This window comes from Pipistrellus kuhlii, unplaced genomic scaffold, assembly GCF_014108245.1.
Source record: "Pipistrellus kuhlii isolate mPipKuh1 unplaced genomic scaffold, mPipKuh1.p scaffold_m20_p_3, whole genome shotgun sequence".
NCBI lineage: Eukaryota > Metazoa > Chordata > Mammalia > Chiroptera > Vespertilionidae > Pipistrellus > Pipistrellus kuhlii.
In genome coordinates, this window is record NW_023425529.1 from 42,366,158 (window position 1) to 42,421,805 (window position 55,648).

The 55,648-nt window shown below is 52.5% G+C and overlaps 2 protein-coding genes across 2 annotated transcripts; both read right to left on the bottom strand.

Annotated features, from left to right (window-relative positions):
- Positions 1–4,436: 4,436 nt before the first annotated feature.
- On the bottom strand, positions 4,437–10,329 carry BCDIN3D (BCDIN3 domain containing RNA methyltransferase). The gene is made up of 2 exons (XM_036456796.2): positions 10,045–10,329; positions 4,437–6,423 (listed from the first exon to the last, which is right to left on the bottom strand). The coding sequence occupies exons 1-2, from the start codon at positions 10,276–10,278 to the stop codon at positions 5,785–5,787; spliced, it is 873 nt and encodes a 290-aa protein (XP_036312689.1). The 5' UTR covers positions 10,279–10,329; the 3' UTR covers positions 4,437–5,784.
- Positions 10,330–25,889: 15,560 nt separating this feature from the next.
- On the bottom strand, positions 25,890–53,020 carry FAIM2 (Fas apoptotic inhibitory molecule 2). The gene is made up of 12 exons (XM_036456795.2): positions 52,805–53,020; positions 49,365–49,560; positions 46,501–46,604; positions 46,048–46,112; positions 45,615–45,668; positions 39,716–39,766; positions 39,324–39,363; positions 38,588–38,625; positions 37,978–38,065; positions 37,705–37,800; positions 35,941–35,994; positions 25,890–26,133 (listed from the first exon to the last, which is right to left on the bottom strand). The coding sequence occupies exons 1-12, from the start codon at positions 52,817–52,819 to the stop codon at positions 25,984–25,986; spliced, it is 951 nt and encodes a 316-aa protein (XP_036312688.1). The 5' UTR covers positions 52,820–53,020; the 3' UTR covers positions 25,890–25,983.
- Positions 53,021–55,648: the final 2,628 nt, after the last annotated feature.

Here is a 55,648-nt window from a genome sequence, read left to right on the forward strand (position 1 = left end):
ATTTTTTACAGAGAGGAGGAGAGAGGAATAGAGAGCTAGAAACGTCGATGAGAGAGAAACATCGAGCAGCTGCCTCTTGCACACCCCCTACCGGTGATGTGCCCACAACCAATGTACATGCCCCTGACCGGAATCGAACCTGGGACCTTTCAGTCCGCAGACCTACGCTCTACCATTGAGCCAAAGTGGTTTCGGCTTATTTTATTTTTAAAAAATATATATTTTATTGATTTTTTAGAGAGGAAGGGAGAGAGATAGAGAATTAGAGACATTGATGAGAGAGAAACATCAATCATCTGCCTCCTGCACATCTCCTAGTGGGGATGTGCCCACAAGCAAGGTACATGCCCTTGACAGGAATTGAACCTGGGACATTTCAGTCCGAAGGCTGATGCTCCATCTACTGAGCCAAACCAATTAGGGATCATCACTGATGTTTCTATCTCTCCCTCTCCCTTCCTCTCTGAAATCAATAAAAATATATTAAACATTAAAAAAAAATAAAAACAATAAAAATACATTTAAAAAAAATTGAATAATATAGAAGCAATTATTTTGCTTCATTTCCCACTTCCAGTAATGCATTATTTTAATCTTTTGGCTGATGTTTTGATAGGACTAAATATACTTTTCTGCTATTCTTTGATTTTTCACTTTTGGATTTACTTTATTATCTAGGTGTATATTCTCTTTTTTAAAAAATATGTTTTTGTTGATTTGAGAGAGAGGAAGGGAAAGGGAGACAGAAACACTGATCAACTGCCTCCTGCCCACCCCTTAGTAGGGATGGAGCCTGAGAGCTGAGTATGTGCCCTGATTGGGAACCGTGACCTCCTGGTTCATAGGTCAATGCTCAACCTCTGAACCACACTGGCTAGGCCTGGCTGGACCTCATTTCCAGGTCTGAACACATAACTTGAAGAAGCACAGTAGCTCCAAAGCCCATGCGCTTTTACACTGGCTCCTCAGAGTCTCTTCTCAATCTTGATTTCCGCCACATCTCAAGGCCTAGCAGCCAAGGCCCAGATTCTGCAACAATATAACCAATGTTCAAAGCCCAACTCTTCTACACACCTGCTGTGACCTCAGGAAAGTCACTGACCCTTTGTGTTCAGGTTCCCTCTCTATAAAATGAGGATAATACTTCCTACCCCATAGGGTTATTTCAAGGATTACAAGTTGTCTAGCAATGGTATTCTATTAGAATTGTTCTTATTACTAACGAGACCTCTTTTAGTTCTTCCTATTTCAGCCCTCAGACCTAGGACATAGTCCCTCCTATCATATCCACTTATTTTAGTAATTTACTACTCATTAAATCTTAGTCACTCTATATGCATGACTTCCAGATTTTTATATTTAGTCTTGATCTTTCAAAACATTAATAATTAAGACTTTGAATACTAGCACTGTCCAACAAAACTTTCTGCAATAGCCCAGCCAGTATAGCTCAGTGGTTGAGTGCTGACCCCTTAACCAAGAGATTACAGGTTCAATTCCCAGTCAAGGCACATATCCAGGTTGAGAGCTCAATCCCAAGTAGGGAGCATACAGGAGGCAGCTAATCAATGTTTCTCTCTCACTGATGCTTCTCTCTATCTCTCTCCCTTCTTCTCTCTCTAAAAAAATTTTTTAAAAATCAATAAAAACATATTTAAAAACCCTACAACTTTCTGCAACAATGGAAATTTGTGCTAATAGGGTAATCACTAGTCACATATGGCTACTGAACACTTGAAATGTGGCTATTATGATTGAGAAGCTGAATTTTAAATTTTATTTAATTTTAATTAACTTAAATAACAAGCACTTACTGTATTAAAGTGTTAGTTTAGGCATTGGATAAAGGACAAGAGTAGGGCACTGAAGGCTTTTAAGAGAAAGAACACGGGCAGCAGGACAGGGGCTGGATTGGAGGATCCATGACAGAAACCCAGGTTGGTGCCAATCACATAGATAGAATAAATGGGACTTACATGTTATTGGTAGAATTTGTTGCACTTTGTGACTATTTCAATGTATGGATTTTTATTTTTTAGGCTAGTCAAGTGAAGCAGTAGGAGTGGAGAAGGAACAAAGAAATCTGGAACTGGCTGTGATCAATTAGTTGTAAGACACCACTGCACTCGGACCAGCCTCAATGTAGGGAATATTAAGTGAGGAGAGTCAACTGAAGTTTGTAGCTTGGAGGATGTCACCATTGAGATAGGATTAGGTTTATTTTTTTAAAATATATTTTATTGATTTTTTACAGAGAGAAAGAGAGAAGGATAGAGAGCTAGAAACATTGATGAGAGAGAGACGTCGATCAGTTGCCTACTGCACACCCCCTACTGGGGATGTGCCTGCAACCAATGTATATGCCCTTGACTGGAATTGAACCTGGACCTTTCAGTCCGCAGACCAACGCTCAATCCGCTGAGCCAAACCAGTTTTGGCAGGATTAGATTTAGAATGAGGGTAATGAGTTTGTATTTGGGATATGTTGAATTTGCGATGTCTAAAAAATACCTGGGGAATATGACTATATAACAGGAAAAACCTTCATCTGGAACTGTGGAGGTGGGGCTACCAATATTTTTGGAGGTTATTACTATACTAGTGACCTGGTGCATGAAATTCGTGCACATTAAAAGGGAATTAATTAGAGGAAATATTTTAATATTGCTATTTGCCCTTTCACTATAATAGAAGTGTCAGAGATGAAAGAAAATTAGTAAAATATAAATGAAAATCTTCTTCCTGTCAGAGTCTGGGGCACACTATGGGAACCAGAGTCAAATCCCTGCTCACCCATGTTCACCCCGAAATCATGCGAGACCTGGACCCAGCCAGCTCCACCCATGTCAAGCCCCACTGGGTAGGGGGCACGACTTCAGGTCACCTGGCCCGGTGCCAGGGCAGGGAGTGTGGCCTGAGGTCTCCCGGCCCAGTTCAGGGGGCATGACTTAAGGTCCCTGCCAAGCCCTGCATGGCAGGAGGTGTGGCCTCAGGCCCCGCGCCGTGGTGCTGGGGGAGGGGGTGCAGTCTGAGGTCCCCCATCAAGCCCCGCTGGGCAGGAGGCACGGCCTGAAGTCCCTTGTGAAGCCCCACCGGGCAGGGGGTGCGGTCTCAGGCTCCATGGCCGGGCACCGGGACATGGGGCGCGGCCTGAGGTACCCTGTGAGGCTCCGCTGGATGGGGGACGCAGCCTGAGGTCCCTGGCCTAGCACTGGGATGGGGGCGTGGCCTGAAGTCCCCGTCAAGCCCCACCAGCCAGGGGAGGCAGCCTCAGGTCCCTGCTGATTGCTCGTTAAGGCTCGTTACAGGAACTCGGCCTCCGCTGTGGGCACCGCCATCTTGTTATGGAATGACAATTTGCGTATTCCATCTTTATTAGATAGGATGGGTAGTTGTTAAAGGAATGGAAATGGAGGAACTCACGCAGGAAAAATGTCAGATGACAGGGCAGAACCGTCAGTGTGGTCTTTGCTTACATCAGAATCATCTGGGATGTTTGTTAAAAGAGATTCCTCATTGTGAATGTATTTAATGCCATGGAACTGTGCACTTAAAATGGTTAAAATGATAAATATGTATATCGTATCACAACTTTAAAAATGCAAAAAGCAAAACAAAGCATTCCAGACCCAAATCACTATGTTTTTGAAGATGAGTCCTGGAATCACCAAGTAAAAGTTCAAAATTAAAAGTTGAACCAAATGCCTAAGGGGCAGTAAAAAACTAAGAGAGAGAAGAGAATAAAAGAAGGTGGAGAAACCAAGGGAGAGCAAGAGGTTCAAGAAGAGCTCAATATTGTTCACTGGTGTCACTGCCCAGGAGGAAGACTGAAAAGAGGCTCCAGATTTGGTATTCAGGTGGCTATTGATGAACTGGGGTCCCTCAGCCCGACCTGCACCCTCTCCAATCCGGGAGCCCTCAGGGGCTGTCCTCTGCAGAAGGCGACCAGGCTGATCAGAGCTGAAGGCACCCCCCGCCCCATCACCCTGCTGCTGTGTAACCGGGAACACAGACCCTGCTAATGCCTTGGGCTCAGCTGACAACTTAAAGAACGTCCATGTGCCTTCCCAGGAGGCCCCCTACAATATACAACCTCATTTCATTTATACCAGTTGGATTTTGGGTTCATAATTTAAATCTTTTATTTATATATTTATTAATTTATTGGATGACATTAATAAAAAATATATAGGTTTCAGGTGTATAATTCTATAACACATCATTTATATATTGTACTAAAAGCCTGGTGCCAAGCACTGGTGGGGTACCTCAGCCTGGCCTGCACCCTCTCGCAACCTGGAGCCCCTTGGGGGATGTCGGAGCTGGTTTCGGCCTGATCCCTGCAGGCCAGGCTGAGGGACCTTCGTGCACTGGGCCTCTAGTATGCATACAGGATCCCTGGTTTATTTCTTCCCACCTTCCCCCCTCCCCCTTGAGATTTATAAATCAGTTCCATGTTTCCATGCCAGTGATTTCTGTTCCTGCTTTGAGAGTCTGCCCCCTGGTGGTCAGTGCACATCATAGCTACTGGCCAGTTGACTGGTTTAGATTCTTTTATATATCCACACTAATAAAAGAGTAAGATGCAAATTGACCGTATCTTCACTATGCCCACCAATCAGGAGTATGCAAATTAACTCAATAAAGATGGTGGGTTAATTTGCATATTTAAGCACCAATTGCCCCAGCTGCTCTGGGCCTTTGGGCAGCATGGGAAGGCCGAAAGGCACCTCCAGGCTGGAGTGAAAAGGCGGCTCTGGCCAGACCGAAGGCGGCAGCCAGGGGAAGAAAGGCCCATTCTTGCACGAATCTTTGTGCATCCAGCCTTTAGTCTATAAAGGTAGATAAGAAAGCTCTGCTTTTACCCACTCTATATAGACTAGAGGCCAGGTGCATGAAATTCGTGCACAGGTAGGGTCCCTAGTGGCTGCCAGCTGCTGGTAGGGGCCTTCCTTCCCCCAGCTGCCTGCCACTGCCACCAGCCGGGGCCTCCCTTTGCACCTGCCTTGACCTGGCACGGCCTACTCACCTGCTCCACCACCCCACAACAGTCCCGCTCTCATTGGGCCCATTGGAGCTGGCAGTGACTCCACTGTCACCTGCTTCCAGCACTCCTGGTGGTCTGTGCACATCTAACTCCCTATCAGTCAAACTCCCACCTGTGGGGACAATTTGCATATTAACCTTTTATTATATAGGATTGTATGTTCACCTCCTGAAGTCAAGTTTCCTGCTGTTTATTCACTTCTACATCTCTCTCAATAATTTAGATATTTTAAATATCTTTTAAATGACAGCCAATCCATCTTGCTTAGTGTCTGTAGCCTGGTCATGTTGGGAATTAAGACCTGCTCTGGAATATAAGAGATTTTTTCCTATTTATGCTCACTTTTAGCCAGGCCAGTGACTCTTTTTTCAAATTGTATAATGAGGTTTTGCCTGAAGGATGAGTAAAGTCATTAAGAGGCCAGATCAGAATCAAGGGGCCCAGGAAACTGATGCATTCTAAGGCTAGCCTGGTTTTTATAAATAACCAAAAGCAGCTCCTTCCATATCCCAGAAACAGGATCATTTTCTCTAGGTCAGTCAGCCCAGCCCACTGCTCCACAAATGCATTCTCCTTCAGAATCATCCTGGACAATGGGGAACAGATACTGATTTTTTCAATGGTATCTTGAACATTTTGCCAAAAGCTTCTGCCAGGTTTTGAAGCGGCCTGTTAAGGAGAGTGGACTTAATTCTCAGAATAAAAGCCTTCCCGTATCTCTTCACCCTATCATCTTACTATCTCAAGGATCTTAACCTGTTCCCTTCGTTTCCTTCTATCAGTAATTCAGGAATTGGATGAGTCTCTGTGGTTTGTTTTGCCTTGAAGAGCAGAAGGCTTCGGTCCCAGCTGGTGTTGCCAAAGCAGCATACTAATTCCATGCCATGGTCCTGGGTCAAGATCTGTACAATCTGACTGGCCATATCACCTCGGATGGCAAGGGAATGGAAGTGGTCAAAATCGTGGAGGCCCAACTTTCGAAGACGCCTTGCAGCTGCCCGATAACATTTCCAGGGCTGTGGCTCCACAAGGAGGTAGTGGCAGAGGGAGGAGAGGTGGGCCAGAAACTCCCACAGGCCACGGTCCCCATGGTTCAGATGAATCCACATGGTTATGGACATGCAGAAGCCAATGTCAAAAACCGAGCGCCCAAACTGGCTTAAGAAAGAGCTCAAGAGAACTTTCCGGCTCCTTTGATTCATGAAGTCCAGGGTAATAAAAGTCAAGGCATCAGGAAAAGGGCATTCTTTTTCAGCTCGCTCCACCAGGACTGGATCTATGTCGCAGCAGAGAAGACGGAGTTCTCTTGAGGCATCTGAGTGGGTCTCCCCATCGCGCAGGAAAAGGAAGTGTTTGTACAGAGCCACACTTAGATCCTAGAGGAATCCAAAAGAGCTTTGTCATTGCAGCTTTCAACCAGTGAACAGAAGAGAAACTTATTTCTTTCATTTATTGTTGACAGTATTACAGATGTATAAATTCTTTATCTTTTAAATATTTCCCCCATCACTATTTATCCCTCCATACTCTCTTCTATCCCCACTTCTCCCACAACTGCCACACTTGTCCACGAGTTCTTTCTTTGTAAAATTTTATCCTCTTATCTATTGAGACTGCCACCTACTCCAGGTTTTAGAGGGTGTGAGGCTCTGCTATAGCCTAAGGAGCCCGCCTGTCGTTTCCACAGAGTATGCTCTGAGAACCCTCCAGGGGTGAGAGGCTGTACTGAATCATCCCTATGCTTTCCTCACTGATGGCAGACTGGATAGTATGATTGAAAGTTACAGCATAATAGATGCAGAAAAAAATAGAGCAGTATTTTCCAGCTTAATATGCTGGTAAGTTCCCAATCTTTTTCTTTTTTTCTTTTAGGTATCTCAGGCTTCTGGGAAAGGAAAGGATTCCAGGGGCATCACTGGTGTTCTTACCAGGAAGATGAGGAATAAGCAAACACCGTCTTGTAAAAACCTGCTTCTCAAACCTGTTATTAGGAAAGTGGATCCCCAAAAATCTTCATCTAGCCTTCACTCTACAGTTTGTTTCACTACCAGTCCTATGCTTCACCACCCTTCTGAGACTTATTCTGCTTCTGCCTCCATCACTCCCAAAAGTCATTGCTGACCTCCTTCTTCAGGGGTTGTTGATTTTCACCTTCTTAGCACTTTTTTTTTTTTTTTTTTTTTTACTCTTAAACAAGTCACTATCCCTTTCTCTAACTTTGACTTCTATAACCATTATTACTAACAAATGTGTTGTTTTATACATTTTTTTTTCTTGGCATTTTCCTATTCATGGCCTCATTTGCTCTATGCAATAATCCTGTGAGAAAATACTTATGCCTTTTGTGCAGGTGCAGAAAGCATGGCTGGAAACAAACCAGATGTCTTATAATAGTACATGAATAAATAAATATGATGTAGACATTAAGAGGGGATACTAAGTAGCAGTTGAAAATGAAGGAATTTAGGTAAGTGCAGTAATATGAATTACTCTCACAAATATATAATACTGAGTAAAAGAAAAAGGCATAAAAGAAAATACATAATAAGCTCCCATTTATTTGAAGTTTAGAAACTGATAAAATTAAACTTCATTGTTTAGGGACACAAAGCCAAAAAGAAACAATAAAAGTCAGACTAGTTCTTACCTCTGTGTAGAGAGAGGGGGTTATGAATAGGAAAAGACATATGGGGGACCTGTGGGCTACTGAAAATATTCTTGTTCTGGAAAGTCACACACACACAAAACAAACAAACAAAAAAACCCATCAACAATACCGTATTTTAAAAATTATGGTTCAGAGGCTGGTGACTTTACTTGTCCAATGTCACACAGCAAGAGTCAGGCTACATTAGATTATTTCTTCTACATCAGGCTTCCCACTCTTCAATGTGCATACTCATAATTTAGGGATCTTGTTAAAATAAAAACTGGCTTAGCAAATTGGAGTTGAAGCTGAGATTATTTCTAATAATCTAACTTCTAAATCATGCGGATGCTGTAGTTCAAAGAACACATTTTGAGTAGGAAGGTTCTATATTATGCTACTTAATTTCCTCCCCATCTATTTATTTCTTCCCTGTCTCCCTGCTCCTATCTGATCTTGGGTGTGCCCATGCATGACCAGTCATTTTGTCACATCAGTCCCTCCTCCACCACCTCTCTTCATTCTCTCCATCCTCAATTCTCCAGTCCTAGAGTCCCCTGGAAGCTTAAAAAAAGAAAATACAGACTCAAGGGCTTAATATCCCATAGATCTAGAGTGGGGGTCTAGGAGTTTTAAAATTTAAACAAAGCACCCCATAAATTATGGCACATCTGCACAACAAAATATTATGAAGCTGCTGAAAAGAATGAAGTGACATATGATTGATCTTCAAATTATTAAATGAAAAGCAAGGTGCAATACAACATACAGATGATGTATTATAGAATTGTACACCTGAATCCTATATAATTTTATTAACCAATGTTACCCCAATAAATTCAATAAAAAAGAAAGAAAAAAAAACCAAAAAACAAACAACAACCAAGGTGTAAATTAGTGTCTATTATTTGTAATTCTAAAAAAGGGAAGATATTTATACTTGTACACACACAGGATATATACCCAAGAAATTATAGCAGTTGCCACTGTATAGGGGGAAGGGATTTAAGGTCAATAGAGACTTACTCCCTAAATGTACAACCAGGGTTGGGAACTACTACCCTCTTTCACTGCAACTATGTCCTTGCCTGTAATATGTACATATACTGAGAGATTATTATGATCTCTGAATGCATAATAATCTGGTCACTCTGTGTGTGTGTGTGTGTGTGTGTGTGTGTGTGTGTGTGTGTCCGTCCGTCCCCTGGTGCATGAATTCATGCATGGGTGGGGTCTGGCCAGCATGGCCAGGGAGAGGAGACACAGGGGTTGGCCGGCCTGCTTGCTGGTCGAACCCCATTTGGATATTAGCTGTTTATTATAAGGATATACACTGAGTGGCCAGATTATTATGCATTCAGAGATCATAATAATCTGGCCACTCAGTGTATACACCCTGTAAACTTTAAAATCTCCTGTGGTTTACTAATGCCTTTCATGAAACCCCAAGCCTTAAACCTAGTCTCTTCCATTGCTTTCCCCCTGTGACTTCCTATATCATTATAGTGGAGAAATATTTGCAGGGGACACACAGACACTCATTTGCTCATTCCAGCTTCCAGTCTGTATCCAAATGTCCCCCTCTCCTTGATCAGTTGTGTCTCTATAGCCTTCAACCTTCCACCAAAATCTCTTCTGACGATGACCAGCAACACAATAAAATTCTCCGCACCCTCTCCCACTCCTGGAGGCGGAGTGAGGGCATTACCTTGTAAAGTATTTGGTGTCAGAGAGACATTTCGCTATTTTATATGTGGTTTTACTATAACCATTATACACCTAAGAATGCTTTTCGGTAAGAAAACATGGCAATGCCATCCTTCAGGAGGCTGCTGTATTTTTACTTCTCGATCCTCTACACTGTTTACTCTGTAAACCCAGTGCTTTTAAAATAAATATCAACATGACTTCAGGTTCCGTTCTGCACTGTAAGCCACAAGAATCTTAAATCCAGGCACGATTCTGTCGCCTCTAGCTTATCTCTTCCAGTAAACACATGCCAACCCCAGCTTCCAAACCGAGGTCTCCGGAAGCCCCCTTTCCCCAGCCAAGTCGCCACCCACGCTGGACAGAAGGCAAGCGCCAGGAGCCCAGACACGGTGGCTCTTCCCACCGGAGTCTGGCCTACAGGTGGCGAACGCGGAGGCGGGACGCGAGAATTCGGAACGTGGCTGAGAAAAAATCCGCCAGGAGGGTCCTAAGAGGTTGTGGGGCCTTGAAGGGCAGCTGGGAGCAGCACGGGGTAGATCCACGTAGCGTCTATGCCTTTAACCATACAGGCCAGAATCCCAGCGGGCCTGGGGGCAACCAACCGCTGGCCTGCCGACTCCGACCCTCCCCTGTCACTCACCCCGGAGTTACACCCCACGTCCAGCCCCAGAATGGGCTTCTTCTCGGGCCCCTGAGGGAAGAGCCGGCCGAGCAGCTCCGGAGGCAGGAGGCGGAGCCGCTGCTCTGGGGAGTGGAAGCGGGAATAATGAGGGAAGTTTCCGAACGGGGCGGCCCCGGGTTCCAGAACTCGCGGTTCCTCTTCCGCCTTGGCCTCCTCTGCGCCTCCTGGGTTCTGTTCCGTGGGCGCCGCCATTTTTCTCAGTCTGTTCCTCCGTCCGGCGGAACCGGAAGCCGGGACCCGCGGCCGCGGCCAGTGCGCCTGCGCTGAACGGCCAGGCGAGCGGGGACGAAGGCGGCGTCGCCGGGCCACCGCGGACACCGGTTTGCTTGGCCTTACGGAGCCCTCCCCTAACCTGGGGAGTGGTTGGTAACGGCACCCCATTGTCCAGATGAGGAAACGAGCAGAGAGGGTGTGGTCTCCCCAAGAGAACAGTTTCAACGTGGACTATCAAACGAGGAGTTTGTTGGGACCTTGGGAATCCATTTTGGTCCAACTTCCTTCCTTTACAAATGTATAACGTGAGACCCAGGGAGTGGAATTATCCAGGGTCACGCAGCGAAACTGTGACACAGGAATCTGCACCCGGTTTGTCCGATGATGCTAGAAAAGGGTAGTCAGGAGCCATGTGCCACTGGTGCCAAAAGACCCATGTGGCCCAGCCTGCAGAGGTGGGACAGGTGGACGGGGCGAGTGTAACTGAGCTTCTTGAGAGACAAGGACTAGGCCTGAAGAGCCAGCACTAAGAGTGTTTACCAAGTATCAGACACTTTTCTAAGCTCTTCACATGAGTTAACTCCTTTAGTCCTCATACAAACTGTGGGGGAAAGAACAACAAATATTAGTATCCCTTTTATGTGGATAAGTCATTGGGGCACAAGGAAATAACTTGCTTAAGGTCACACAGTTAGAAATGGTAGTATCAGCATTTGAACCCAGGCAGTTTGGCTCCAGAGAGTGTGCATGCAACCATTATGTTCTTCACATTGAATCCTCTATGCGTTAGCATAATGCTTGGGCCAAAGATGCTCAATAAAAATTTGAATGAAAACTCAATATCAACAAATGCTGCAGGGAAAGTTGGCTATTCATATGTAAAAGTATGAAACTAGGCCCTTATCTTACACAAAAATTAACTCAAAATGAATTACCAACTTAATCATGAGACCTGAAACTGGAAAAAACAAAAAAAATAGGGAAAGCCCTCATGACATTGATCTTGGCAATGATTTCATGTATAAGAAAACAAAAGCAAAAATAGTTAAGTGAGACTATATCAAGCTAAAAAAGCTTATGCACAGCAAAGGAAACCATGGAGAGAGTAAAAAGGCAACCTACAGAATGGGAGAATATATTTTCAAACCATGTATCTGCAAAGGATTAATTTCCGTAATATATAAAGAACTCCTATAATGCAATAGCAACCCTCCCCCCCATAACCTGATTTTAAAATGGTCAAAGAACTTGAATTCACATTTCTCCAAATGAAGATATACAAACGGACAACAGGTATATAAAACAATGCTCCATGTCACTAGTCACCAGGGAAATGCAAATAAAAACCACAACAAAATATCACTTCACATTTGTTAAGCTGGCTCTTATAAAAACAACAAAAGACAAGTGTTGGCAGGACGTGGAGCATTGGAACCCTGTATGCTATTGGTGGGAATGTAAAATGGTGCAGCTTCTATAGAAAACACTATGGAGGTTTCTCAAAAAATTAAAAATAGAGCTACCATATGACCCAGCAATCCCATTTTAAAAAATTTATCCAAAAGAATTGAAATCAGGATCTTAAAGAAACATTAGCACTCCCATGCTCATTGCACTGTTATTCAAAATTAGCCAATATGTGGAAACAAATGTCCATCAACAGATGATAGATTTATATATCTCTGTGTGTGTGTGTATGAATATTATTCATCTTAAAAAGAAAGAAGTAAATTAGAATTAAAGAATAGAATGGTAGTTGCCAGCCACTGGGGGAGAGGGAAAGGAGGAATTGTTAATCAATGGGTATAAATTTCAGGTATGCAAGATGAAATTTGCATAAGTTTTATAGATCTGTACAGCATTATGCCTATAGATAACTATACTGTACTGCATATTTAAAAATACGTTAAGAGGGCAGATCTTATTTTAAGTGTTCTTATCACAATTAAATTTTTTTTTTTTTTTTTAGAAAAAGCAAACTCAATAAAGGATTCAAGGGATTAACTTTCCTGGTGACTAAAGCCAGATCAGTTTTGCAAAAACAAGAATGGAAATGGAAGAGAGAAAGGAACCAAACTGAAACAGACATGATGGAATGGAGCTAGACAGAATGTGACTGAGCCAGAGACAGGAAAAAACAGAGCTGATGAGGAGAGAAACTAAGGGGTCAGTCTAGGTAGCAGGTTCAAATCAGAAGCCAGAATGGCCCAGACTATCCAACTGGGTCAGCCAGGGTTTGGCAAGGTGTGCTGACCTCTCCACATCTGGCCAGCTGTCTTAAAGAGGCCAGTGGTTTGCTGAACTTTCAAGGGACTGAAACATGAACCCTGCAGACAATGCCATCAGGGTAAAAACAGGCCTTGTATCTTTTCCTCTCAATTTTTACTTCATACTTTCATCTCTGCCTGATCTATTTGGGGACATAAGTTAATGACCAAAAGTCACAGTGGAACTGAATAAACAACAGTACTCTGCACAAGAAAAAGGGGTATGAATAATTCCTGTTCCCAGTGTTTGACAGATTATGGCAAGCTGAGCTTACCCCTTTGATGACGCTAACACAAACACTTGACAGCCCTTAATTTTCAAGGAGCTAGAATCACCTTGCTTTAGTAAACACTGTTTTTGTTTGCTTGTTTAAACACATTGTATATATAATTACACACATTACACACTCACAATTTGCCAGGAAAGAGTTTAATTTCCTTAAGGATTAAGGACATGGGCAAGTTTTTGAATTCTTAAAACACTTCGTCAGAAGAAAAAAAAAAAAAGGCACCAGGTCTACATGGTAAAAGGCAGGCTCCTCCTGTCCTGGGTCTTCGAGAAGCAAAGACAGGGGCGGGCCTAAAATGCCCCGGAGGTGAGCCCATGAAGAAGCATGTTAGCTTGACCCAGTCTGGTGACTTTTTAAACTTTTATCCATTTTTCAGAGCCTGATTGGTCCAGATGACCTGACCATACTCAGCTCCTGGTCCTGGGACCTGAGTGACCACACCCAACACCTCAAGTAGCTGTAGCAGCACCTAAGAGTACACTCTGCACTGCAGTTGGCCAAGGTTTGTGGAGCCCAGTGCTTATATAATTGTAGGGGTGGGATGTTTAAAAAAACAAACAAAAAAACAAATATAAAGATACATGTCAAAGTGAATAGTATTTATCTATAATAATAAAAGGATAATATGCTAATTAGACCAGACATCATTCCAGACGTCCTTTCTGACAAAGCTGGGGCTAGAGAGAAGCCAGCCCGGGTCTCCGGTGCCAGAGAGAAGCCAGTGCCGGCAGCCGGGGGAAGGAAGGCCTACTCTTGCATGAATTTTCGTGCATCAGGCCTCTAGTTTACAATAAGAACATAAATCCCAACTAATTACACATTTTAAAAAGCTGACACAGCTGAAACTGATTTGGCTCAGAGCATCGGTCTGTGGACTGAAAGTTCCCAGGTTTGATTCCAGTCAAGGGCATGTACCTTGGTTGCAGGCACATCCCCAGTGGGGAGTGTGCAAGAGGCAGCTGATCAATGATTCTCTCTCATCGATGTTTCTAATTCTCTATCCCTCTCTCTTCTTCTGTGTAAAAAATCAATAAAATATATTTTAAAAAATAAAAAATAGCTGACACTACCACAAACATTACAAAAAAAGTCTCTTAATGGTTTGATGAATTAAATGCCAATCACACCTGAATATTACTTATTTTTTAAAATTCTTAATTGAGAATATGTTTATTGATTTGAGAAAGAGAGGGATATATATATATATATATATATATATATATATAGAGAGAGAGAGAGAGAGAGAGAGAGAGAGAGAGAAACATTGATTTGTTGCCTCCCATACACATCCAATTGGGGATGGAACCTGCAACCTAGGAATGTGCCCTGACCAGGAATCGAACTCACAACCTTTTTTGGTGTCTGGGTTGGTTGATGCTCCAACTAACGGAGTCACCCAGTCAAGACTGAATGTCACTTTTGTCCCTACATTTTTGGCTTTTTATTCTTTGATTCCTTCTTTATATGACAATAATTTGATAGTACTTCTTTACAGAAAGGACTACAAAGATAATTCAGTCTTTTCTTAGCATCAAATTTCTTTTATTTTTTTGGAAAGTTTTTTTCAAGTTCACAATTTGTTTTTGGCAATATCATGTAAACATTTAGGTTTGTTATCAAATTGGGGGGAAATTTCTTTCATCTATGAGCTATAAGATTCCAAAGCGTCTCAAATCTTTTTGTGCAGTGACCGAGCTTAGATGTACTCTTTTGTTGTTGTTGTTGTTAATCCTCACCTGAGGATATTTTTCCATCGATTTTTAGAGAGAGAGTGGAAGACAAAGAGAAATATTGATGTGATAGGAACACGTGGATTGGTTGCCTCCTGCAGGAGCCCTGACCAGGGCCGAGCCGGGGAGGAGCCCTTGACCAGAATTGAATCCAGGACCCTTTGGTCTTCAGGACAACCCTCTCCACTGAGACAAGCTGACTATGACTAGATGTACTCTTTGTGTGTGCTTTTTTTAATTTTATTTTTTTATTAAATCATTATCTGTGTACATATTTTACCATTGCCCACCCCTCCCATACATACCCACCCTCCCCAGAGTTTTGTGTCCATTTAGATGTACTCTTTGAATTGACTACTTTACTAGCCAATTTGTCTTTGAAAACCTCATTATAAGTGATGTACTCTGAGTTTTAATTATATTGGTCAATATCAGTAATGTATGTCATTATCACAAATTGTAAAAGATTGTAATTCTGATAAATTGTATTTTGAACAGTTCTCATAAAAAAGGAAAAGAATGAATGATACATTTATAATGATATGTACTGAGTATATTGCCAACAGGACAAAACTTCTTTGGATTGGATGTCAATAAGGACAGAAACCTCAGCTTATATTTTTGCATAGCTGATGACTGGATGAGTTTTCTTCCAACTAGCTTCTGGCTTTATACATTTTTTTTTTAAATTAAAGAACATTTATTTGTTTTTTTCTAAGACTTTATCTTAGCACATAATTAAACTGTGTCACTACCCGCCCCAACTTGAAGAAGGGTTAGTACAGTGAATATTAAAGCAGATATGAAGGATTGGAATTAACATTAACTGACAAAGAAAAACTTCCTTCTAAGTCATCATAACAATGTTTAAGTAAAAAAAGAGAATAAGAGGGGTGATGGGAGTTCAGATTGAACAAGATTCTCACATATCATCTAACACATTCAATCCTGGCTAGAGTGTACCAAAATGGAATCAGGATTACTATAATACAAAGCTTCACTACAGATTGCTGTACACACCTGTGTTCCAAGCCCACCCCCAGCCCCCAAATGCTTCCAACACAACTATTTCCTGGCCTGTTGGGCCAGTCAATGAAGGAGCATGTAGATCTTCTCTTTAATCCAATCTTTGTTATAAGGCTGGTATGTGTGGGTATCAGTCGGTAAACAAGACAGCTGAGGTCTGCCAGATCATCAATAGAATCAAACAACTGGCTGATATCATCTGTGACAGAGGGGCTGTTGGGATTCATTATCTTCAGATGTTCACAGATTTTACAAACGCCTCCCATGCACCCATTCACCGGTTCATAATAAGCATAAATTCTGCCTCTGGTCTCTTGGTAGGCTGTACCGGCAAAATGGTGAGACATCGCACCAAACTCTTTCGCTGCAGCCGCCACCTCCACCACACCGCCACACACGAGCTTAACGATGGGCTTTATACATTTTCAAAACTTGATTGTCCTCCAGCCCCTCACATCTCTGGTGCCAGGTGCTGTAGTAAATGTTTAGATCTTGATTTGAACTTTGGCCTTGCATCTACAGGTCCCAATTCCAGGTGAGTTAATAAAGTAGGCTGATAAGAGACTCCAGGAGCTATCCCTTCAGCTGGGCTGTGGGTCATAGCTCCACTCTGCATGCGAGTCAGTGTAAACCATGTGAATAGATCCCAAATGGAATGTATCCCAATGAAACTTCCTTCTAGCTGGATTTCAAAAATGCCTGGGGCCATGCCAGTGCCACCTAACACAAAGCGAAATGTGAAGGAGGAGAAATTGAAGTGGAAATAGAAGTCAGTCTTAACCAACTATCGCTAAAATATCTTATGTTTTCAAATTTTATAAAACCTTGTGAACATAATTCTAGGCCTTGGAAGGATCCTGGTGTGAGTGAGGATCTGAAGCTTGAGTTTCATTAGCTCCAGGATAAATCCACCTCTGTCATGCACACAACATGTACCCAAGCACAGTTACTAGTAAAATGAAGAAGTGTAATTGGAAATATCCAAGATTGGGATGATTCACATGTATGATGGCTCCTGTGACCTCCCAAGGAAGCGTGTGCAGCTGACAGCCTGGCCCATGGCCCACCTCATCCTGCCTTCCTATCCTGTCCCTCTCTAGTCAACTTCAGAGCCTTTGCTCAGTTCCTGACCTTCCGCCTCACTCACTGCCTGCAGCTGTGGGTCAAGGAGCCTCAGAACTGAGGATTAAGCACGACTCGGTGTGTACTTTAAAATAATGTATCTATTTCTGACATAAGCAGTGTTCCAACAAGGGAGTCACACCTGTCCTTTTGGAATACAACCCCATCTATAAGAGGAGAATGTACTTCTTATTATAAAGGAAAAATTCTGCAATTAGTCCTTGTAGAGTTTGAAACCACTTGGAATAATAATCATACAGTTTATAATTAGAGTGTAATAGCTGAAAGGCAACTAAGAGGGAACCCATTTAAACCCCACATTTTCAGATGAAGAAATTGAGACCCAGGTGATAAATGCAGTTTCTCCAAAGATGGAATAAAATTAGTCAGGGTGGACTAAGTGCTGTAACAAACAACTTCCAAATGCCAATAAAGGTTTATTTCTTCCTTAGTCCAGTGTGGGTCTGTAGGGGAGGAGGGAAGGACCCTCTGCTTCTCAGAGACTTCATGGACTCATCTCTAAGTTCTGCTTTTCCCAAGGCCCCCAAAGTCCTCAAGTGAGTCTTCTATATCCGGCTGCAGATAAGAGAAGAGAGATCCTAGAGCAGTGGTCGGCAAACTCATTAGTCAACAGAGCCAAATATCAACAGTACAATGATTGAAAATTTTTTGAGAGCCCAAATTTTTAAACTTAAACTTCTTCTAACACCACTTCTTCAAAATAGACTCACCCAGGCTGTGGTATTTTGTGGAAGAGCCACACTCAAAGGGCCAAAGAGCCGCATGTGGCTCAGGAGTCATAGTTTGCCGACCACGGTCCTAGAGAATTCAGAGAGATGATTTTGGAGCCAGGTCTAGAAGAGGCATTTCTTATTTTCACACACATTCCACTGAGCCAAACCGGTTTCGGCTAGAGCTGGATTTTTGTACATTAATTCATTAAGTCTGACACAGGCTTCAGATTCTCCTTGTTCACATGTTGTTGTTGTTTTGTTTTGTTTTGTTTTTGCCTCAACTCCAGATGGAAGGTAAAATGGAAACAAGATATTTCTCATCCTCCATTTCTCTGGGAAGTTTTAGACTCCAAGGAACACATAAAACCAACAATCTAATTACTGATGAGATGGAAAATGTGTATGAAAACCTTTAGGAAGACTTTCTTTAGCCTACCCTCCACAACCTAAATCATTTTCTTGTCCCTTTTGAAATCCCATAGGACCTGCAGATTATTAACAGCCAATTCCTTCATTTATTTTCAAAGCCTCCTCTTTTCCCCTCTGAAATAAATCATTTTTATTATTCCAGTCTTAGCTGACAAGACTCTCATTGACAACAGAAAAGGAACAAAAAAGGCAGAGATGGAAAATAGAAGACAAAAGATAGAGTCCAGCCTAGAAGGTCTGATATCCAAATATTGGGACTTCTGGAAAGAGAAAACATGAGGAACTATTAAAGTATTTATCAAATAAATAATTCACAAAAATTTTACAGAATTTGAAGGGCCTTTCCAGGTGTCAGGTATAGTGGATAAAGATAGTTTCACAAAACATAACATGGTAAAATTTCAGAATGTTGAGGACAAAGAGGAAATCTGACATGTTTCCAGAAAGATTAAAAACAAAATATTGCATACATAGGATCAAGGATCTTAATAGCACAGAATCACAACAGCCACACTGGCAGCTAGAAGGCAAGGAAACAATGCCTTGACAATTCTGAAGGAAAAGTGTTTCCAATTTTTCATTCTATACCCAGCCAACGATTAAGTGTAAAACAAAATGAAGCCATTTTCAGACATGCAAGAAGCCAAAAATATTATCTTCCATGAACTCTTTCTGGAAAATATTTTTCACCAAAATTAGGTGGAAAACCAAATGAGAAAAATTCATGAAGTCCAGAATGCAGTATTTATACAAAGGAGAGTGGAGAGGGAATCCTAGGATGGAGATGAAGGAAGATTCCTGGACAAGACATGCCAGCAGATCTTTAGAGTAAACAATACAGGGTTAAGAGGTAAGAAGATTCTGGGAAGATGGCGTCAACATGATAAAATTGACAGAACATCTAATGCATTTGAATATATTGAGAGGATATTTACCCACTTAGAGGAGGGTTAAGAAAAAAGTTATTAGTAAAAACATAGAAAATTATGCAAATGAACAGACAACTAACAACAATGACGATGATTAACTTCTAGAAAAACAAAGCATTGTGTGAAAAAGGAAAAGTAACCATTGTATATTACATAGCTTAGTGGTCAACAGGATTTATAGTCTTAATAATGTAAACACTGATTCTACAATTATGGATTAACCAAATCAGAAAGACTCAGGGATTGGGAGGAAGAGGAAGAATGTGTGTGTGTGTGTGTACTTGATTTCCATCTCTCTCTCATTTTGTTTTTATCCTTTCTGGTTTTTTCTCTGGTTACCTTTTTATTTTCTTTTTGAAAATGATGTATTTCCCAAACTCTCAATAATGCACATTTTATAGTCAGAAAATATCCCAATACAGGTTATTACAAAGAAAAGATTGGGAACCACAGGCATTTTCAGCTTCTCTTAATTCACCATGGACTTAGCATCTGTGAATTTTTCTAAATATCATTTTAGCTGACTCATTTCAGCATGTACTATTGGTTAGGCATAATGAGTTCCACAACATCACCTTGCTGTACAGTTTTTTTTTTTCATAGAATCATAGAACCTTACATTTTCATTTATCATCTTTCAAACCCAAGGGACTTCCAGAATTCAAGGATTTTGTGAAGTGCTCAGGCAAGTGTGGCTGAGGCAAGGTCTGTGAAGGGGAGCAATGTGTGGAGGACTAGAGTGCTTTGGAGTTCCTGAGAGGCAGAGTGATGAAACCTGCAAGGAATAGACTGGGAAGAGGAAACGAAGAACCATCTCCTGCTAAGGATGCCAAGGGAGGACAAACCTGTGTCAGACACCCTTGAGCCTACAGAATGAAGTTCAAAGTCCTTTAATCCAAGCTTCTTATATGCAAATGAATCGCCTGAACCTCTTCTTCTTCTTCTTCTTCTTCTTCTTCTTCTTCTTCTTCTTCTTCTTCTTTTTTTTTTTTTTTTTTAAATATTTTATTGATTTTTTTACAGAGAGTAAGGCAGAGGGATAGAGAGTTAGAAACATTGAACAGCTGCCTCTTGCACACCCCCTACTGGGGATGTGCCTGCAAACAAGGTACATGCCCCTGACTGGAATCAAACCTGGGACCTTTCAGTCCACAGGCTGACTCTCTATCCACTGAGCCAAACCGGTTTCGGCTAAAACAACAACTGTTTCATTATGCTCACCGATCCAGTGGATTATAAATTTGGACAGGGCACATAAGGGATGGTTTGTCCATGCTCTATGATGTTTTGGGCCCCAACAGGGAAGACTCAAATGGCTAGGGGGTGAAATAGGTGAAGTTTGAGAATCTACTACCAAAATGGCGTGTTCCCTGGCATGGAGGCCACTTGGTGGGCATGGCTGGAGATCTGCCCTGAACAGCGTCTCTTGGCTCAAGCACTCACACATGGCTACCCTGGCACGGAGAAAAAGGAGCTAACAAAGGGGCTTAGAGCTACCCGTTTCCCCGAAAATGAGACAGTGTCTTATATTAATTTTTGCTCCCAAAGATGCCCTAGGTCTTATTTTCAGGGGATGTCTTATTTTTCCATGAAGAAGACTACGGTACACATTTATTGTAAATGAAAATAAAGGAAATTTATTACCTGTATACGGTATGGTGGTAGTACAGTAGTTGTCAACACAAACCAGACAAACTGTGAATCCTACAGTATCAAGAATTTACTCATTTATTCAGTGACAATCATGTCATCTTCTTCTCTGTAAAAAAATCAATAAAATATATATTTTTTTCTTTTTTAAAAAAAGAAGAGTTCATCATCCTGGATTTTCACTGGACCCTAAATCCAATAATGGGTATCCTCATAAAAGAAAGGAAACAGAGATTCAAAACAGAGAGACCCAGCCTGACCCGTATGGCTCCATTGTTGAGTGTCAACCTATGAACCAGGAGGTCACGGTTTGATTCACATTGAGGCCCCAGACTGGGTCGTGCAGGAGGCAGCTAATCATTAATTCGCCCCCCCCCCCCGCCTCTATTTCTCTCTCCTCCCTTCCTCTCTGAAATCAAAACAAATGTTTATTTTTAAAAATATTTTTATTGATTTTAGAGAGGAAGGGAGAGGGAGAGGGAGAGAAACATCAATGAAGAGGGAGAATCACTGATCGGCTGCCTCCTGCACGGCCCCCCACTGGGCATGAGCCACAACCCAGGCCTGTGCCCTTGGCCAGAATAGAACCTGGGACTCTTCAGTCGGCAGGCCAACTCTCTATCCACTGAGCCAAACTGGCTAGGGCCAATAAAAGATATATTTAGAACAACAACAATAACAAAAACAACAACACAGGGAGACTCGAGGAAAAGGCCATGGGAAGATGGAGGGCAGCCCCAAGCCAAGGAACGGGAAGGACAGCCAGCAGCCGCAAGCCAGGAGGGAGGCAGGGAAGGATTCTCCCTCCGAAGGAGCCAGCGCTACTGACTCTTTGATTTCAGGCTTCTTGCCTCCAAACGGTGGGAGAATAAATTGTTTTTAGGGCCCACCCAGCTGGTGGTAATTTGTTACAACAGCCCTAGGAAGCTAATGAAGACAGAAATGGGTAGAAGACAGATATAGTGAGGCTGAAGGGCTGGAGGCAGAGGAGGTGAGGGAGCCTGCTCCCTGCTTACTCTCCCCCACCGCCTCCCGCTAATTTGGACTGCCATCCCATCCTGCCCACCAGTCAGGCCCCTCAGCCTTTTATCCACTTCAGGCCCTGATTTGGAGGACTCACTCCCCTTTCCACATCTCAGCACTTGCTTCCCTGCTGGGGCGACTTTAAAGAGCATTTTCTTGGGATGCTCAGAGAGGTGGTCTCGAGCTGTTGTGTATGCTTTCTCTCCCGCAGTAGTCAGTGTTTCCTCCCTCTCCTATCTCTCGCTGCCTTTGGAAGTGCTTTGTACACAGTGGGTGCTTAATGAATGTTATTTATTCTCTCTTCAGAGTCCCCTAACTATTGCCCTGCTCCTTCCCTTGAATGGATACCCAGACCTGTCAGAAGTGAGGATACTGTCTCCTGCTGCTCCTCTGTCCCCCTCTCACCCCTGGCCCCCCTGGAAACAAGTTCTTCAGAAGAACTTGGTAACATGCTCATCATTCCATGTGCCTTCTAGTCCTGCTCCCAGCCACTAACTTGTGTATAAACATGGATAAGTAACTGTACTTTCCTCTCCTTGGTTCCCTTTTGGGAAGGGTTGGAGTGGGTTCATTCATTCGTCCCTCCATTCATTCAAAACTTGTTTATTAAGACGGTATCACAAATCCTGCGAATTCAAGGGTAAACAAGAGACAGTTCATGCCTCCAAGGAGCTCAGGTTCTATCGAAGGAGGCAGAAGGAGAGGTTAAGGCCCCACTAGAATGGCACTGGGCAGGGGCTCCGAGGCTGGAGTGGCCAGACATCTGGGGACGGACGGAGAAAAGCATCCCAGGAGAGGTGACGAGGCTGCTTCTCTGGGGATCCTTCCAGGTTCCAGGTACAACAGGCTTTCCCTCTAGAGCAGGGGTGGGCCCGTGGGCCCTGTAAGGCCCCTGAAATCACTTGCTCTGGCTCTGCCAAGGCATTAGGGGTGAGTTAATTAAAAGTTTGACCAAACATAACAGGCTAATTTTTGAGCCGATAATTTTGTATGGCCCGTGAATGATCTTATAAATATCCAAATGGCCCTTGATAGAAAAAAAAAACAATCTTCTAAGAAACTGTGCACAAAGGAGCAGGCTCCGCTGGAAGGCGCCCCACTGGGAGGAGCTGCCGGGAGAACTGTGAGGGGTCGGTGCCAGCTCTCTGGGATTCCTTCCAGCTTTGGGATCCCAAGAGTCTGTGCCAAGGGGGGCCGGTGTCCCTTTTCCACATGAACTGGAGGAGAGCTGATTCCCACTTGAATACACTGGGAGCAGCAGCTCTGGGGTGGACCTTTCGCCCCAAAACCAGTTGAAACTCACACACAGACTCCCTGGGCCATCTGAGGTGACAAGCAAAAGGCCGGCAAAGGAAACCGCTCAGGTGTCACATGACTTTTATTCTTATCTCCCATCCATCATGGACAGTTAAGGATAGCACATGGGTCTGAGGATGTGTGTCTGCCCTCAGACACAGGGAGGAAGCCCCAGGTGGGGTGGCGCACAGTGGTTGACAGCAGACAGATAAGTCCGAGGGGTGCGACGACTAAAGGGAAAGCTGGGGGAGGGTGCGAGCTGAGGTCAGAGGAGAGCCGGGAATGGAAACCTGCCCATAGGACCCCCAGCTTCTCGCATAGAACCAGGCCCTGCTTTTCCTCAGGCGGCCAGCAGGGGGCAGCAAAGTGCTGGTGTGACAGCCCAGCCCCGCTGGAGAGCGGGCGGCCTCGGGGCTTGTTCCAGGTGGCCCGGGAGGGAGAGACGGAGCCTCTTGGAGAAAGGGTGTCTGTCCGATCCGGACTCCCCCGGGGAGGAAGCCCAGAGGATGGAAGAGCCAAGATTCCTGGGGCTTCCCAAGAAGGCAGGCACACACCTGGGAATCCGTGTGGAAGTCCCCAGTCTGCACTCTCCAAAGCGGACCTCTTGGTCTGTCTTCCCCTCGGCAGGGACCTCTGACCCCACATCCCAGATGGTCAGATTCCTTCTGCCTCTAGCTTTATGAAACCCAACCTACCCCTTCCTGGACCCAGTCCCAGAGGGGCCAGCAGGTCCCCTCCTCCTCTGACACCTGCCCATTTTAGGTTTCTCAGGTTTCTATTAATCCTGCATTCCTGCTCCCTGGCCCTTCCTCCTTCCAAGGCCCATCCGGCTGTTCCTGGGGCTCCTCGGGGGCTGGGATGGAGGTGGAACCCTCCGCTGCCGGCTCAGTGTGCCCTCCGGACCCAGAGGGGCAGACGGCAGCACACTCCGCGTGGCGATGGCCCTGAGCTGCCCCGTCCTCAGGGGCTTCCCCTCCCCCTGCTGCCCAGCTCTTAGAGATCAGCCTCCGATAAGCTTCTCAAGTCCCCGTTTCTGTATAAACTGTCCTGGGAAGAGAAGGGCTTGGAGAAAGGGATTCTGAGGAGCAAGACCAAGGCCTAGCCCAAGAGTGGCAGGGCCGGGGGGGGGGGGGGGGGCGCAATTCTGACCCCTCAGACAGAGGCAAGAGATTAGGAGAACAAAGGGCAACTGGATGAGGGTATCAGTGGAAACGGGTGTCCTGGTGCCTCCCCAGGCGCCACCCTGGTCATGGCCTTACTTCTTGCTGATAGCAACTGTGAATCACAGAGAGCGAGAATCACTCGCCTAATGCTACAAGCCCGGCCTCCCTGCTGTGTCCAGAGGTGAGACCCACCGAGCGGAAAGCTGGTAGCAGCCGTGGGAGGGGAGATGCCTGACCACCATGCAGCCTCATCAGCCCTCCCAGCCTGTCAGCTATGCCACCCTGGGCTCGGTTCCAAGCCCCCGGACCCCCTCTGCCGCGGGAGCGGGTGGAGTACCCCCTTTGTAGGACGACTGAAACGGATTCATTTAGGACCACACACAGTAGGCACCTCAGCCACGCTCACGGTGGCCTTTCTCTCACACACAAAGGCCACCGTCATTTCTTGGTTCCTTATTCCCTCCAATACCCAAGGTGCAATAAAACTTCTGCAATATTTATTGAAAGCTGGAAATAGGAAGGGTGGGGAGGGAGGGGTTGGGAGCACAGACAGCATCCGCAGCCATCCTCCCCACAGGCAAACGGGCCCCTTGGGCCAGGATAAGAGGTATCCAGAGGGAGAGGAATCCGCTCTGAACCTCCCTCACCCCACCCAGTAACTTTCCACTGGCCCCCGCCGGCTGCCTGCACGTGCTGGCTGCCTCGGCTGCACGCTTCCCGTCCCCGCTTCCCGTCCCCTCCCCAGCGGGGCCTGCAGGGGGCTGGGCGGCTGACGCATTCCCTGCCGCAGATCTCAGCCGCCCAGAGGCTGATAAGGAGCCCTGGCCGCCTCACGTGGGGCTGGCCCTGCTGGGCAGCTTCCAAATTAGGGAGATGAGGAGATAAGGAGTGGAGGGGGCTTAGGGACTCGGTGCTGAGTGGCCAGAGAAGCAAGGGAAAGGGACCTAGGCACAACCAACTGAGGCCTCAGGGGTCCTGGCGAGGGATAAACCGGCAAATGGCATGAGATGCGGGTGGGGTGAAGCGATGGGACGGGTGGCAGGGCCTGTGGAAGGGCTGGGGGTGGGTGTGTGGGGCAGGGTAGGATTCCTTCCCAGCGGGGCGGGCTCAGTCAGAATGACCCTTCCTCCCCCAGGACATGCAGTCCTCTAGGGCAGAGCCTCGCCCGGCCTGTGGGTGAGAGGAACAGAGCTCAGTCCTGCCAGCCCCGCAGGCCTCCCGGGGGGGGGGGGGTGCAGGCCAGGGTGACCCGGCAGGACTGCAGACCCCAGACCTCCCAGGGGCTGCCCTGCGCCCACCTCCCGCCCCCACTGCTCTGTCACGACCCAGGAGGTGGACGGCGCTGCCCTCCTACGCCTCTCTGGGTGCTCTTGGCCCCAGGCTCCAGTCCCTAGAACAAGCCGTTCGTCTCAGAGCGGAGAGAAGATGGGCGCGGCCTGGGGCAGCCATGCCGCCTCCCCGCCTGCCCTCCGCACCCTGCAGAGCACCCTCACCTCAACTCCCAGCCGCGCCCAACCCCCTTCCTTACAAAGCCTGACCTGGAGAGAGAGAGAGAGAGAGAGAGAGAGAGAGAGAGAGAGAGAGAGAGAGAGAGAGAGAGGAGGTGTCCTGGACACAGGACCGTATGCTGCCCGCCCCCCTCCGTCACACCACTGTGGCAGCCTTGGGGGAATCGCGGTGGGCGCCGGCCTCAGCCAGGCTCCCGGGCCTCTCCCTCTGAGGTCCTGCCGCTCTCCTCTCTCTCGTCCCTTGGGTCCTCCAACCCAGAGGAGCCTCCAGCCTGGACTGTCTCAGTCTGGGAGGTGTAACGGGGGAGAGGACGGCACAGGGCCGGGGTGACCTTGGTTCCGTGGGCCCCTCGGGGCATGGATACGAGCTGCAGAGGGTGAGGATGAGGTGGGCGGAGGGAGGGAGCAGGCTGGCCCCGGCTGGGCTGGCGGCTAGTTTATATCTGGGCTTACAGGGGCGCAGGGCGGCGGAGGGCAGCGCGGGGCATTCTCGGGGGGAGGGTGGTGGGAGGACTCCTCACTCCCGGCTGGTGCCAAAAATCTGCAGGAAGAAGGTGAAGATGTAGATGATGTCCAGGTAGATGTTGAGGGCTCCGAAAACATACTCCTCGGGGCTCAGCGTGTGGCGTCGGTTACCCATCAGCAGCTGAGTGTCAAACGCCAGGAACTGAGGGGAGGGGGAGAGAGAGAAGGAGTCAGAAGGCTCTGTCACTGTGACGCTGACCCGAGGGGCCCAGTGTCCCCACCCAGGCCCACCCCTGACTGTGTTACTATCGCTTGCTGCCTGGCTGCTCGGCGACCTTCCAGCCCAGCCTCTGGAACTTTCCCAGAACCGGGAACTTTCCCAACACCTCTGTCCCTAACTTAACACCTATTCACGGAGCACCTACTGCGCGCCAGGCACAGGGGCGCAGTGAAGAACAGAACAGACAAGACCCCTTACCGCACAGCGCTTCGAGTCTAGAGGGAAGTGGGTGTGAGTGTGAGTGCAAGCAAAGCGCCGGGTGCGGATCACAGGAACCTGGCCCGTGTGGGGGTGGCCGGGCGCCAGGAAGGCTTCCTGGAGGAGGGGGCCTTGAGGGGCCTTCAAGCTGAGTCCCCATCTTCTTGCCATTCCTTCCCCCCCACCAGGGCCCTGCTCTTAGAAGACAAATGAACGCTTCAAGTACTAGTGAGCAGGCAATGGGTATTTATTAGGGTGTTCCCCAGACATCAGCCTGCTTGGTCCTAAGAGTAGGGGTTCTGTGACTCCCAGAGAAAAACCACAGCCCAGAGACGCTAGGTACGTGCCTAAGGTTGCACAATTAGCAAATGGCAAAGCCGGGACTTGAACCTGAGCAGACCTCCTCCACAGCCCCCGTGCTTCGCCATTCAGCTCTGCTGCTGCGGACAGCCCGCGGGTGTGTGTGTGTGTGTGTGTGTGTGTGTGTGTGTGCCTCCTGCCGGGAGACAGGCTCTCCCCGGGCGCCCTTTTGGCCTCCAGGACTACGAATCGTTATTCCCCGAGAGATGGCTCCTCTGGGCCACCCTGCTGCTCCCCACCAGGCCTCCACTGCCCACCGCGACTCCTGCAGGCAGCTTTTCTCATGGGGTTCCTGCGGGCAGGGCAGAGCCCCGCGAGAAGGAGCCTATGACATCTGACAGGCATGCTGTACTTTTCTGGGAGAAAGAAGCCAAAAAGTTCCACCCGTGCCTCGAAGGTTATGAGCCACTGATCCACAAGGGATTGGAATTCTTCAGATCGATTCACATTCCTGCTAACTGAGCTGTGCCCGGCTCTCCCGTCACCTGGGCACGGCCCCATACTCCTTGGGCACTCTGGAACATGCGTTCCACGGCACCGATGCCGGGGCGAGGGCGGGGGCCAGCGCCGTGCTGAGAGCTGCAGCCGATGGGGGGCCCAACGGTCGCCTCTGGGGGCTCCTGGCTTAGTGGGGAGTCTGAGAGGATACAATAAAAATCAGTAAATGGCCCAGGCCGGTGTGGCTCAGTGGACAGAGCATCAGCCTGCGGAGTAAAGGGTCCCAGGTTCGATTCTCGTCAAGGGCATGTACCTTGGTTGCGAGCACATCCCCAGTAGGGGGTGTGCTGGAGGCAGCTGATGGATGATTCTCTCTCATCGATGTTTCTAACTCTCTATCCCCCTCTCTTCCTCTCCGTGAAAAATCAATAAAAAAATATTTTTAAGAAACAACGGTAAATGCCATAATTAGGGCTGACTGGGTAGGAGGAAGGTGTCCTGGGAGAGGTGACACTTCGCCGGGGCTTTGAAGCATGAGTAGGAGTTTGCTAGACGGAGAAGGCAGGGTATGATGGGTGAGGAGATGCAGCATGGGGAGAGCAGGGTGGAAGGAGACGGAGGGAGGGGCCAGCTAACACTTTACCCTGGAAACTGGGCCCAGCTCCATTCCCTTCGCCCCAGACACCGACTCCCTGACTCGAGGCCCCAGGCTCCTTGGAGTTGCTTTAGGTGCAGCCCGTGTGGACCCCACCTCCCTGACCATGGCCCCGGGGCACAGGGGGCGGAGGCCCTTCAGGGAGCAAGTCCAGCACGTGGGCCCCGAGGAGGGCCACCCTGGAAGGCGAGGAGTGGGGCCGGTGACGAATGCAGGCTTCAAAGTCAGACTGACTGGATTCTAGTCTTAGTTCCGCCACCCGCTAGCAGTGGGCCCGGGCAAGGCACTGCTCTCAGAGACAGGTGAGCGCAGAACACCTTTCCCGAGGTGGTTGTGACTGGGAGATAATGAGTGCAAAGCGCCTGGCGCGGCGCCTGAGACGTGGTGAGCGCCTAATGAATGGGAGCTGCTGGTGTGGTTTTATTGTTATTATCTGCCGGAGAGGTGCCCTCTTGAGAACATGTGTTCGCCGCTGCTGAGCCTCCTGCGTCTCCCGCGGCTCATTGAGGAGGCAGATATGTTCCTAGGAAAGCTGTGTGGCCTCCACAGAAGAAGAACGGGGAGCCATGCCCTGGGCCGAGAAGGCCCTGTTCACGCAGGCCGGCCTTTCTGGGCTCCGCGGCACTGAGGAAAGGGCACACGCGAGCCCAGGGCTGGAGCTGGAACACCTGGGTCTGAGTGCCGGGCCGTCCCTCAGTAGCCATCACCCGCGTGACCTCAGCACCCTCATCTACAAAACGGGAGGGTAGCAATGGCCCCATCTCCGTGTGGTTTGGAGGGTACATAAATGACAATGTAGGCAGCACCAGCTATTACTGTTCTTTAGGATCATCTCGCCCCATTCCACGCTCCTGAGTTTGATTTGGGTCCCCCCCCCCCCCAAACACTTTCCTTCAGCAGAGAGAACAAGGAGAGGGGCCGATCCAGTGCCACACGCTGCTAAGCAGTCACGCCTGCCAGCAGAAGTTAATAAACTGCTGATCTGACGTATCAATCAGTAGCTCGCTTGGTTGATTGCCCGGAGCCTGGTCACCCCTGGGTGAGCTAATGAAAATCAATCTCTCAGCTCCGAAGGCTGGGACCTGACCGGGTTTGGCGGAGGCTCCTCCAAGGAGCACTCACCCAGGAGGCCCCTGAGAGCCGCCAGCTGGCTCTTCTCTCGGAGAAAAGAGGAATGAAGTGATTTCTGCCCCTGCCACTGGCCGGTGGCCACGGATGCTTATCTGTGTTGGGATAGCCTGCCCCACATTCCACCCCACGGCCTGGCATCCCCCATCTCGGCAACCTCACGCCTGCGAAGCAACTGAAGCAATATTATGGAGCATCTACTATGTTTCAGGGAACTCGCCTTCAGAGAACTAGCAATCGGATGAGAGCAAAAGACATCACCAGAGATTGTTAGCAAGCATTCATTATAGGGGAAAATTACCCACCAATAATGCCCCTGGGTGACAGTAAGCATTGCTAACTAACATCTTGGTTGAGAGCCAGGTATCTTGGTTACAGTTAACATCTCAGCTGGCAGCCAAGATCTGAGCCGAGAGCTAAACCACGGGTCAACCACAGAGAGGGCAGCAGGCACTTGAGTTGGTAGCCAGCTGAAGACAAGAGCAAGTGGGATACGGGCAAGAGGCAGGGGAATTAGGCTGATGTCTGAAGAGTCCTTTTACACACTATTCTTTCATCTCATCTCACGCACCCAATTTGCCTGAGGAGGTGCGTGCTACTGTCACTATTTTACATGTGAGGGAAGGCGTCTCAGGGCAGGTGGCTGGCTTGCTGGCAGTCATTTATCCAGGGCCGCAGCCAGGTGACCTGTCTCATTCTGATGGAGATGGGGTGGAGGGAGGGAGGGGCGTGCACAGAGGCAGAGGATCCAAAGCAAACTTTCCAGGTTCACCCAGCTGGCCAGCGCTGGGCCTGGCCAGGGCCCCTGGCTACGCACTTGGGCTGACCCTGCTGTGACCAGGGCTTGGGCTTAGATCCATTGTTCTCCCAGGCGTGAGGCAGCGAGGGAGCAGGCCAGGGACAGGCCAGCTCAGAGGCACCAGCAAACAGGCCCTGAATACAAAACGCTGAGGCTGCAATGCGTTGAATCAGCATAAAAAACAACACACGGACCGTGTCCATCCCACAGAAAGGCCAGCAGGTGAGCACACAGCGGCAGGCCGAGGCTGTCCCCGTGGCATGGGTGCCCACCGCGGAACGCCGAGAACACCCGGTGCCATCAGTGAGGGCCGGGTGAGGAGCTGTGGGCGGCAGTTCCGGGACAGAGACAGCTCAGGGCCCGGAGCGCTGCAGGCTTCCTGGGGGGTGCAGAGAGCTGGGCCCAGCTGGCCCTGCCACCACCTTCGGGCTTGGGAGTGAGGCTGGGCTCTGGGGATTCTTCGGGAAGAAACAACGAGCCTCAAGCCTGCACCCTCCGTTGAGATGGGGGTCGGGGTGAGGGAGGGGAGGCGCCGAGTCCACGAGCTGCCTGGGGCCAGTGTTACATACTTCTCTCGTCTTCACTGACCTCGGTGTCAAAAACGTCGATACGGACAACTGCACGTAACCTGGGGCCTGGCATGCATCTCCAGAGGGGTCACCGCGGGGGCAGGGTCTGGCAGGCACGTGGGCCAGGAAGCCCGGCCCAGGATACAAGGGGAGCAGCGTGCAAAGTATATGTGAGAGAGCCGAGGGCGGTCTTAGGAGGAAGGGCAGGAGTGTGACGCAGTGTGCAAGCACATGGGCCGGGAAGTCACACAGGCCTGGGTTCAAATCTTGCCTCTGACCTTAGGCAACTGACCATTACTAACAGGTAATACTTATGGATCACCGATGATGTGCGGGGCACGCTCCAAGTGCTTTGCACATATTAGTTCATTTTAAAGTTACAACGACCTATGGAGTGGGGACTATTGCTATCTGCATTTTATAGATTTAAAAAAACGAAGCACAGAGACCTGACAGCTAAAATGTGGCAGAGAATGGATCTGAGCCCAAGCACCCTGGCTCCCAAATCCAGGGCTCCGGGTGGCAAGGTTAACATTTACAGTAAGGGTACACGCTACCACAGGAGACAGGAACATGCACAGGTTCTCTGTGCATGTTATCATGTGTTCTCTGTGCATGTTATTGTGTGTAATCATTACCCAGTCCTGTGAGAGAGTTCATATTAGCCCCATCTTAAAGATGAGGCACCTGAGGCAGTAACTTGCCCACGGTCACAGTGGTAAGAGGAGGAGCCAGGCCGTGGACGTGGTTTGGGTGGGAGAGCTGCCTCCCACACTGCAGGCTCCGCTGCCCCTTCTGCCAGGGCCTCTCCTGGCTCTGCGCTGCAGAGTGCCCTGCCTGTGAGCGCAGTGACTCCTCGCCTCCCCGCCCCTGCCCCTGCCCCTGCCCTGCTCCCCTGCTCCCCACGGGGCCTCTGAATCACCATCTCCCTCCGTCCTCCACCCCTGGGCTGGAGAGGGGGCTCTGGGTCTGGTTCCTGAGAGGTGAGGCTCTAGGAAGTGAACTGAGGTGAGGCCGGGGAGGGGGCACCTTTGAGCGGAACAATTACTGGTCAATCCCGCCTCCCCGCTGCCCTGGAGGAATCTGCTCCACTTCCCGGCATTAAAGGGGAATGTCCCAGCAATCGGACTCCAGGCATCTGGTGCTGGCCCGCACGTTCTCCCTGCAACCCCCACCCCCCCCCCCCCCCCCTGCCCCTGACCCCTCCTGACCCGGCCTCCCCCAGCCTCTGGCCTGTCCGCACAGCCTCTCACTCATCTTCCTTAGAGCAGGGAGATGGGGATGTTTCCCAGGGCCCCCGCCTGGCCAGGCTGGGCAGGCAGAGAGAGTTCTCATCACATTAGGCCATCACCTAATTTCTAAAACCCTCTGCCGAGCTTCTTCCGTGGGCCTGCGGGACAGCTCCTGATCTAGGTGGCTGGGACCCTCCCCGAAGAAGGACGACCTGAGGTAGAGCAACTGCCCAAGGCCCTGTGGGCAGGGAGGCATAATTAATGAGCTCCGAGGTGCCTCACTGCAAACCTGTTGGCCAGGCCCTCGGCCCCACCCGGCCTCTCTTCCCAGCCCAGCCCTCCTGCCGGCCTCAGCCCCTCCACCGTGCCCAGCCCAGCCCTCCAGCTGTCCTGCCTGGTTCTCCAGGAGCTTCTACAGAAAGCACCTGAGAGGGCACTAGAGGGGAGAGGAGGATGGGGCCACCCTGCGGTTAGTACCTTTCGGCTGACTCACCCACTTCCACGGCATCAGGGTCTGGCGCCCAATGGCGGTGGGTGGGGTGTGGCAGAAAACCCAAGGCCTCTTGAGAATGCACCAGAGCTGATGGGTGAGGCCTAGGAGGGGCTGCCTCTCAAGCTGGGCCACAACCCTAAACACCTGGGCTCCCCCCCACCCCCCTCCCAGCCCAGCCCAGCCGTGGCCGGCCCTCAGAAATGGGGAGGGGCTGTGATCTCTGGGAGAGAAAACCATTTGCTTCTCCCAACTTTGCCAAGGCTCAGGCTGGTGGGAGGGGGCTGGTGCTCACAGGAGTCTGGACCTCCTCTGACACTTGTCTCCACCCCTCCCTCAGCCTCTCCCTGGGGACATTTTTTCTAGCTGCAGAGCAGGGAGGGCCCCTCATGGTGCTGAGGATGCCCCAGGCTAGGCTAGGGGATGCCAGGCTGGGCCGCTGGAGAGAGAAGGGGTGCTGGGCGCTGGTTCTGGGGTGACCGCAGACTCCACAGGACAGAACTGAGGCTGGACAGAGGTCAGATGGAGGCCAAGGGCCTCCTGAGTTGGGAGTTAATGGGAAGGCTGGGTGATAGATCCTCCCTTCCTCCAGTTGATGGACAGACATAAACCCCACCTGCAGCTAGACATTCCTGAGCTCTGAACCACCAGTCAGCACCTGCCAAAGACCCTAAGCCCCGATTCCTAAGTCCCTAGGTCCCTAATCATAGGCCTTACATGAAACCACCAATCAGCATGTGCTGAGCCCTAAGCCCCGTCCCCTATCCTCCCCTTAAAAGTACATGGACCCCGGCCCTCGCCCTCGCTCTCTTCCTCTCTCTCTCTGGAAGCAGCTGGCTTCCAGTGGTACTCTTCTCTTCCATAAAACCTATGTCCTGGCATCCTGGTCTCCAGCCCTCACTATTTCTCTTTCACCAGGGACCTTAGTTCTTGTGGGCCTGGGCCTCTGAGGGCCTCTGTCCACCTGAAACTGAGGCGAGGGAGGGAACGAATCCAGCGAGTGTCTCTCCCCTCTCCCAGCCCCTCCCTGCCTCACCCCTCCTTTACCCCATGGAAATCCAGGGGACCTGCTGTATGTCTTCCTTCCTTTGACCCAACAACTGCGGGCAGGGCGGGAGCAGGGGGCCATGCACCAGGTTCCTATCCATGTTTACACAGCCCGAAGGATGAGCCCGGCCAGGGCCTTTGGTGTGTTGTCTCCCAGGGAGACATTAACGGGTAATTAATTAGCCCTGCGGTGCCTCCTCTGCTGTGACTCACTGTCAGCTGTGCAGCCTCTTCCTTTGAGGATGGCACCCCGCCATGCCTCTCCGGCGCCCCTTCATTCTGCTGTGCGCCAGACCCTGTTCTAAGCCCTGGGGAGGCAGCGCACACAAGCCAGACACAAGGCCCTGCCATGGAAGAACTTACATTCTGCCGGAGGGAGACACATGAGAAACAAACAAATCACAAAGATACGGAGTCTGTCAGAGGATGAGAAGGGCTATGGAGAGAAATAAAGCAGGGCAAGGAGTAGGGAGCAGTGTGTGTGTGTGTGTGGGGGGGAGGCAGGGGAGGAGGGGGAGGAGAGAACCTGTTTCTAGGCTGATGGGAATAATCCAGAAAGGGCGATACTACTGATGGGGAGGGGCTGGGGGGGTCAGTTACTGGAGAGACCTCTCAGCCCCCCCAACTCCAAGACAATAGGAGATGTCCCCTCCCCCCCCTCCCCTCTACCTCCCCTTCCTCCTCCGCCCCTCCACCACCCCCCCTCCTCCTTGGAGTTGTCTTCTTTGAGGGGGACCACGGGGCCTTGGAAATGGCACCAGCCTGGGCACAGGACACCGGGGTCCTGTCCTAAACCCGCCTATCCCTGGCACTGGGACTCGGTGCCAGCCCTTTAACACTCGGGCCCCAGGTGTGAAATCAGGCCTTCTAACATCAGCGATGCCCCTCTGCCCGGTGGAGGTAAAAACCCAATGAGGTAACAGGTGTGAAAGTGCTTTGTTGAAAGGTAAAGGGTGGAACAGATGGTTGGGTTGTTCTGATTATTCTAATAACACAAGGGATTAGTAAAAAAATTTAACGGATTAATGTTCATCCAACTCTACTTGTACCGACAGCCTCCCCACGAAGCTGACACACTCGTGACCTGATCCTCTGGAAGCCAAGTGAACTCCCCTGCCCTCTACCCATCATGCTCCGCCCCGCCCGCCCTCCCCCCTGCACTGACCCTCTTCCATTTGTCTCTGGCAAACCCTGGCTCGCCTCTGAGGCCCCAGCAGCTCCGTCCTCCCAGCGTGACCCTCCCTCTTTCTTTCCTCCTGGCAGGTCCCCGCCCCTTCCTCCGGGTCTGAACTTGTCTTCAGCGGGTACTGCCTGGAAGACAGAGGGCTGGTCCGGAAGCCGAGGGAAGTTAAGTGTTGTAGGGTGACACCATCCTGGTTTGCCCAAGATTTACGAGGCCCCCCAAGAAGTGGGGATGTCAGTGCTTACACTGGGACAGTTCTGGGAAAGCTGGTCACCCTCGTCTTGACCGAAGCCACCCTTTGCTGCTGCGCCATCACCTGCCAGGAAACCTGGGACCCCGCACTTAACTCCTTTAGGGTTCCGTTTTCTCATCTGCAGAAGGAGGCACCTGGAGTTTCACTAGATCCTTTTTTAGTTCCTTCCGGCGCTCCAGTTTTGAGCCTGGAGTCCTTTACTCATCGCACAGATATTCACTGAGTGCTGCCATATGCCACACACCCTGCTCTTCCCGTTAACTGTGGCCTCCTGGGCACACAGCACATTACACATAGTAGGTGCTCAATAAAGACCTGTGGGGATGAATGAACCAACGGACCACACCCCCATGCCTGCTTTGCCAATCTGTCCAAAACCTCTGCTCACGTATCTGACCCCCTCACTCCCCCGTTTCTGCTTGCCCGCTCTATCACCCTCAAGCCTCTGGGACCAGTGCCTACGCCCGGAACGCTGGCCACACTGAGTTGAGCGGACACTCCAGTGAGGGCGAGGACAGTCCGGTGACTGCTCCCGCTGCCAGGGGAAGTTTACCTTGGGCACCGCCACCCAGGAGATGTCACCAACATGAGTTTATCTCCGTGGCGGACCCTGGGGCAGTCACCGCCCCACCTGCCACCCCTTAGAGCTCCTCTGAGCAAAGGGTCAGCACCCAGGCTTGCTGCAGGTGAATGTCTGCCCCGGGTCACCTTCTGTCCCCTGGGCACCTGCCTCCAGCCACCCACTCTGCAGCCAGGCCACCCAGTTCCGGGTCTGGCCTTCCCACTTCCTTGAGTGCTGGATGACCTTGGACAAGCTATTATCGTCTCTGAGCCTCGGCTCCTTACCTGAGTTTTGTTAACAACAGAACTTATTTTGCAGAGTTACGGCGAGGAGGGCGTGTACCCAGGGAGCGTCCAGGGGAGAGGGGAGCCAGTGCTCACTACACGTGAGCTGTGATTGTGGTCACCCGCGCCCCCTCGCTGGGTGGGAAAAGTCCAGAATAAGCTGAGCCCGAGTGCCCCTCTCACTGGGCGCTCAGAACCTCCTGTGCCCCGATAGATTCCCCGAGGAGAGTGGCCACTAACTGAGTCCAAGGAGCCAGGACCTTCACCTCCCACCCCATCAGCAGCCCTGGTTCTCCCTGACGCCAGGGGCGTCTTCCCAGCTCTTCCAAAGCTTCCATCCTGCTGCTCCCACCTTCCTCCTGCTCTGCCCGGACGGGCTGGTCTGAGACCAGAGGGAATTGCTTGACCTCAGCACTGAGCCCTGCTCGGCCCCAGGCACGTCCCGCGGCTCAGGGCGGACCGTGAGAAAGGCAGAGAAGACGGAGGCCTGGGGAGATGATCCGGGGTGGGGCCCCGGGGAGCCACACTTACCAATGTAAACACGCCTGCTCCCAGCACGGCGTACACTGCGTGGAGCCAGGGCACCTACGGGGCAGACAAACAGCGGGCTCAGGGATGGCAGATGGGGCGGAGGGGCAGGGAGGAGGGCTCAGTCCAGAGCATGGGGGACGTGCGTGGAACAGACCTTCCTAGGGGGACCCTCCCTCACTGCCCCCAACCCTCCCCAGATGTTCCTAAGAAATGCCAGGTCCTTAACAGGGATCCCCAGTTCTCTCTGTGTGTCCAGGGTGGGCAGGGGAACCCCAGGCTAACAGTGACCCTGGAGGGCCCAGCAGGGAGCGCCCCACCTGACCTGCACCTGTTCCCTCCGTACTACCCCAGGCTCTGGCAGCACCCAGCACCCAGGGACTTCCCGTTGGCCTGTCATTCTCCCAGCCTGCGCGCCTCCTCCCTCCCTGCCCTGCACAGTCTGTCTGTGTCTGCGGGGAGTTCGCAGGTTCTGTCTGTCTGGTGAGGGGCTGGGTGGGAGGGGACAAAGACTTGAACTCAAGGGTGAGGTGGGGTCCATGTGGGATTCCCGCCGGCAGTGCGGGACCTGCGGAGGCAGGTACCACAGCCCTTCCCGCTCAGCCCTGTGGAAACCCTGTGCGAGGCACCGCATCCCAGAAGATTCCAGGAAACACAGGCATCCCAGCTGCCTGACAGGGTCAATAAAGGGTTCTTTGAAGCTTGGGGCCCCACCCTGTACCCCCATCCTAGATACACAGAGGGCCCCAGGCCAGCTCTGGCCCCTCCCTTCGTCAACCGTCAACCGGATCCTGGGAAGAGCCAAGGAGTGCTAGAGCCGCTCCAGCTGTTCTAGGGGCAAAGCACTGGGGGGCTGGGGGAATGGGGGTGAGGAATGCTGCTCCCAGCCTGGCAGAATAGGGGTGGGGCTGACCGAGTACCAAGAGGAGGAGGGGTGGGTGTAAGACTGAGGGGCCCCCCTCCACAGGGTCCAATATTTCAGCTTCTTCTCTTGGGTTCCCAGGATCAGAACCTCAAAATGGGTCACTGAGGCCTGGGAAGTCCTAGTTGGGTATCCCAGAGCAGGCAGGGAGTTTGGCTGAGATTTGGCTGCCCCATGGATGTTCCAAGGGGGTGAGGACAGCTGCGTGTCGGACCCTCGCCTGCCTGGCTGCCCCGATCTGTCCCTCCGCACTTGGCTGATCCCCAAGAGTCCCGAAAGGCTCTTCCCCGGGACCCCTCGGGGTCTGGTGGCCCCCCGGAGCTCAGGAGCACCCTTCCCTGCCACGGGTTTGAATGCTCTGGGCACCCTCCCCTCCAGCCGCCCCTCCCCCTAGAAGGGCGGATGGGGAAGGTGAAGCCGGATGTGGCTCATGGTGCCGGCAGGCGCCCAGGCCTGCTGAGAAAGGCCTCCTTGTTGGTTTGCTTACGCTGCCAACAGGCCCCGGGCAGGTGCCAGGAGGGGCCGGTGAGCCTCTGGCTCTGGGCCTTCCGGGGAGGGTGTGGGAGGAAATGGCACCCCCCGGCCGGCAGGCTCCCTCCCTCCCTCCCTCCCTCCCCGAGAGGCCCGCTGAGCCCCCAGACCAGGCATCTTCAAACTATGGCCCGCGGGCCACATGCGGCCCGCAGAGGAGTCTGATCCGGCCCGCCAGGTTTTTTGGGCAGTGAGCGCAGCCGAGGTGTTACAGTAGGAATTAGTAGTTCATATAGTCCGGCCCTCCAGCTCTCTGAGGGACCGTGATCTGGCCCCCACTTTAAAAAGTTTGAGGACCCCTGCCCCAGACTCACGTATTGGAAGGGCAGGAGGATGGCCAGGATGAGCCCACTGAAGAAGAGCGTCATGAGCAGCACGAAGAGCACGCCCTGGCAGGAGGTGAAGTCAAACTGCAAGGATGGGAGTGGTCAGCGGCTGGCGGGGGCCTGTCCGGCTCCTGCGGACCAGCATCCCTTCCCCATCCCCGCTCCCGCTCCCGCTCCCAGTGGCCTCCCCGGGCCCCTCTCGTCCCCTTTGTCTATCCCTGGAGGCCCCGCCCCGCCTGCCTCCCGCGCCCCAGGGCTGACCTTGGTCTGGAAGCTGAAGATGGTGACGGAGAGGCAGACGAGGGCCGTGATGCTCAGGCACAGCAGCACCGAGGTGGTGTTGTAGTAGCTGAGGGCACAGGCGGGGGTCAGCCAGCTCCCACGGCCTTCCGCCCAGGCCCAGGCTCCTCTGCAGCCCTGACCCCGAGAGCTCTCGCCCCTACCCTCTCTCCTCTCCAAGGGTTTTCCTTCTCCCTGCTTCCTGCTCCCTTCTCTCCGGCCCCCGAGCTCCCAACCGTGTTGGAAGGATCTCGGAGAGGTGGGAATGGGGTGGGGAGGGGGGTTTGTGCTATTGCCTGTAGGTGGGAACTTCCATAACCGCACGTTCGGGGTCTTTTAAGCTGCAGCCTGACGGGTCACCTTGGTCTCCTCCATCCCCACCCCTCCCCACGGGCCTACAGGTCCCAGGGGCACCATCAGGTGGAGCGCACAGGGAGAGGGCTCCAGGCCAGCGTTTCCTGCCTGTGCTCTGCGCCCTCCCCATGCTCCCAAGAGGATGGAGTCGGGAGCATTTCCACCCGCCGGGTGGCGAGTCCCAGGCTGTAAGCCTGGCCTAGGGCCCCTATGGCTCCCTGCCCCCTGTCCCCTTTACCTGGACAGCATCCCAGTGAGGTAGGCCATGGACAGGGTCTGAAAGGAAAAGCAGAAATTCCACGACTCAGACTTTGGGGCCAGACACCTTCCAGGTCCAGCCTGGGTGTCCATCCCTCAACTCTGAGTCGACCTCACTCACACGGTTTACCTCGAGGAGTCGGGCCCGGCGATGCAGCTTCCCAACAGGCCTCGTGCCAGCTGCCTTTCCTTCAGTGGCAGCCCTGCTCTGCCCCCTTCCTGAGCCCTCCCACCCCTCATTCTCCGGAGCTCCTGGACGGCCCATGCAAACCTCTTACACACAAAACCGCAAAGAAGAGAGACAGCGGATGGAGGGGGGGAAGGAGAGACTAAGTCCGTTTGGAAAGAGGGTGGGGTGTCTTTGGGCCTGTCCAGTGGGGCTCAGTGGTTGAGCGCTGACCTATGCACCAGGAGGTCACGGTTCAGTTCCCAGTCAGGGCACAGGCCTGGGTTGCAGGCTCGATCCCCAGTGTGGGGCATGCAGGAGGCAGCCAGTCAATGATTCTCTCTTATCATTGATGTTTCAAACTTTTTCTCCCTCTCCCTTCCTCTCTGAAACAAATAAAAATATATTTTAAAGATAAGAAGTGGGGTGAAAATACCCCTCTCCCCCAGCGGCCTCACATTAGACATCCCCAATCTAGACATCCTGGCCTTGGAGCCCACCTCCCTCCATCCCCACTCAGCACCTGCCCTCAGCCCCCCGGATCACTTACAAAGACGGTCAGAAGAATCATGTTCCAGGGGAAATATCTCCTGTAAGGCAAGCCACTGGATTCAGAAGAATGGGGTGGGGTGGGGAGGGGGTGCCAGCAGCTGCAGGCTGGGTCACCCCTGCAGGGACAGGGGTCTCTGCCCACCCCCATCTCCACTCTTTGGAGGCTCTTTCTTTAGCCACATTTCCATGTGCCATCTGTCTGTCCTCCCTCCGCCCACCTCAGAGGTAGTAAGTAAAGGAAGGGGGTGCAGCCCTACATGAAGGAGCCCAGAGAGGGGTGAGGCCTTCTGAGGGGGGCACAGCACACTGGTGGCAGGCAGGCCTGGGGTCAGAATGCCCAAGTCCTGCTCACGTTTCCACAAGTTGCTGCTCTTCAAGCCATCATCATACCTAGGTCCAGAACAGCAGGCCAGGGTCATGTAGGTCGCAAAGAACACAACGCTGTGAGAGACAGATGAAGGGGGAGTGAGCAGCCCACCCCCACCCCCGTTCCCTGCCTCCCTCCCCTCCCCAGGCCTCTCCATTCAGTCCCTTGGACTCCACAGTCATCCCACTCTATACCCCCACAAGGCACCAGGCAGGGTGACGGGGACTGGGGTAAGCTACAGTCATCCTAGCACTTAGAATGGACAGGAAGGTGGTTCAGTTCTAAAAGAGACAGGGGATGGAAAGAGCCTGCCTCTGTACATACTTGGGAGCATGGGACAGCTGATCCCCACCCAATGTGGTCTCCCTGGACATCAGCTTATTACTTCAGAGGGAAAGCTCATATGTACTGTGTTCTATGTGCCAGGCAGAGTGCCGTGTGCTTTATGAAAATGAAGTAATCTCCTGTCTTCTCTGTGAAGCATGCTTTTTTTAAGTTAATCTTCAGGCAAGGATTTTTCCCATTGATTTTCAGAGAGAGGGGAGGAAAGGGTAAGGGGAAAGGGAAAGGGAGGAGAGAGGGAGAGAAAAAAACATTGATGTGAGAGACACATCGACTGGTTGCCTCTGGCACATGCCCAGACTGGGCCGGGCATTGAACCTGCAACCCAAGTACGTGCCCTTGACTGATTTAAAACCTCGACTCTTCGGTGCATGGGCTGATGCTCTGACCACTGAGCCATGCGGGCCAGGGCAGCATGCTTTTCATCGAACAGCTGAGGCACAGTGAGGTCAAGTGACTTGTCCAAGGTCATGCAGCTACCACCTGGCAAAGGCAGGATTAGAACCCAGAATCTCTGGCTCTAGAGGCCCAGCTCCATGCTGCCTCCTTCAGGCCCTTCCAGCCCATAATGACCTTGGGAGATACTTTATTGTTGGTCTACCTACCAGCAGGGGCAGGGCCCTTGTCTGTCCTGCCAGTGCCTGGCACAGGCAGGAGGCACCTGGGGCATGGGCTAAGCCCAGGGGGAGACTGGCGGGGAGCTCAGGCACAACCAGACAGGGACTGGGGATTGGGATTTCCTGGAGAGCAGCGGACGTGGAGGCCAGTCCAGGAGGTGGGAGAAGAGGTGAGGACCCAAGGGTAGGGCGTGCTCACACCTACCTAGATCGGTGCCACCACCAATGTGTGGTCTCCAGCACCCAGAAGGTTCTCAACAAGGTTCCTGCCATCCTTCCCACCCCCCTCCTGGGTCCTCTCACTCATCCCCACAGCAGCAATTCCAACCCTTCTCCCCCGCCCCGAAACCTCTCGGGCCCCCCACTCTTGGCCTGGTCTGGCCTGAGACGTCCCAGGAAGATTTAAGGTGAGGTGAGGCTCCCTTCACTCCCTGCCTGCCACCAGCAGCCATCATGTCCTGCGTCCATGTGCCCGTCCCCCTGTCTCTCCTCCCATCCAGGCCAATCCCTCAGGCCTGGGCTCTGGGTCCCACACCCTCAACGGCGCTGCCATCTCTATTTCGTAAACCTTTCTACCGCCACCTCTCCGCCCACACAAACCTCCTCAGCTGTGTTCCATCTTTCATCAACGTCTTCCCTAGTTTTAGCTGCGGCCACCTTAGCCAACTCACAGCCAAGCTTCTTGAAAAAGTTACTTCTTCTCACTGTCTTCTTCTCCACCTCCCGACCACTCCCCAGCCCAGCAACCCTGCCCCCACGTCACTTAACACGAGGACTTTGTTTGGTCCAGCGGACACTCGTCAGCCTGCCTCTTCCCGGACCTCCACAGCATCTGCTCTCTTCGCCATTTCCCCGGTTCCACATGGTCCACACGTGCTCCCTCCCTGCCTCCCTGCCCCCCAGTCTCCTTCAGAGACTCTCTGACCACGGCTCCTTCCTCCAGAGCAGAGGGTCCCTCCACGCTCTTCCCGGGCGCTCACTCACCCACAGGACTTCCTTCGTTAGGCAAATGCTCACGACTCACAGACCTACATTTCTGATCTAGGTTTTCCTTCTCAACCAAAGACCTGAGTACCCAACTGCTCACGGGGCAGACATGGCTACCCCAAAATGCACCAAACTCAACAGAGACCCGTGGTCGGCCAACTGTGGCTCGCAAGCCACATGTGGCTCTTTGGCCCCTTGAGTGTGGCTCTTCCACAAAATACCATGGCCTGGGTGAGTCTATTTTGAAGAAGTGGTGTTAAAATAAGGTGACCAAAAGTGGGACGTCTGGTCACCTTATGTTAGAAGAAGTTTAAGTTTTAAAAAATTGACTCCAAAAGAAATTTCAGTCGTGTTGTTGCTATTTGGCTCTGTTGATTGAGTTTGCTGACCACTGGGTTAGACCCGAAGGCGCTCTCTTCCCTGCTCTTCTCCGGCATCCCCAGTGCAGAAGACATGCCCCCTCTAAGTTTCCCAACCAAAGCCTCAGCACCACCCCTGACTCTCACTGCCATGCCCGACAACCACCCGGACCTGTTGATCCTCCTACCCAGGCAGCTCTCAGATCTGTCCCCTTCTCTCCATTCCCTTTGGCGGGCCCCTCTCTGCCTCTGGTCCCCCTGCCTCCAGTCCTGCCTCCTTCCCTCCAAGCTGCTGGCTGATCCCATCATGGGGCTTCCCTGCTTAAAATTCCCAAAGACCTGGCAGTGCCCTGCCTGATGCAGCCCTGCCTACCTCTCCAGCCCACCCCTCAGCACGCTCCACCCCCGCCTTTCCCCTCACCCCCCTCTGCCCCTCACTCTCCGCTCCTGCTGGAAGGGACCAGCTGGCAGGGACACTGGAGGCCTGGGTCGGAGGGGCTTCCTCTGTGTGCCACGGGCAGACCTCAGCCGAAGCCCACATCCCACGGGCCTGCTCCTCTGAGAGGCCCTTCTAGCCCAGGGCCTGGCACTGGTGAGGCGATCTTTAAAGAGTTGTGGGTGAGATGCAGGACAGGGAATGTGGGGTTGAGACACGCCTGCTGGATTTGGTGAACACGTCCTGCTTCGTGGAGGATCGCTGAATCTCCTGCCCCAGTTGAGAAACACGCCAGCGTCTGCCCTCTCTGGGACTCCCTTCCGTCATTAGCCAGTTGCTTCAGCGACACACGTAGTAACGCCTTGTCTACGTGCGTGCTGGGTGTGGGTCCTGTCCCCTGGCCAGAATGGAAGCCTCCGAGGGCAAGGGCCCCGTCTTCCTTCGCTCTGGTCCACAGCTCCTCAACCCCGAAGACCGGAGGTCAGGAAGAAGGGGCGAGGGTGCAGCCCGATACATTCACATCCCAGCTCTGCCACTACGATCACGTGACCACGAACCAGTGAACGGCAGAGCCCCCGTTTCGTCCTTTGGAAACAGGAACATTGGTACCAACTCCCTGGGCTGCGGGGATCGGATGAGAGGATGCACGTCGAGCATTCAGCACCCGGCCTGGCGCGAGTGAGGACTCAGGACAGGAGTTGTTATTACTGTCATGTGATTGACAGCTCCCAGGCTCCGGTCTCTGCCTCTTGCTCTTCTGCCTGGTTCCCCCAATCCCCTCCCACTGCTCTTCCTATTCCCACTGCCACGGCTCAGAGGGAGCAATCAGACAATAAGGCCAGAGCTCACTGAGGGAGATCACTGGGCCCGGAAAGCTGTGAGGGGGGAGAGGAGTGCTAGGAGGCTGCCCTCCCAGGGGGCAGAAGATGAGTCACCGGAGGGAGAGAAAGGCTGACTCGTGTGGCAGAGCCTGGGCCCCGGGGCCTGGCCTGGCGCCATGGGCTGTTTACAGAGTGTCAGGACAGAGGAGTGCAGCTCAGGTGGAGGCCAGCTCTACGCCAGCATCCCTGCTCCCCTGTCCTGAGCCACAAGCGAGCAGGGGGCGGGGGGAGTGCGGGGGCAGCAGAGCGGGAAGTGTGGGAGCTCTGCAATCAGAAAAGCGAGGCTATGTGGCTTCAGAAGCAATAACTCCCGAACCTTATTTCCTCCTCTGTAAATGCGGATAACGATACTGTCCGCCTTGGTGGGTTTGGTGTAAGAATCAAATGAAAATATCTGTAAAGTACTTAGCACAGAACCTCACACTCTGAGAGAGAGAGAGAGAGAGAGAGAGAGAGAGAGAGAGAGAGAGAGAGAGAGAGAGAGAGAGCTGTTGTAGTCTTAAGGGCTTAGCATGCTGCAGGAGGTGAGATTACCAGGTCTCAGACCAGGAGGCAGATGGGGGTGGGGGGAGGGGCAGGTGAGTGGTGTTGAGGGTGAGGAGGGGGCAGGCAGGCTGCTGGTCTGGAGAGAAGGGCACAGCATGTGGCGGGATGCTCAGGTATCTCGAAGGCACTTGACGGCCCTGAGAAGCACAGGGCCCATGCCCATGCCCGCTTCCTATTTCTCCCCCCCCCCTCCCCACCGCCCCCCTCCACCCTGAGCCGGGGAGAGCATCTGTTTCTGCCTTGAGCTGTTGAGGAGGCCTTGGTACAGCTCACCACCTGGAGGCCGGGTACACAGGCCCACACTCAGGGGGTGGACTCTGCCTCAACTTCCGAGGCTGTCTGCCCCCTGCCACCACTCGCTGGGGGCACGGTGGCCTGCAGACCCTCCCGCGGAGGGCCTGGCGAAGGACCTGGGGACTCTGTTCCCTTCCTCGGGGCACCGAGGCTGCCTGGCAGTGCTGACGTGCCGGGAGCCATGCCAACCCGCTGCGTGTGCCGCCCGGGCGCCGTCCCCGGGGCCTCATTAGCGTCACCACACAGGGCCTCCCGGTTCCCCGAGACGCTTGCTCCTTCCTGGCCTGCAGACAGGCCCTCTCTCCGGCGCCCCCAGAGCCTCCTCCCCTGGGACCCCCAGCTTGATGGAGACATCCCTTCACGCCTCTGCTCCTCTGAGGAGCCCCGGAGGCCAGGAGTCCCCCTCTGGTCAGGTCAGCCTTTGGCTGGCCTGCATAAACCCGAGGTCCAGTCCGGGACTGCTCGTGGCGTGGTTGACCCAGCAGGCTCAGCTGAGCCCACGGCCCCACCTGCTCCCTTTCAGCCTTGGACAGCCCTAGCGTGCAAGCTTCTTGGCCAGGCGTTTGGAGCCTCCACCCCATAAGACATCCTGGATTCCCCCACCTGGAGCCTCTAGCCCTCTGACAGTCTAGTACCAGGCTCACACCTTCCCTCGTCTTCTCCTCTGCCCGCCACTTTTCCATGTGTTGCCTTGTGCTGCCCACTGCGCTCGCCAGCAGCCCCAGAATGGAGCTGGGCTCCCAGCAGGTGCTGAAGGAACCGCTAGTGAGAGAACTGTGCTGGGTAACTCCTTCTTTGCCCAGAGAGGAGGGTCAGAATCAGCTACACCGTCAAACCTCTTCTCTCAAGTTATCTGCCACACTCCAGGAGCTGAGTGGCTTGAAAGGAAGGGAGTCTGCCAAGCAGAGGGATTAAGAGCACACGCCTCAACCTGAAGTTTGGGTTTGAATCCCAGCTCGACCACGAACTAGCTGTGTGACCTTGGACGACTTACTCAACCTCTCTGAGCCTTAGTTTTCTGAGGCAATCGTACCCTGCAGATTCGAGGAATGAATTCAATACCATGCATCTGAGCACACAGAACAATGCTCATCCCTTATTAGGCACCCTATAATTAACAATTAAATTAGTAAGATTTAATAACAATAGTAAGAGTAGCAACATTATTATTAGTGTGAGCAAAGGGGTCCCACTCCTCCTTCTCTACAGAGCCAAGGTCTGAGTCTCTCCAGCATGGCCCCAGCCCCACCCCGCCCTCCTTGTGCGGGTAGAACCTGTGCCTAGCTCCTCCCCTTCTCCTGAACCTAAGCACCTCAGCAGGGCCTTCTGGCCTCACACATCCTGCGGGGCGGGACGAGGCCATGGGCTTGTGTTCTGTCAATGGCAGAGATTTCCCACTCTGTGCCACTGAGGGTTCCCTGGGAAGGGGCCTGGGGACCGGGGGTCTGGGGTATACTCACTAGGATGCCCAGTACCAGCCTGGGTTAGCCTGGATATAGTCCTTAACGGGGTCACTGCAGAGGGAGGGAGGGAAGAAGAACAAACATTTGTCTCTATTTCTGGTTCGACATCAGCACTGGCCCCCGACCCCCACCCCAGTTCACAGGACCTGAGAGGAAGAAAGGAGGCATGCAGCCCGGTGGCTCAGGAAGCCCAGCCACAGTCCCAGGCTGGGACTCGGAAGTGCTGGGTGTGGGCGAGAGGACCTGAGAGGGACCCCGAAAAGCACCAGCCTCCCCCCGCCCCCCAGGGAGGGCTCCTGGGCGTGCACTCTCTAAGGTTCTCTCCAGCGAGAGGAGGCCCACTGCCCCGCAGCATCAGTCCGGGTGCCCCCCCACCCCAGGCCTGGCCACGGCCAGCCCCCAACAGGTGCTGGTTTCCATGCCAACTCACCAGAAGGTAAAGAGAGCCACGACGCTCAAGGTCACCAGCAGCTGGACCAGCAGGATAGTGTAGACCTGGGGGTGGAGGCAGGGAGGCTCAGGTCCCCAGCGAAGCTCAGGGAGGCCGCAGAGTCCCTGTGACTCAATCTCCTCCCCAGACCCACATCCTGTGCCCCCTTCCCTCCCCCAACTCTCCCCGTCCTCCTTCTTGAGGGTCCTGGGAACAGATCCAGGACCCAGTGAAAAGAGTAAAGATGGTCCAGAACCCACACCCAGAGGCCAAGGGGCCTCTCATATCTGCAGAGAAGAGACGACATTTTAGGGGTGGCAGGGCCAGTGGGGGGATCTAAGGAAGTACTTCCCAACAGCTGGCATCACGAGGGAGGGACAGACTGTGGCCTCTGCCGCAGAGCTCCCCACCCCACCCCCGGTCCTTCCTGGAGGGCTGGGGAGCGGCAGTTACCTTTCTGATGAAGACTCGGCGAACTTGCTGGTCATCCCAGCTGAAGGTGGTGAAGAGCTCATGGTCTCCGGCGGGGAAACGGCCCTCGTAGCTCGAGCCGCTGTCTGGTGGGCAGGGGAGGGCCGTGAGGGCTCCCGCACCCATACACACCGGCCCAACAGCCACTGCTCAGAGCTGCCGTGTGTCCAACTGGCTCCCCGGACCAGCCGAAACCTTTCCCTCCAGCCCCACGCTCAGGCCTGGCACCCCTTCGTCAGATCTCTCTCCCTCACTGCTGCTCAGGCTTCTTGTTCTGAGTCCTGAGAATGAACTGCCATCTCCCTGCCCCTTCCCTCCACCTTGGCTGGGGCTCTCTCTCGAGATGAAGCTGTGCCATACAAATTCGACCCTCCCCTCTAGGTCTCCCCACTGCTCCCCTGGACATGCGGGCTTCCCTGTGGCAAAGAATCAGAGTCGGACAGACATAACCTCAGGACTATCTAGCACATCTCAGGGTCAAGGGTCCTGATCCCAGCTTGCTCTGAGGCCCTTGGGGTGGAAACTGGGACCTGTTGGATGGGTGAACCCGCTGGGAGCCAGGCCTGGGGGAATCCTGGAGGGGGCATAAAGCTAGGACGGGGCAAGAAGTGGGGTGTGGGTGGGAATGAAGTGGGGTGTGGGTGGGAATGAAGTGGGGTGTGGGTGGGAATGAAGTGTCGCAGGCTGGTCCCAGAACTCAGACTTTCCGAAGAGCGTGGACTCCCTTGTCAAACAGACCCACACGTGGCTCCTCCTCTAAGACTGTGTGACCTTGAGCAAATGACCATCCTTCCCAAGTCCCTTCCATGAAATGGGTCAGTGAAGGGATGAAACGAGATAAAAGTGATGGCCCATGGCTCTGGCATCACCAGAGGAAAGGGTATCTGCCTCAAGTCCTGAAGAACGGCATGAGTTATCCTAGCAAAGAGACAGGGAAATGAGTCCCTGATGGGGACGAGCCACCCTCTCCTTTGCACCCCTCGTCTGGGCCATTCCTGAGGCCTCACGTGCCCCCCGTGTTCCCCTTCACGGTCTCCATCAGTTCTCCATGTTATTCCCTCCAAGGTAACAGCCTCCATCTTGGTCTTTCAAAGGCGACCACAGCACTGCCTTGCTTCAAGCTCTTTGACAGCTCCCCACTGCTTTTTACTCAAGTTCAAGCTCCTTAACAAAGCCGCCCATGAGCCCCCAGCGCCCCCCACTGCATATTATTTATTCCCTCCTCCTTTTCTGCAGCCTGTTTTCTTCAGCCATGCGTTCTCTTGCTACTGGGCACATCCCATTCCTTCAGCCTGGAACACTCATTTCTCTGCCTCTTTACTGGGAAAACTCATGCTGTTCTTCGGGACTCAAGGCAGATACCCTTTCCTCCAGGAAGTCTTCTGTGATAGCCAGGCAGGCGAGGTGAGTGCCCAGGCCTCTATCACTGCGTCTGTTGAACTGTATGGTAGTTGTCCATCAACTCGTCTGAGCTCTGTGAGGGCAGGTCTTACAAATGGATGCATCCCCAGAAACGAGCTCAGTGCCAGACACAGTGCCTGGCACACACTTAGTAACTGCCTTCCTGTCCTGACAACTGCTTGGAAAATGTTCTTTAAGGCAGCCAGTCCTGGCCACCAGGAAACGGGCCAAGAGGAAGGGGAGAGAGGTGGGCCTATTGCAGGCCTGGGGCCTGGAGACCCTCCCTCTCTCATCCTTCACTTCCTCTTCATGTTCTTTCTGTCCGCACCCCCCCACCACCACCACCACCAAGGTGCCACTAGCCAGGCCCTGGAGGGGGAGAAAAGAAGAGAGAAAGCACCCTGTGGGTATCTGAGGCGGTGAGAAGGGCTCCCCAAACACCAGAGTTTCATTACCATCCCAGTTGGACACAAGCACGTAGCTCTGCTTGGATTTAGGACGAGGAGCTTTGTGAGGAGTGGTGTGGACCATGGTGACTACTCCTTGCGAGTAGAGTCTGTCTGAGGCATTGTCCCTGGGAACCCTTCTAGAATTCTGCTGGGGGTGGGGGAGGGGAACTGCCAGGATGGGGGAGGGGGGTTGAGCGGCTACTGAGGAGGCTGAGGGGGCTGAGGAAGATTTGAGAAGGGGCCTTTCCTTATAGCGTGTGGGAGCTATATGTTCCCAGCCCTGAGGCAAAGCTCCCACCGGCTGCTCCACTTAACAAAGGGGCTCCCACCAGCTACCATTCTGGCGCTGGGAGTCTGCCTATAATTATGCCTGGTTGTGAGGGGCACTGAGGCTGTCACCCACACACCCGCCCACATCATGCCCCCAACAAGGGCCTGGGGAAAGGGAGAGAGACGGGAGAGTCATGGGTGCAGTGGATCCTCAAGTCTCTGGCCCCCAACCCTCCTAGGCCCTCCTTGGTGATGTGTCCCCACTGAGGTCTCATATCAGCTAACAAGGAAACAGGCTGCACCCCCCTCCCAGGGAGCCACCCCGCTACGGCTGTGGCCAGCCGCAGCATCACAAGCTCCTCCCTGCACTGACTGTCCTCTCTTCACTCCTTTCCTGTATCCCTTGCTTCTAGGAGGGCCTCTCCAAGACCGGCCCCTGGTTTTCCTCCCTGCATCTGTCCCTCTGCCCCAGCATGGTGCGCTGAAAAAAATTCCCCACATCCCCACCCAACAGCACTCTGACTGCAGACACTGTACGTCTCCCTTTTCACGGAGTCCTCCTTGACCGTCCTTAGGACCGTCCTCCAAACACCAAACCTTTGACCGCAGACTCCCCTATAACAACCATTCAGTGCATCTCTTTCTGGGCCACTTCCTCCCACCCCAGTTCTCCATGTGAGTCCACCTCTCCCCGTGATGCCCCGGCCTTCGGGAGCTGAGACTTACTGGGGTCCACATAGGCCCAGCTGGGGTGCAGGGGCACCGCTGCAGGGGCTGTGGGGAAGGCCCCCGCCTTCAGCCCCTCGGCGGAGGTGGCCTCCTCATAGGAGGGCGGGGCCGAGGGCACTGCCGGAGCCTCCTTCTTCTCACCGTTCGCCTGCTGCTGGCCCTCGGTCCCGGGGGCCTTGTTAGCCACGGAGAGCTGTGGAGTGGAGGCAGAGAGAGATGGTTACCAGGGAAAGGGTGCCTTCCTCGCCCTCCTCACCAAGCCTCCCCTTCAATTTGGGGAGTTTCAGGGGTGCTTTGCCCCCTGCACGAGGAAGGGCGGGTGAAGACAAGAGCCTCCCTGTTTTTGTTGTATATGTCTGCAACGAAACACGACTCAGCCTTAAAAAGGCAGGAAGTCCTTCCCTATGTGACAACCTGGATGACAGTATGCTAAGCGAAATAAGCCACACAGAGAGGCAAAAACTGCATGCTCCCAGAGATATGTGGATGCTAACATGTCGAACTCATGGGAGCACAGAGTTGAACAGTGGCTGCCAGTGGCTGGGAGATGGGGGAAATGAGGAGATGCTGGTCAAGGGGTACGAAGTGTCAGTTAGCAGGATGAAGTTCGGGGATCTAATGTACAGCGTGGTGACTGTAGTTAACAATACTGTATGTTGGTCTTAAAATCTGCTGAGAGGGTAGATCTAAGTTCTTGCCACAAAAAAAGGAGCGATGTGGAGTGATGGATATGTTGAACAGCCTGATTTTGGTGATCATTTCACAGTGTTTATCAAAACATCAAGTTGTACACCTTAAATACGTACAATTTCTATTTGCCTCTTATACCCCAATAAGCGGGGCGGGGGGGGGGGGGGGTGTCTCCCTATTTTGTAGATGGGAGAACTGAGCTCCAGGAAGGTCAGGGCTGGCCAGGCACACCCTGGAGCTGGGATAAGAACTGAGAAAGGAGAACATTCTTAGGAGAGACCCTCCCTGAGGGAGTTTTCATTTTCATTTTGGTGGTCACTGTTCCCAGGCAGGGCTGGGTTTGTGTGGTTCCACTGTTTCGTGGGGCCTAATGAGAGGTCTAGAACACAGTAAACCCTTCAAAGTATCACTGAATGAATGGTTCTCTTATTTAATCTCCCTGCTACCTTGCTAGCTGCATGTTGACCTCTGTTTTAAAATGAGGGAACGGAGGATCAGGGAGAAGACTAACTCGCCCAAGGTCACAGCGCCACACGTGGCCCACTGGGCTGCCGAGCCCAGGCACCGTCCACCGGGACCGGCGGCTTCTGCTGGGCCGGAGACAACCAAGGGCAGTGAGGTGGGAAAGCCGGGACCAGAAGCGGGGAGGAGAGGGAGGAGAGAGGAAGAGGGATGGGGACTGCAGGGCAGAGGAAGGGCAAGAGGCCCTGGCTGAGGGCCCTGCTCTGGCCTTGTCCCGTTGGAATCTCAGCCCTGCCCCCGAGTCAGAACAGAATCACAGAATGTCCCTGCTGAAAGGGAGCTCAGAAGGCATCGAATCCAACCCCTTTCCATTTTACAGACGAGGAAACGGAGGCCCAGAGGAAAACGTGTCCATGGCAGGTTGAAACCTCAAAAGCATTTAACTCGGATGTGCCCCCTGCCCCACGATGTCCACATTTAGCTTTGGAGAGAGGATGGGGGCTGTGAGGGCCTGAACGCCGCCGCCAGAGAAGGGCCGATGGGGGTGGAGGGGTGCTATGAGAACTGGAACAGCAAAAAAGGACTGAACTCTAGATCTGCCTCCGAAAAGAATGTGTTAAACCTCAAGGTCCACTGAGGAAGGACGCAGAGTCCCTTCTTTGCAGGGTCCAGCTGCGGCAGCCCCAGCCGGGCAAGCACCAGATCTCTGTCCTCGTCCCGCCCTGAGGACCACCGAACCGTACGGGTCTATTCTGTCACGAGAAAGCCCGGGAGTAAGCTGGGGGTGAGCAGCAGAGGAGGCGGGGAATGCAGTCAGCCCAGAGCGGGAAGCAGGGTCAGCAGAGTACCTGGTGGCGGTGAGGGTGGGGAGTGGAGGGGGAGGGTGCGGGTCTGGAGAGGGAGGAGTTTTCATTGTCCCCACAGTGAACACCCCCAGGGGAAGTGCCTCCAAGCCTAGGCCTGTGGGGATGGGGTCCGGGCTCATCTGCTTCCCTCCCACTCCCCAGCCTCCATGGCCAGCCAGACAGGAGAGTCATGCGCAGGAAACCCTCTCAGCCCCAGAAGGAAGTCCTCTGAGCCCAGACCCTGGGCTTGTGCCTGGGGAAAGAACGACTTCAGCTCTGTCCAAGCTGGTCCCTTCACCAGCCCCCACCCTGGCACGCAATCACCGGGAGCCTCTGGGCCTTGCCCCCCATACACACACACACACACACACACACACACACACACACCACACACACACACACACACACACACACACCACACACACACACACACACCACACACACACACACACACACACACGCACACCCGCATTCCCGAGTGAGGTCTGCCCAATGGCAGGAGGTGGTATCACCCAATGACATCATTTGAGGCCTTATGAGCTTAAAAACAGGGAGAGGAGGGTCTGAGGAGCCAAGGGACGTTGCCATTGGCTCTGAGGCTCATCTCAGAAAGCAGAAGGGGAGCATAAGGGAGGTCGCGATCTGTTTTCTTAGCTCAACCCTCAGTACCCCCAGACAGAAGACCAGAGGACCCGCCCCCTGTGCCCAGGCCCTGGTAGCGGTACAATCCCACAGGCTGCTGATGTTATATAACCCTACCAGTCAGCCCAGTCTCTGCCCAAACCCTTCCCCTACCTTTTAGGCCTAGAACCGGAAAAAAAGAAGACGTTCCACCTGGTCTCATCTAGTCCCATGCCCTGCCAAAACCTAAACAAGAATTAGAGCATCCTGAGGCGGGGCTGCCATAGCGACCCTCTGATCACAGTTGATGTGTCCAGATGTGCAGTAAGGACAGGGGTTTGGGTGGGGGGTGTTTTTGGGGAGGGTGCGAAAGATGAGCTAATGTTAGGGTTGGGATTGGACCAGATGGGGATGCTGGATGGGAACTGCCCCTCAGGGCTCACCCTGGTGAACACACAGGCGCACGCACACGCACGCGCACACACACACACACACACACACACACACACACAGGCACACACGGACAGGATATCAGGCTGACTCCTTAAGGGGGGCTGGGCATCTGTGCAGGGTTCTGGGACGTCAGAGCAAGGGGTGGAAGGGGGACAGAGGGGGAGAAGTGAGCCTGGTGGGCAGGAAGAGGCCCCGACCCGTTCCTTAAAATGGGTCCTTTGGTCCCCCGACTTCAGCAAGGACCACAGAGGACCTTCCCGCAAGGGCCCGGGGAGGATGCTAAGAGTGGTCCAGGGAGCTGGCTCCGGATGGCAGGGAGCCGGAGGATGGGGATGGAGGATGGTGCAGGCGGGGAGATGCCGGTACCTTTCCCTGGGTCATGGTGCCGTCTCTCGGGGAAGGGGTCCCCGAAGCCTGCGTCTCTTCCTTCCTCCGCGTGGGTTCTAGCAGCCTCCGCCGCAGCCGTGCCAGGCGGACCGGAACGTACCACCGGGGCGGGGGGAGGGGGGCCGGGGCGGGCCGGAAGGCTGCGGAGGAGGCCGCTGCGGATTCGCGGGCCTGGGGAGGAGGCTGCGCCGCCTCTGCTCGACCCCTCTACCCCCTTCCCTCGCCCGGGGCCAGGGGGGCGCTGCGGGCGGAGCTGCCCAGTGGACGGGTCTGCGCTCTGCGGGCGGGGGAGGCGCGGGGCCTCCGTGACGCGGGGCAGGTGATGCTTCAGCCGCGGGTAACCGGAGCCGGGTGTCCGGGCCTCACTTCTCCACCGTCCCCGTCGCTGATAGGCTCTGCCCTCGCCTCTGCCCCGCTTCCCCTCCCTCTCTGGATGCAGCCCTGATTGCTGTCTCCATCTCCATTTCCCCTCTCATCATCATCTCCATGTCACCATCCCCTGCAGACTGGGAAAAGACTTCCTCGGCTTCTAACGGGGCCCCAAGTTCTTCTGCGCTTTGGGGCGAGCCAGGTGTGCCCCACTCCTTCCCTCCATCTTCTCACCTGTGCAATGGGAGCGAGAGGCCCCTTCCTGCCTGGTCACAGAAGCGGGCTGTGGGGAGATGCGGCCTCAGTTTTTATAGCCGGGCTGGGACATGTCACTACGTCTTTCTGGGGACACCTCTAATTCTGTCTCAAAGCTTCTCCAACCCTCTGTGCTGCTCCTTCTCTGCTTCCACTCTCAGCACCCTTCTTTCTTCTCCACCCCCTCCTTCTGCCCCCCATTCCATAGCCAGCCCCGTCCCCTTTCCCAGCTTGTCCTTGGGACTTGGCCGCCACCAGGCCCTGCTGTCCGCAGCTGCTGCAGGGTTACCGTGTGGCTTGCAATCTCAAGAGCTGGGCTCAAGTCCCAGTTTAGACACCCACTAGCCGTGTGACTTTGGCAAGGCCTGAACCCCTGAGCTGCACCATCTCCGATGGAAAGGAGGACAACAGACCCATTTCATCCTAGATTAATTGTAAGACACACAGTTTATAGTGTGTGTGTGGGAGGGGGGTTGGGGGAGCACAGGGTTTATGCCTCCTACCACAGGGTCCTGGGCTGCCCCAGTGTGAGGACTGGGAGAGCTGCCTAAAAGAAGGGTCTGAACCTCACAGGATGGGCTGAGCAGCCAGGGCCTGGTGCACATGGGGGTGGCCCCTTACCTTCCACTTCCCTGTCAACAACCAGCCAGACCACCTCTGACCTGTGAGAGAGCAGGGCCCTGGGTAGGCAGGTAGATTATTGAAGACTTTATTCCACCTCTTCTTGCCCTTTGTCCCCCACTCCATTCTGGAGGCTTCCATTCTGAGCCTTCCATTCTGGAGGCTTTCTAAGCCCCTACAAACCCGTCCCCTCCCTGCCCCTCTCTCCTTCTCCAGCTCTGTGCCTGGAGCTCTTCTCCCCAAAAACTGGCCCTGCACCTCCACCTCCACCCCCTGCACTGTCCCTGAGCGCTGCCCACCCCTCCCTCTCCGCCCCTGTTTGGAGTGCTTTCCTTCTCCGGTTTGACAGCTCAAGGCCACCTCCTCCGGGAAGCCTCCCTGGCCCCCAGTCTGGATTAGATGCTTTCCCCCCCTATAGTTCCACCCTGACATAACACCTGCCACATAGCACTGTGGGGTTCTTTATCTGTCTCCCCATTAGACTCTCTAGCCGGTTTTGTGTCAGCAGTACTGAGTATAAGGCATGTGGGACACACTCAGCACATCCTGGCTCTCACCATTACCCAGCATGTGGAATCACACAGAGCCTGCCTATCTGTAGGCCTCAGCATTTTCACGTGTCTGTACATCTCACCTGCTCCTTCTCTCCCCATCCGTTCTGCTCCTGCCACACCGCCCTCTTGACTGCTCCCTGCCTGGGCCACACATGCTATGCGTTCAGGGCCTCCACACTTGCTGTGTCCTCGGCTGGCATGCCTCTGCCCAGACATCACCTTGCTGGGAAGGGCTTCCTGATCCCATGCAGGTAGCAATGACCCCAGCATACCCCCACCAGCTCATCGGACAGTCCCTTTTTCCCAACCCAGCTCAATTTTCTTCCATGGCAGTTGTCACCTTTGCTTAGTGCGCCTCCCGACGCCCCCACTCCCCAACCTTTCACTAGCGTATCAGCTACATGACAGGAGGAGTTTTGGGGGGAAGTTGCCATTGCTCAGCACCCACCAGTGAAAATAGTATTAGATGCTTGATAAATGTTGGAATGACTAAAATGCAGCATGATACAAAATCCTTTTATTCCCCAGACATTCTGACACAGTCAGCTATGCTGTGTCTCAGCACTGGACTCCATTACCATGGCATCCCTGATATGTCCCCATCGCGTGGTCTTGGACATTACCCACATATTGTAACGTTTGTCTAGCATTCCTCTGGCCGCAGGAGGTGGCGAGATATGATGGTCCAAGGCGAGCTTGGTTGCGGTCCCAGCCTCCGCTTCAGAGCTCTGTGACTCTGCACAGGTTAGATCCCCTCTCAGAGCCTCGGCTTCCTCCTTTGTAAAACGAGGGAGAGGGATGGTACTGACCGAGATTGTAGAGTGGGTTAAACGATGACGTACGTAAGGCGTTTCATGTAGCGCCCAGTGTTAGTATTGGCCCTAAGAGTTCCCCGAATGTTGTTTAGTGAGATAATTCATTCCCACCCTCATCAGCAGCTCAGTGTCACTGTTACTCACTCATCACGGGCGCTGTGCCTACCTCGGTGTGACACGCTGTGGTAGACACGTTGGTGAGTCAAAGA

What these genes read in the sequence shown, in the direction of transcription:
- FAIM2 (XM_036456795.2), bottom strand. An exon ending in CTGGGCCTATGTGGACCCCA is followed by an intron (nt 46,605 to 49,364) that starts GTAAGTCTCAGC and finishes CCTGCCCACCAG; the next exon opens with ACAGCGGCTCGAGCTACGAG. An exon ending in TCCTCCTGCCCTTCCAATAC is followed by an intron (nt 35,995 to 37,704) that starts GTGAGTCTGGGG and finishes TCTGCCCCGTAG; the next exon opens with GTGCCCTGGCTCCACGCAGT.
- BCDIN3D (XM_036456796.2), bottom strand. Translation starts at nt 10,278, where the DNA reads ATGGCGGCGCCCACGGAACAGAACCCAGGAGGCGCAGAGGAGGCCAAG. An exon ending in ACGTGGGGTGTAACTCCGGG is followed by an intron (nt 6,424 to 10,044) that starts GTGAGTGACAGG and finishes GGATTCCTCTAG; the next exon opens with GATCTAAGTGTGGCTCTGTA.